This window comes from Papaver somniferum, chromosome 7 (genome assembly GCF_003573695.1).
Source record: "Papaver somniferum cultivar HN1 chromosome 7, ASM357369v1, whole genome shotgun sequence".
NCBI classification, from domain to species: Eukaryota; Viridiplantae; Streptophyta; class Magnoliopsida; order Ranunculales; family Papaveraceae; genus Papaver; species Papaver somniferum.
This window is the reverse complement of record NC_039364.1, coordinates 1,841,076-1,902,023: the sequence shown is the minus strand read 5'-3', so window position 1 is coordinate 1,902,023 and position 60,948 is coordinate 1,841,076. Positions and strand designations below refer to the sequence as shown.

The 60,948-nt window shown below is 37.0% G+C and overlaps 4 protein-coding genes and 1 pseudogene across 4 annotated transcripts in view; 3 read left to right on the top strand and 2 right to left on the bottom strand.

The window, feature by feature from the left end:
• Positions 1 to 4,605: 4,605 nt before the first annotated feature.
• LOC113294355 lies at positions 4,606 to 5,215 on the bottom strand. Its single transcript, XM_026542746.1, has one exon. It carries the CDS (start codon positions 5,102 to 5,104, stop codon positions 4,721 to 4,723), a length of 384 nt encoding a protein of 127 aa, XP_026398531.1. The 5' UTR covers positions 5,105 to 5,215; the 3' UTR covers positions 4,606 to 4,720.
• Positions 5,216 to 5,329: 114 nt separating this feature from the next.
• On the bottom strand, positions 5,330 to 9,688 carry LOC113294354 (mechanosensitive ion channel protein 10-like). The gene is made up of 5 exons (XM_026542745.1): positions 7,441 to 9,688; positions 7,225 to 7,348; positions 6,705 to 6,998; positions 6,418 to 6,620; positions 5,330 to 6,226 (listed from the first exon to the last, which is right to left on the bottom strand). Exons 1-5 carry the CDS (start codon positions 8,901 to 8,903, stop codon positions 5,956 to 5,958), a joined length of 2,355 nt encoding a protein of 784 aa, XP_026398530.1. The 5' UTR covers positions 8,904 to 9,688; the 3' UTR covers positions 5,330 to 5,955.
• An 11,149-nt stretch (positions 9,689 to 20,837) lies between these two features.
• Positions 20,838 to 21,944, top strand: LOC113292845 (annotated as a pseudogene).
• A 792-nt stretch (positions 21,945 to 22,736) lies between these two features.
• Positions 22,737 to 23,750, top strand: LOC113292839 (probable fructokinase-5). Its single transcript, XM_026541679.1, has one exon. It carries the CDS (start codon positions 22,737 to 22,739, stop codon positions 23,748 to 23,750), a length of 1,014 nt encoding a protein of 337 aa, XP_026397464.1.
• A 35,717-nt stretch (positions 23,751 to 59,467) lies between these two features.
• Positions 59,468 to 60,948, top strand: part of LOC113294344 — a 3,564-nt gene continuing 2,083 nt past the window's right edge. The window contains exon 1 of the mRNA XM_026542736.1: positions 59,468 to 59,857. Within this exon, the coding sequence (XP_026398521.1) occupies positions 59,603 to 59,857 (255 nt within the window). The 5' untranslated portion in view covers positions 59,468 to 59,602. The remainder of the gene's footprint in view (positions 59,858 to 60,948) is intronic.

The following is a 60,948-nucleotide window of genomic DNA, read 5'->3' as shown; positions in this document are numbered from 1 at the left end:
ATCCTCGCACTTGAGGTTAGTATGTGATATCGACTTGACTTGTTTCCATTCCAATAATTTATTTCATGTCGTTCAAGATTGAAAACTAACATAAGAGGTTATGTATATATATATATATATATATATATGATACTTTAGTATTAAACTTGATCATATTAGTATGATCAAAATTTCAAGGAAGTATATTGAATTACTAAGTATAACATTTATCTTTTCAATTTCGTGAATGCGACATAAACATAATCTATGTAACTTGTTACTTGATTGTGTATTGGGTATAAGTGTGATTCCATCCTAGGAAACCATGTTATATTACATTGGTTTAAAGGAAGTAGATATACCAACTTGCTTCGTAATCGAAAAGAAATCAATATGTTTATTAGCCCGGTTTTCAGTGAATATATTTGGATAACCAATTTGAACATAATGTGGGAATTCAGGTAGAACCGATCTTAACTTTATGTTGAGGGTCAAGGTAGAATCGATCCCTACCTATCTTGGGATACTTGGTAGAACCGATCCTAGATTTTGTTTGGAATCATGGTATAAACGATCCCAACTATATTCTAAGTCTTGGTAGAACCGATCCAAATTTGTCACAAGAATCACTCGTTTCGGTCGAGTGAATCAAAATCTTGGGTTTCACAAATATCACAAAATTAAGGTTTTTTTTTTCTCCTCTACACTTTACTTTTTTCTTAAACTCTAAATAAAATCTGATTTTGATTTGATTTAGAGTAAATATAAGTGAAATTTGATTATCAAAACTAAACTAGATTATCAACATTAAACTAGATTATCAACACTAAACTATGTAAGGGTTAATTAGTCATTAATTATTAATTTTTTTGATAAGAGGCTTTTAAAATTACCATCTAATGATCCTTTTGTCCTATTATATCAGCTCCTCTGATAAAACCCCCTTCCCCTATAACATGTTACTAAAAGTGATCGACAATTTCTTTCACTACATCTTCAACATACAGTGTGAGTTCTTCCTTTTAGTTACTAATTAGACTCACCAGTTCAATCAATTAAATTGCTCTAAAATCCCAACAAGATGAAATGTGGAAAAGATATGATGAGTTACATAATTTGGGAAGCTGCAGTGAGGGTGACGAATAAACCCGTAAGCTTGTTGATCCTGATGTTTTCTCTAGAGCTACAATGCCCGTTTTTAGTCTTGTAACACCTGCCTCTAGTCGGATTGTAAAAACCACCACCACCGCCACCGCCGCTCTGTCCACCATCACCGCCGGTTGTTAAGTAGAAATATCGACAGTTAAAGGTTTATGATTTAAACAGAATTTACACAAAAGAGTTTCTGTGTATTATCTTTTTCAGATCTGTTGGCTGTTGGATCTTAGGGTAAGTGGACAACCTTTCTTCTTATATGGATTTGAAATTGCCCGTTTAGTTTAGTGTTTATTATTGATCGTCGATTTATTTGATCTAACGCATAACATATATTTTGTGGCTGATCGCCTGACCAGATTTGCTGACCAACATATTTTCCATAGACGGATGTGATTGTGTATTTTATAAACGTGGAGGTTTCTTAAGGATTAAATATGTACTTGATCAAGCATGAATTGCACATACAAACTTAAAGGACTGATTGCAATAAGACAACTCCAGTGAGCGTGACGAATAAACCCGTATGTTTGTTGATCCCGATGCTTTTTCCCGAGCTACGATGGCCATCATTGGTCCTGCAACTTCTGCCGCTTGTAGGATCGTAGTAACCGTAAAAACCACCGCCGCCGCCGTGGCCGCTAAGTCCCTCACCACCAACGCTCAAACCAACAAGACATACATTATGACAGTTAGAGAGTTTTTTTATCAACAAAAACAGATCTATGAGAGAAAAATATATCTATGAGAAAACAAGTGATCATCTTATCAAAAATTAAACAGAGAAATAATTATGTTGATGAACATACCATAAATCGAATACGACAAGATCAGGAATAAGAAAAGGAATGATGATGCTTTGATATTTATATTGTTTCAGTCTCTTCTCTATAACCTTTTATGATTTAGTTAGATCAGTGAGTTTTCTTTTTTGAAAGAAAGGGATGGTTCAGTGAGTTGTGTATTATTGTTGGTAATTTGAGTGATTAAAAAATAAGGTTTGGACTGATTTTTTAATGGAGAAGTAGAAATGCAAAGGCGGCAGCGGCAGTTAGAGATATGGTTTTACATTAGTTAGGTTTATTATGACCGTTTGTTAGATCTAACAGTCTTTATTTACTGATTGAAATCAAAATAACCTTGTGACCCTAATTGAAAATGCGAATTCAGATATACCACTATGATTCACTCAAAATAACCCTGGTAGTAATGAAAATCTATGTATGCTCATACTACGATTCACTCAAAGTTCCAGATGTCGACATAATTTGAACATGTACATAACTCTTATCACTGATTGTTCAAAGATATTCTTTGATACTTAAGGTGATCCCAAACCCAAATTTGGAGAATCTTTTAATTAAGATTTTCGAATTATATGCTTTTGATTTTCAAACCCAACATGTCTTTATTCTTAAAAATTGATAGAGGAGTTTCCAAACAACTTTGTTCATTTACTGTTTGGAGTACGATCAAAAGGAGTTGAGTGCTAAAGTCTTTACATCTGTAAAGAAACTCAAGTTAATAATTTCTATCTTCGGATTCACGTGTGTTGGCCAGACGGTTTTAGGAGCAGGAATACTAAGGGAACTAAGAAACTAGGGGTAGATTACTTGGTCTCAACTATACGAAGTTGAGTTTATTCTTTGTATAACGGTTTAATTCTGTAAGTATTCAAAACTGGACTAGGTCTCGGAGTTTTTCTACACTTGCGTTTTCCTCGTTAACACCATCTTGATTTGCCATTTACTTTACTTCCGCATTATAATTGTTTAAGTTATAATAAAGTAAATAACACGTGTACGTTGATCCATGACACTTGGTCGTGATCCTATAGTATGTTGGTTTCATACCGCAACTATTATCAAGTGTACACCTCGTTGTTGTATTATCTCGATTTTGTCCATAGACGGTCACTTGGTGTCAGACTTATATAGGTTGAAATCGAAAAGATTCTGGTGTACTTGGGTACCCTCGTCATTTCATAGAAAATTACCCTAATACAATGTTTTAGATCTATTTTAAGACATATATAAAAAAATTTAGGCATATCAAATAAAGACAAATAAGATCTCTAGGTGGTAATTCTAAAATCCCCTTATCGGCTTATCCATGTATTTTCTTAATGACAAAACTGCTCTTATGCATGTTTTTTCTTTTTAATTTTCTTGTATTATTTTTTTGTGATTTTTGTTATTTACAGCGCACTAGGTTCGGCTAACAAGTTATCAGCTGAACCTCCGAGTATTCTTCATATGCGTAGAAAAATATGAAGTTCGTCCGATAACTTGTCAATCCAACCTAGGTGTTTTGAAAACATACCCAGGTTCAATCGACATATCGTCCAAGATTCACTCTGTAAGAGACAAACTTAGGTTTGGCTTGTTCTAAAGGAAGAAAAAGATATACGAACTTAGTGTTTTTATTCATAAAATGAACTTGAGCTATCATAAAATGAACTTGAACTTAGTGTTTTTATTCATAAAATGAACTTGGCTTGTTTAATTACAACCGAACTGTTCAGCAGCACCTTCAGAATGAAATAATTACAGTTTGGTTGATAATTCAACCAAACTTCATTTTGTAACATCCAAAAAACTTGAGGTTTTATTTATATAAACCTAATGTATCAATCAAACGCAAGAGAACAAGACATAGATTTGTGGGAAATACTTTTTATTCGGTACATTTCCTTGTAACGAGGATTTGGTTCTTACTTTACAACTTCTCTCAATCAGTTTTCTGATTCAACTCCTCTCACCTCTTCACCAGTTCGCGAACTAGAAAAGTGATAAAACCGTTTCATTTAGTCAAAAAATTCAAGTTGGGAAAGGTAGAAGGGAAGAAAAAAATTTAATAGAAAAATCAAAAAAGTAAAAAGAATATAAAATAAAAAGTAACAAATAAATAAGTAAACTAATAAATTAATCAAGGTAACTTACCCTAAGATACCCCTTATAAACACACCTTAGCCAGGCAAATCATTTTGTATGCCTCAAAACAGCCTTAATACTCTAAGGGGGAGACCTCTGACTTCATATTTACCGGTGTTGATGAACTAATGTCTGATAGAATGGAGATGTTTTTTATCTTCCAATTATTTGCTCCATGGAACGGATTTGTTGAACCATAACCTAGCTTTTCCAAAAAATTCTCCATGGACTCTAGCTATATTTGCCTTCAATTGCATCCAAGGGATAATTGTTGTGTATTTTCCCTAAGCATATTGATAAAAATCTTAGTCCTGCTATGGAGAAGGTAACCCATAGTTCCAATTGGTTGCTTTCAATTTTTAAATCTGTTGTTTGAGCTGTGCAATGTCAGGCACATAGCGAATGTTACTGCTAAACATGCTCCAGCTGAATAAAATTTTGGACTGAAATTTCAAGGAATTCAACTTGCCGGAGCTCAGATGTTAGCCTGACAACTATATTGCAGAAATGATGAGACATTATGAAAAATAACAGAGAATAAATAAAGAACACAGATATCTTTCATTGCGAAGAATAAAATCATATATAAGCGTTAAAACAACACACAAGAACAATATTCATAGAATTACAAACAACAAAAGGAAAAAATATCCCTAGGTTCTCTTGACAGGGTCGAAGTTTGAGACGGCAATAACAGCACCAATGATACCACCAACTACGACTCCACCTGCAACAATACTTTTCAAAAAGTTTGTGAGAGATGGAGAAGCTCCTGACGCAGCCTCTGCAACTTCAGGCATAACCATGTATGCTGCCAATGTAGCGGCTGTCAAGCCTGAAACCATCTTCTCCTTCAAAGATGCCTTCACTTGAAGCCTTGAATTCACTCTTGATGATGAAGTTAATGCAACTGCTTTCGATGTCTTCAATGATGGCATAGCCTTCAAGAAAGAAGCATCTGAGCTCAACACGCTGCTCCTCTTCTGGCTTGATGATGTTAATGGCATAGCCATTGAAACAGCTGAGGTGGATGCCATTTCTCTGTCAAACTTCTCTTTCTCTAACTCCGAAGATACCTAAACACAGAAGAAGAAGCTTTGGATGTCAGGGAAGGATTTGAGTGTTGTGAATGAGAGATTTAGAATTCAGATGGAAATTATTCAAGTAAGAAAGTGAAATGAGAGGTGGAAAATGGAGATTTCGGTTGCCATGTCATCTGTGGTTTTGTCTATGTGGCAGCTTCTCCATCTGTTATTGGTAGATAAGGTTATCCGCATCTTCACCTAAAATATGCTCTACTTCTAAAAGATTGGTTCTGTTCTGTCCCTACACTCCTACAAAGCCTGCAACCACTGGGGTTGAATTCTCTTCACCCATTTGTAGAAGTGGGTAAGAAAAATCAAATATCACCCCGCCACTGGCTGTTATACTGTCAAGGATACTAAAGGCGGACAATACTACACAACCATGGCTAGATTATGAACCTTGCCATTTTGATGCTAAACAAAAAGAAACTGGAAAAGACCGAAAGTCATATACATAGAGTATCGGGCTAATAGACCCTCTAACTCAACAGAAATGACATTTTTCGGTCTTTTCTGTCTCATTTACTGGTTCAAGTAACATTCTCACAAGATAAAAGAATGAAAATGGTCGTTATACACACCTATTTCTCTACGACAATAGCAATTCATCTCGACATGAGGTAACTTTTCAATTAAATCATTTCTTAGTGTTAAATTAGATTTGAAAAAAATGTAGGGCTGTAAGTTGCTTACGAAATTCCAGTCAGAAGCATAAAAAATGCTACATAACAAAAAAGAAGCAAAGTTTGAAGAAAAGGACATACTTTGCAGCTTTGGGTTTCATGAGGTGGGAGTAATCAGCATCATGGTCTCAAACCTGTTGGTGCTGCTGCACCACCTATATAGCTAACCTGAACTTCTTGAGGTAAAAGATGATATTTGATGGAAAGATCTTCAAAAATCTTCTTCAACTCGAGCATTAATTCAGTTCTTCTGCTGTTTTTCTCTACCATGTTTTGATGATTCATTGTGTGAGTCACGTATAACGCCATTTTCATTTTGTTCACATTCTCTATCTCCTTCACAACAACACTGTGGTTACATTGCCAGTATTGAGGTTTTCCATCTATGTACCTGGATTTCAATACACAATTCATTTATCAGAATACACCGAGCAATGTAAATATAAACAAGCACTAAACTGAAATTAAGCACCAAGGAATTGATAAATACGTCAATGTAGACTTTCTAACATAGATTCACTACAAGGAAGTTCTACGTCTCGATTTTTAACACGCATAATAAGAATTGAGTTGATAACTTACGCTTTTATCCTAGATTTTAAAGCCCCAACCCTCTCAATTGTAGTTGAAACATCAATGGCGAACTCCACAGCGTCACCCATGTTAGGGCTTCTATAGAAATTGCTTATGGGTTTGTTTGCTAAAATGGAGTTCGGATAGTATATCTTCTCGCTGTCATATCTCAGGAAAATTGTATTCAAGATATTCATCTCCTCAACGATCAGCTGCAGATATTACATGGTTAGCATGTTGAGCAAATAACTACCGGTCAAACAATAACTCAAGAAGAACAGATTTTGAAAGGTTACCTGAACACCATCAACAACACAACGATCCCCGACGTCAAAAGGGTGCATTACAAATACGAAGATGATAGCTTCAAATATTTGTTTCGCAGTATTTCCAAACATAAAAACAACCAATAACATTTGTGAGGACATGAAAACAACCACTTTGGTTGTTAAGAAGCCCATAATGAGAAGCATCACAATAATCATAATAACGATAACAGCCCCCGAAACAAGTTTGTTCAACTGCCTCACAGCTGTTTTGGTGTCATTTAGAGAATGCGCTAGTGACTTGCGCTCAAGGTAGACTTTCACCTGATAACAAAAACCAAAAATCCTCAATTTACAGAAGTTGAAAATGATTACTTGACCAATTAGCTCATTGTGCATACCGGTCTTGCATAATGAGCTAAACTTTAATGAACATAAATTGCTTTTGTAGAAATGACATAGGCTTGGAAAACAATCTTAGGAATATAAAACCGGAGGAAACAACAAAACTTGAATGATCTAAAGAAACAAAAGTTGAAAGGTATATTACCACCCAGTTCCTCAAAGATGACTTCTTAATTTTTCCGGTCTCCACAGCTCCTTCAAATAAGGGAAGCACATTATCCACCTCCTCTTTACTCAAGAACCTCATCAAGTCATCCTCATCAATATACCTAGTAGTCCACAAAAAGAAAAAGTAAGAACAAGAACTGACCAAATTATTCTTTTTTCAGATATCATCAAAGCGATTAAACGATATCCTTACTTGCTATTAGGTTTGGCGACATTCCTGAAAATCCGATAAGCAGCAGCTTTTGCTTCCCACTCACTAGTAATCTCCTTATCTTTCTGCTCATCATGTTCACTATATATCTGATCGATTGTATTTGAAATCGTGGACAACCCTGAAGTCCTTATCACATTAACTAATCCCTTCATTGTCCAAGCAGAAACCTTCTCTTGCTTCATCTTATTAAGCTTATTCACATCTATGACATCCGGTGCTTCAGCTCCTTTAGGTGTCTTCGTACTCCGGAAACTCAATTGCCCTGTACTTGCAACAGCCCCAACCTGCTCAGCTAACTCCATCATTGGTGGTCCAGAAAGTGTTTGAAGTACATACTGATGAAAAATACTCTCTTGTATCCTATCAAAGAACGTGTTAACGTGAAATGAACCAGCCAACATCTTTACCAACAATGTCTTCACAAGCCATATAACTGATCCAACAAGTAACGAAATAATTCCAGTCGAAACATAATCCAGAAACTTAGTAGTACTTCTCGACCTTTTTACCCCACGGTTGAACAACAATGTCCATGACAACAACACCAAACTCAACCATATAACAATCTGAACACTCTTCTTCAATCCGTAAACGAAATACAAAACTTTCTTCTTAAACAAAAAATTCTTCTCGATCAAAAACACTAAAACATGAATAATCCAAGCCGTAACCAACCTTCCACACACAACAACCATGACCATGACACACCATTTCCATAGTTCCAACCCCCACATCATCATACGTTGCAATCTATGAACTGTTAAGCTACAAACTAAACAACCAGTAATACAAATCAACAAAATCCATTCAATGATAATTCTAGTTGTTTCCCACTTACGTGACGTTACATCCGCAGGTGCACCCTTATCGATCTTATAAATTTCCTCATCCTCATCCTCCTCTCCTCCAGGGGACGACAAGAACGGCGTCTTCGGAGTAACAGGTGCAGTCTTTGTACCACCACCTGCTCTAGGTGTACCCCCAGCTACTCTATTTGTCGGTGAAGTCCTAAACGGAGACGGCGGCGCCTTATCTTTATCAACCAAATCTGCAGCTGAAGGTGCAGATGGTTCAACAAACCGAGATTTCGGCTTCGAGAATGCAGACCTAGCTAAGGCTCTTCTTGGTGTAATGTTATCAGGCACTTTCGGAGGCCGGCGAGGGCTTCCACAAGCTCTTGAAATCTCTGGTGATGGACAGAATGAAGTCATTTGGATTTTTGGTCTATCAAATTCTTGATATCCTCCTCCGCCACCACCACCACCTCCTACATTTGAATTTCTTGGTGGAATGAAATTGGTTTCTGATGATTTAGTAGGTGTCGTTGAAGTTGAGGTTGGAGATTTTTGTTGTGGTTTGATTGGTTCATCACCTGATGAGATTGTTAAAACTACTTCTACTCCTCCATTACTCCCATTTTCTTTCTTAATTGAAGGATCCATTTTGCCAAAACCCTAACTAGTTATGAATTTGAAATCACCATTGAAGGATGAGTTTTTTCTTGAGATTTAGTACTTCCAGTAAAGACCCAGATTCTATTATCAACTTTATTGACCAAAGAGAAGATCAAAAGTAAGAAATTTTCAACATTTACAGCTAAAAGAGGAGATTCTTTTCTTCAGATTTCAGTAACCCCAAACTAAGATTTCAAAAAGAAAACACTCAAATTTGTGACAAGTATCGAAATTTCTACCTGATTTCGTGGAATCAAACTGAGCTCTGTGAAGGGTTCTGCTCAATTTTTGAATCTAACAACTTGATGACTTCTAATCAGCATTTTCTTTTCTCTTACAAAACAGGGGTTTTCCAGTGAAGAACAGTACAGAAGAGAAGATGAATAAAAAACTAAAAAACACATTCAAATCTCCAGAAAGTTTAGATATTTCTGGGTACTTTCAATCTAAAAGACTGAGCTTAAAAATGGGTTTGTCTCAATTTTTAAATCTAACAGCTCTCTGATCTCATAATACTAGTAGGGTTTGTCTTTCTTTTGAGAACAGTAGTTGAGTGTGAGCAGCACGTGGAGTTGAACAGAGAGATTTACAGAGAAATCCTTAATCGCAATTAATATTAAGTTAAATTAAGGGGTTTTAATTAATTTATGATTAGAGATTCAGTAATTAACTGATAGATTTAGATCAGAAATTCAATATTTTATGATGGAATAATCTCAGGAGAAGAATCATTTTATGGACAAGAAAACAAATCATCAGATTAAGTGAGCTTGCAGAATTGGAACAGCTTTTTCAAGAAAAACGGAAAATGAATAAACAAATATTGAAGTCACCGCCACTTCGGGATATTTTGAAATTTGAGAAATATATTTTCATGCTGACCATAGAAGTCCACTTTTGCCATTTTGGTATCATGGATGGACGGTTGTTAGTAATGCTCCGAATCGAGTGTATCGGAACTGACCGAATCGCAATGATATTTTCGACCTATTTGAACTCTAAACATAGTTCTCAGATTATATGGACTTCACGAATGATTCGCGAACGTATTCTAACTGACCGAATCCGAATGGTATTTATAAACGAGAATTTTGTTTGATTTTTTAATATATTTTATATTTAAATACAATTATTCCGTTAAAATTTTGTATTGGTAGTTGTTTAACCAGTGTTTATGTGTTCATTTTTGTTTAAAAGTCTATAAACTAGTTTTTTAATACATTTATGCGATTAAATTGTTTACTTCTTTGTTAAGTAATGACGTTAAAATGTTTTATTCCATCTTATAAATCATATACAAATAAAATTAGTGTTGTAATAAGGTCATAATACTTATCAATTTATCATATATATATAAGCCGAATTTTAAGTGCCGAACTCACATTAATAAAACAAATATGCACATATGTATGTTGTTCCGAACAACGAACCGTTGACCGAATTTTTGACCAAATCCAACCTATCAGAATCCGTATAATTCTCGTACGTATACCGTCTCGAACTACTACCCGTACCCCGAATTGCTAACTAGGGGATGGACCCTCAATTCTCTCGGAGCTGTAGTAAAAAAAAAAATTTGAGAAATACATGGGCCTATTTGGAACTATGTTTAGGCCGGTTTTTTATTCGAATTCTCTTTTGGGCCCGTTTCCACTTTTCCATCCACTTTTATTAACCCCGGTCAGTATCTCACGAGTTTAGTCAATTTCTCATTGGCGATAAGATTTTTCAAGTGCAGTTTTCCATAGTTACCCTTCAGTCGTGCAAAGAAAGGGAAGAAATGTCATGTGCAGATCACACGTGTGTAAGCGAATCGTGTATGACCATTATTTTCAATCTCATAGTTGAGATCTCTAGAATATCTTATGGTGTAGATGTATGAGAAGGTTCTAGACAAAATGGGTGCAGCCCACACGGTCATAGTAGACGCGTGGAGAGGCCATAATCGATAATTTCTTATTACGCCATTTCGATGTAAATCTACTACTGGCATGCTTCAAGGTTTTTACTTACACAACTCAAGAGACAGAAATCGACCATTTTTCTTCTTCTACTTATTTTCTTTGGTTTCTTTTCTCTCTTCGGGTATTCTTCCTTCTTTCAGTCGATCATTTGCTTCAGTCGATTACAGTAATGAAGTTGAGAAAGGATAAAGTGCTCGCGTTGAATAAAGATGCATTGAAGATGACGTAGAAGAAACCACGGGATAGGTCAATAAATCTGAAACCCTAAATGAATTTTTTTCTATTTTTCTTACTTTTTGTTTGAGTTTGTGACAGAGTTATGGGTTTGATGGTTTATGCTCGTTTTTGGGCTTGATTTTGTTACCCATAAAAATCCTAAAATCAATTTTGGGGAAAATTGATTTCATGCAATTCCTATAATTTAACGCATGTTATTTATCTTTTAATTCATTTTCTAACCCTAATCGCATCAACATCATCATCATCAAATCATCGTGTTTAGTGTCTAAATTAATTTTGGGTACAAACATTGGCGCCGACTAAGGGAATTCGAGTGAAAGAATCGTGTTTTATCATTGAGAAAGGTGCGGAAAAATTGGTGCATAAGTTCCATGCGAAAAGGTGAGGGTTCAGAAAACCGTTACAAGGGATGAAAAAACCTTTATAAGGGTTGAAGAAACTTGTAAGGAACCGCAAGCTCGTCAACGCTATTAGATTAGTCAAGAGACGTATTAGCCAATAATAACTCGATTAGTTTAACATGAACGTTAATTAATAGAAAATAATCTAACAACGATTTAGATACGAAACTGATACCACTCGATAGATCTCGAAAAGTTACGCAGAATAGGCTACTCGAACGTGTCCGTCGGATACCGGACGAAGAAGAATTTATCAGATTAGTGAGAAGGGAAAATTAGTCTTTTAATATTCTAACCGACCTGTCTTCCCTTATCTTTTGGGGGAGTTCCTTTATAATTTGTCTTGGTCTTATCCCAGACCAAGAAGATAAACTCGATATCATTTATTTTCTTCCTCTTATCTTCTTTTTCTTTCTCTCTTTCTCTCTTTCGCTGTTCTTCACCTCCGCTGAATTCATGTCAGATTTCTGAGATTGTAAGGTCGAGATAATTAGACAAGAGTCATGGTTTATTGCTGGAGGTGGTGTGTTTCTTGGCTGGATGAAGAGAGAAGATAAAGTATTATATCAGAAAAGATATGAGTTAGAGTTTATAGAATTGAATGATGTTCTGAAAAGTTAGAAGATGAATTATAGAGTTATTGTCGATGAAGAGTCTTGGATAGTTGTTTAATTGAAGACTTGAAATCGATTCAGTGACGAACCATTGAGTTAGGGTTTCTCAAGATGAACGAGAAGTTCGATTTAGGGACGTTTAAGAAGGATTGAAGTTTGGGTTTTTACTGATTGAGAAACGGAGCGGAGTTAATTAGATGTTGAAGTTTGGGTTTTTACGAATTCATGCACACTCCTTAACGAATGTATATTTCACATTCCGATCTCTACCCTTGATTTAGTTTAGGGAGTTATGTAATGAGGGTCGTGATTCTAAACATGGAGGATAATGGGGCCATCAGTGAAATAATCAACCAATCAGAAGAATATGTGAAATATACACTCGTTAGAGGAGTGTGAACAGATTTGGATTCGTGGCGATGATCATTTTTCAATTTTCCACTTGCCAACTAGTGATGAAGTGTCAAAATTGGCCACGTCTACATGTTACACAGTGCTCGATCCGAGTTGCAGTGAAAACTCAACAATTCGGTGGACTTTTAAATCGTTTTCCTAGACTTGGTTGTTCTAATTTTCCGTCGGAAAATGGTTCATATGACCAAAACCCATAAAGTACGGGAATAATGAACTTGTAAAATATAGGCCTGGGTGAAAAAGACATAGGAAATATTAGCCATATATACCCTTTGCTTTAATCTTTATTCTTTTTCTTATCCCTTTCTCTCTCTATAATTAAAATTAATCGCGAGAAATGTCTTAACTTTCGAAATATAAGTCAGCTTTTAATAAATATATATTTTTGGAAAGGGCTCGAAAATCTCTACAAAACAAGATTCATTATTGATATGAAATTCGAAAAAAAATATTAATTTTTAACCAGGCCTGAGTATACATTATGCACCCCAGGTGCAACTTGGCAAAAAAATTATTTCCTATGAAATATGCATTATGCACCCAGGTGCAACTTGGCCAAAATTTATTTCATACAAAAATATGCATTATGCACCCAGGTGCAACCTGGCCAAAATTTATTTTCTATAAGAATATGCATTATGCATCCAGGTGAAACATGGCCAAAATTTGTTTCTTGTAAGAATATACATTATGCCCCCAGGTGCAACCCTGACCAAAACCTATTTCGTGGTGCAACCAGCCAAAAACATATTTCCCGTAAGAATATGCATTATGCACCCAGGTGCATCTTGTGCACTTAGTGGATAAATCTAAATTTATCCTAGTAATCATCTACAATATATTATACACAACCAAAATTATTAGTTCATGATCTCGAGCAATAAAATCTACCACCATTACCATCACATTCACCATCAAAGCATCAATCAAAAACAAGTACTAAAGAAGAAAATTAAGAAGAACAATAAAATTTCAAAAAATTATACGTTATGCACTTAGGTGCATCAAAACCAAAACCTGTTTTTCTGTCAGAATAAATATTATGGACTCGGGTGCATTTTGTGTACTTCCTAGAATTTTTCAAATTTGTGCATGAACTCTGTGAATTTCAGAGGGAAAAGTTAAAAGAAGCAAACTTTGATTGATATAAGATTACAGGTGTATTGAACATAAAACAGTGAAAAATTAAGATCCAAGTTAACACAAGTTCATTGTAGAATTAGAAATATGATGTGAAAGATTAGCCCACTTAAGAGGATTCATTTCCCCCTTTCCGTTTATATATACCGGTAGGGTAAGCAACCAGACAACCGCTCAAACTTGGATTTTAAATCAAAGGTGGAACTTTTATATATTGATTTGATCAACCAATAAATTGAAGAAAATAGAGCTTTTTTCACCTTTGTTGTGTTTCCTTATTTCCTCTTTCTGAAATTCGAAGACTTGATCGGTGATTTGTTTTTCTCTTAATCAGGCTTGTATTCTCCAGTAAGTTTTCGATCTCAAATCGACAATGACAATTGCTTCGGTATATAGAGAGGGCAATTTTGTCATCTATCCTAAATTTAGTTGGGTGAAATTGTCAAATAGCATATTACAACCATTAAAATTGACTTTTGCCTATTTAAACAATAGTCATATTTTACATGTCTTATAGATCCAGGAATTCAAATCTAGGATCTTTTTAACCAAAAAACTGTTTTTCCGTTAATCATTTTTCAGAAAAAAAAAAAGAAAACAGTTAAAATCGGCCTATGTTTGGAAAGCACGGAAAAGCAAAAACAAATAAAACAACCTATATTTCAAAATTGACCTAAAAAAACACTAACCGTATAGGTGCGGAGCATAACCAAATTAGCAGCATTTTCTAAGATTTGGGATCAAATTTCGTAAACATATCTCTGACTGAGCGGCGGTATAGTGACGCTATAATTAATGTTTCACAGCACGCGCAGATGGAAACAACCGCTCCATGGTGGGGCGAACATAAAATGCCATCCGCACCAGGCGTGAGTATAACACGTGTTTTTATAATATTCGCCTTTCTGTGGCGTTTTTTTGACTCCGTTGAGTAATTTACTTGGAAGAAAGTGAAACTAATCTGAGCACCGAACAGAATGAATCACTAATAGAGAAGAGGACGGGAAGTGATAACACGTCCGACTCACACCAGGCAAATACAATACTTGCATTTCGTTGGGGCATACATTTCGCATCCGTCTGATCAGACGGTAGTAACATATTCGGTTCTCTGATGGGCAAACTTTTAATCTTCATCTGATATTAGACGGCCGGTGTTTTAATTTGCGTCTCAAAGGCGTTTAATACACGTCTGCTCAATCAGGTGATTATATGTATATGTCCGCTAGGTCTAAGACGTGGCTTACACTTCCGCTCAATGTCAAGATGTAGTTGCAGGAAATCCCACAACTAATATCCCTTTAACAATTTCTAGATTTAAACTTATTTAACATGAAAATGAAGATAACAATGATGGAAATGTAAAATAAGACACAAGATTTACGTGGTTCGATCAATGTGATCTACATCCACGGGGTTAGGGCTCACTATGATTGTTGAAATTACATTTGGATTACATTGAGACTCCATTAATGGGTATTTGGAGCTCTGAAGTGGTGAAGGAAGAAAAAAGGAGATAATAATAATAATAATAACAACAATAATAATAATAATAATAATAATAATAATAATAATAATAATAATAATCTTTGGGTGGAGAGAGAAGCTCCGACGATCGGCAATGGGTTCTTCTGGTGATTGAAAACCAGGATCAATCCATCCCTCGTTCGTGATTCAATGTTATATCTCCCTTTCTCCCCTCTGATTATTGTTAAACTACATATTGATGCACCTGTCTGCCATTGCTTTTTAGGGTTTTCTTTTGAAACTCCAGTTCCAGTTGGAAAACGCAATGCCCAGACCGCGTTTACGATCTGCTACCACTTATGAAATCATTCATGGCAACCTTGACTCCCAGGCCTCTTATTCTTCGCAGTCGGACAAGATCCCTTGTCCCTTTGCTAACTTTGATGGATGTCAAGGGGGTACTGGTGGATTAGGGTATTCCAGGAGTGGATTGATTCGGCACCTTAAGGATCAACATTTCCCTACTGAAGCTGCCAGGTCGCTCTGCAAGGTGAGAATTCAGAATATAGGGTTATGTTATACTGCATGGGAAAGTGTTCTGCAAGATATGCAATGCTGGCTTTGCACCAAATGCATGACCACCCATACTTGGAAGATGCCTTGCAAATCCAAATCTCATGCTGCAGATGTTATACCAGGGTCGTTTAATGGAGTTGGTGTAGATTTCCTGATACATGGTGTAGAGAAACCTCTGGTTGTGCCTACGGCCGTAGTTAACGCTCCCAATGTCTCATGTTGTGAGGAAGAAGCCGGGCTTACAGTTGAGTTACTCAATCAAATGTTGCAGCGCCAGATTACTACTACGGTAAGTATTCCACCGCACTGCAGGCTTCACTTCTTTCGTACATTGAAATCTGCTTTAGATTTTGTTATCGCAAATCCCACAAACCTTGTGGTCTGGTTACGTCTGCTCCTTTTGCCGATTTGCACCCTTAATCTGTATGAACCTAAAAGCTCGAGTGAGGAACGATCTGGTAACAGGAGGAAATTACAGGCAACTGCGATCAACTCCGCTCTGTTGACTTGGAAGGAACCTTCTGGGTGTTACAGCCTTGTTCAACAGTTGCTAGACCTGACTAAACAGCCTCTTAAGCAGCGTGTGGCCAGCAAAAAGAAGTCCAGCAAAAATTTGGTAGCCTGCAGAAAGAAGTTGAGTTACGGTCACTATACCGCTGCTATTCGTATTCTCTCATCCAGTGGTGTTGCTCCTCCAACCCCAGACACTCTTTACGAACTCCAGCAGAAACACCCTTTAGCGCAGCCTCCTGTCATTCCAACAGAAGCCATTTCTGCACCTGTTATCTCCATGGGGGCTAGTGATGTTCTTTTGCCTCTTAAGAGTTTCCCAAAAGGGACATCTTGTGGCAGAGATGGCCTCAGAGCACAGCATTTATTGGATGCTATGAGTGGTGTTAGCGCAGCTATTGCGGATGACCTGCTGCAGTCGATTACTGGAGTTGTGAATCTTTGGCTTGCAGGTAAATGTCCTTCAATTCTCGGTGAGTTTGTTTCCAGCGCGCCTTTGACGCCCCTGCTCAAACCAAGAGGTGGTTTGAGACCCATTGCTGTGGGTACAATATGGCGCAGGCTCTGCTCTAAATTGGCTGCCAATTCCGTTTGTAAAAGTCTGAACCCCTACCTGGGAAATTTTCAATACGCGGTTGGTATTCCGTGTGGAGGCGAAGGGATTCTGTATTCAGCCAACAGACTGCTCGAGATTTGTGGTTCTGATACCTCCAAAACAATGATGCTGATCGACTTCACCAACGCCTTTAATCTCGTTGATCGGTCTATCATCATAAGGGAGGTACGTGCTCGCTGTCCTACTATTGCATATTGGGTTGAATTCTGCTACATGAAGCCTTCCAGGTTATATTACCGGGACCATATCCTCTCCTCAACACAGGGGGTGCAGCAGGGAGACCCCCTTGGTCCCCTATTATTCGCACTAGCTTTGCATCCGCTCATTGAGAAGATTGCGTCCAATTGCACTCTTGATTTTAACGCCTGGTACCTGGATGATGGCACCATAGCTGGCGATACGTTGGAGGTTTACAAGGCCTTCAAGATTCTGCAGGATGTTGGTCCAAGCTACGGGTTGCATTTAAACATTGCCAAGACAGAATTGTTCTGGCCCTCTTTTTATCCGAGGAGGGAGTCTGCTTTCCCGGTTAATATTGGAAAGGCTACAGATGGAGTGAAGCTGCTTGTTGGCCCTGTTAGTTTAGACCCCAAGCTTTTGCTGTCGCACTGTGGCTCATAGAGTGGACAAAACTATTCAACTTATGGACAAGATTCAAGTGTTGTGTGACCCTCAATGCGAACTCCTACTCCTTCGTAGTTGCACTGGGTTATCGAGACTTTTTTTTGCTCTTCGCACTAGCTGTCTGATGGCTTGCTGCCTGCTGCAGAGCGTTTTGACAGTTACCTCATGCAGTATCTCCGGCGTCTCGTTGTGGGGGATAATGCTGGTTTTGGTAAGGTCCAACAGCGTCTGGCCACACTGCCGATCAAAGAGGGGGGGGGGGGGGGGGCTTGGGGTGCTCACAATGGCCGATACCATGCATTATTGCTTCCTAGCTTCTCAACTACAGACGCGGCATCTACATCTCTCTATTCTGAAGAACCCTGCAGCATCAGACCTTTGCCCTGGTTTTCACAATGCTTTGCTGCGTTTCGAGCAAGCCTGTAGGATTTCATCCCCGAACTTCAACATCAACGATACCGCCCCCCAATACATGAAGTCTCTGGCGGCTATCTATTTTGGCGCAGTTCGGGACCAGGTTCCTTCCAGCTTTTCTCCATCTCCTCGTGAGGTTGCTGTTTGGCAGTGTAATAGGCGAGACCATGCCATGGACTTCCTTAAAGCTATACCTATACCCGGCCTTGATCAGGATGTTGGGCCTAGACAAATTAGATCGGTATTGCAGTATCGTCTAGGCATACCCCTTTTTGATGAAGGAAGCAAATGCTCTTGTTGTGGAAAGCCCATGGATATCTTCGGCGATCATGCCATCCACTGTGCTAGTGAAGTTGGGCTTAAATTCAGACATGATCTGGTGAAAGACATCTTGGCTGATATGTGCTTTAGAGCTGGTGTGGTAGTCAGGAAAGAGGTTTTCGTGGGTGTCATCAATGGAAAGGATCTTCGACCTGCAGATATTATGGATTATAATTGGGAAGATGGTAGAGATGTGTGTCTTGATGTCACCGGTGTTTCCCCTTTCACTAGTGCTAGAACCCGCGGCCCCGCTCCGGGTCATGCCATTTCAGCGGCTGTCACTCGCAAGAATAATAAATATTTGGACGTCTGCTCTTCACTCGGGTATGGCTTTGGGGTGCTGGCCTTTTCCACCTTTGGTGATCTTGGTACGGATTTTGTTGTTTTTCTGAAGCGAATTAGGAATTGTATGGCACGACATGATGCCAATTTCAAAATGTGCAATTCTCTTTTTCATCAGTTAGGGATCGTTATTCAAAAAGGTGTTGGCGCACAGCTTGTTGCTAGATTGCCCACCATTCCTTGTAATGTTGATTTTGATATTGAATAATAATAATAATAATAATACGCTCCTAGCTCAGCTGGTCATCCCCGTTTCCCAAAGTTTAATGCGCTCCAGGAGTTCACAGGTTCGAGTCCCCAATGGCGTAATATTACAGGAATTAACATGGAGGGTAGTGTTAGTTTGCCCCCCTTTTGACACAATCTCATCCCCCTCCCGCCGTTTCGGCTCCCTTGGCTAAGTTATCCATGAGGCTCGCTGGTACATTAGCACAGCTACCTATTCAATTAATGTAATAGTATGTCGTTGGAGCTTAGCTTGTTAGGCTTCCAACTAGTTTCATGTAATAATATAAAAGAAAATTTCCATAATAATAATAATAATAACAATAATAATAATAACGGGCCCTAGCTCAGCTGGTCAACCCCGTTCTTCAAAAAGGTGATGCGTTCCAGGAGGTCCCAGGTTCGAGTCTTCGATGACGTAACATTGCAGGAATTAACATGGAAGGTGTTGTTAGCTTTTCCCCCTTGTGCCACAATCTCGCCCCCCAGTCCGCCGTTTCGGCTCCCCTTGGCAAGGTTACCCATGAGGCCCGCTGGTAGGCTAGCACAGCAACCTGTTCAATTAATGTAGTAGTATGTTGTTGGAGCCTACCTTGTTAGGCTTCCAACTAGTTTCATGTAATCATCGTTCTCCCATTAATGGAAATAAAATAAAATAATAATAATAATAATACAAATTCTGTTTTCTCTCTCTACAAATGTGTCCTCCTCTAAAGTGTGTCCCCTTTTCTCTCTCCCACCTTTCTCTTTATATAGGTGTTTAGATAGTGGATGACAACTAAGATATAGTGGGATATAGCTAATATTCCCCTTATTTTCGGATCCCTTGCTACGTTCTCGCACGCTAAGAAAATGAATGAATCTCACACACTAACGAAATGTGTTGTGCGACATTCTGTCCCTACACAAGCGCTTATTATACGTCCGATTGATTATCTTAGTTTTTTAATTCTTTTTTTGCTCTTTGCTCCGCCATGATTGTGGACGCCCTTAGCTATTTGCGTTCATCCCAGGTTAATTTTCCGATCAGGATTATATAAGGCATCAGGTACATCGGAGTAATTTCCGTGCTTGCACATATCACCATTCTTCCATCGATAAAGAATCTGGTGTAGGCAATTTTTGAACTTGGATTATTAGTATCGTCATCTAAAAACATTAGCCACCTTACGACCTTTCTTTGGTGCGGGTATTCCTTCATGCGAGTATACCTTACATGATAGTCACTCCAAAGGACACGAGTGAGGTAATACTTCGATACAGTGTCAGCAGCATACTACATGAAACCGTTAAGATTCAATCCCATGATACATTCATGTGGTCAACCATTAATCAATGTTTTGTTTATGATTTTCAAACTTTTCATGATACGGAAATGTTAGATATACGCGGAAATGCACCATGATGTGCACCTTGAAGTTTTGTGTGAAAGAGAAAAAAAAATTGTGAGTCCCACCCCTGTAAATCTTTCCCAGGGCTTCTCTAGCAGCCCTTGGATTTCTTTGCTGTGCACCGTGGTACACACCTTCGGTGTGTGTATCATTACTAGTCATGATAAATATCCTCAAGTTCCCATGCATGAACACGAATTATTTTGACTTTTGACTTTTCAGTTTTTTTTTTTTTTTTTTTTTTTTTAAGTAACTGATTGATGGGTTAGAATTAATATCAGCTTATCTTCTATCCCTCATCAAGCAAAGGCATCAAGATTAATCAGACCTTACATGACCGTCACTCTAAAAGGCATAAGGTACTTAGATACAGTACCAGCACCCCTTAGCTCGGCCTAGCGTGCATAATACATAACTGTTTACATTCCATGATACAATCATGTACAGTATTCAACTCTAAGTCGATTACCGAGAAACATTGAATCATAATAACTATAGACCACAATTATGAATAACTTTCAAACTTCTAAGAATTTTTTGACTTTTTATTTCTCCTTTCTTTTCTATAAATGGCTGATCGGGTTAGAATGCGAACAAGCCATGCTAATCAGTCCCCAACTCTAACTATAGTTTGTGAAAACGTACTTGTTACTGGAAAGAAATATGGGAGTGCAAACTGACAAGGTGAGGTTCAATGTTGGAGGCAAAATTTTCGAAACAACAGCAACAACACTTGCAAACGCGTGCAGAAGTTCCGTGTTTTGGAGCTATGTTTGATGATCAATGGAACCTTCAGCCAAGAAAAGTTAATGATGAATACTTTATCGATCGAAACCCAGAATGTTTCTCTGTTCTACTTGATCTTTTAAGAACAGGTGAGCTTCATGTTCCTCCTCACATACCTGAAAAATTACTTTACGAGGAAGCTCTCTTTTATGGTCTTCTCGATAAATTAAAACTGCAAAGTGGGGCCGATTTGATAGTAACCAGTTAAACTTAACAAGTTCGGTTAAGGGTCGTGCTCCTCACGATTATAGTGCAATAAGGGCAAGTCCTGGTGGAGGTTGTGCTGTTGCTCATGGCAGCATGGTTCATATATATAATTGGATGCTTCAAGAACATGCACCATTAAATCTGGATTATCTAAGAGATAACGATATTTCGTGGATGGACTCGGAGAATATTGTGGTAAGCGCGGGCCATAGTTTCGGCAAGGGCGATGGAGGAATGGGTCTTTTCAGTTCGTCAACAGGTGATCTAAGGCATAGGTATGATGTGAAAAACAAAACTGTTGGAGCTTTATGCTTTAATTCTGATAGTAAGATATTTGCATGCTGTGGAGGAACAAGTTCGGAAAACGGGATTGGAGTTTGGGATCAAGTGACTGGAAAACAGATTGATTTTTTGAATGCAACTTCTGATTCTTTCCCTCTTGGTGATGCTGATAAGGTTCAGTGGCTAAATGGAAGTAACTGTTTATTTGCTTCTGTTATTACAAGGACTAATCACAAGCACATTAGTCTTTTAGATTTTAGAAGTAAAAGTACGGTTTGGTATTGGTCCAATAACTCCAATCAAAACCTAAATCATGATCAAAGATATTTTTATGATGCAATTGCACTGGAAGGAAATTCTATTTGTGTGGCTGGTTACTATGACGATTTGGATTTCATTGATGTGAAAAGTACCACACGTAGAATTCGATGGAATCCGAGAAATCGGGAAGACGTTAGGCATCCTTGTTTTCCTAAATTAACATCACATGGGTGACATGTTATCTATTCCATGAGTGATAGTTCTTCATATGCCAGAAATGGAAGTATATTTGTGTTTTCTGCGCCCGACTACTCGATTTTAACATCTACTCTTGGAACAAGTAGATGTGTTCGACGTGTGGGAGACTCCATCTCCCCCTATTATTTAACGGTTCGGTATTTCATGCTTAAACTGAAACGGTGTTTCTCTAGCTACATGCTGGACAAGTGATTTTAGATTTTGTTTTAGGTTTGATGTTTCATTAAGTAATTTCCTGTTAGCAATTCCGTTTTTCAGCTTATATTGGTATATATTAATGCTTGTGATCTTGAACGTTATTAGTTCATGTTTTCCTACTTTATACTGTGGCTACAGTTTAATGCTCATATGATGAGCAGCTGGTGTATGTCAGACCTTACAAAAAAAATTTATAGAAAGCCCGCGTTTTTGGTGCACGCGTTAATTTAAACCATTCACCCCAACGGAGAACATGCGCATGGCGTGCACCTACGGCCTTAGCTAGACCGTACGATAATTACATGACTGCTTAGAATCTTCAGTTTCCTTCAGCTTTATTAGCAAGTAACAGAATCCCATCGAAGGAAGGATTAACTAAAGGATAATCATAACCGGATACTGAGCCTAATTCTTTTATAACTCGTATCCGTTATATCAGTATAAATACTCACCACAACCCCATTCTCGGAACATACCATTCTTTGATCAGTTATCAAGTATTTTCTGTCTAGCTATATATTCTATTATCTCACGTCATCAAATCTTCTTGAGAAGAAGCTAACTAAAAACATGTCGAAGTCATCATCAGACGTTGTGTGTTTTGGGGAGATGTTAATTGATTTCGTACCAGATGTTGCTGGTGTCTCACTAGCTGAATCACCTGGTTTTCTCAAGGCTCCAGGTGGTGCTCCTGCCAACGTCGCTTGTGCTATTACAAAACTTGGTGGTTCTTCTGCTTTCATCGGTAAGTTTGGAGACGACGAATTTGGACATATGTTGGTTGATGTTTTGAAAACGAATGGAGTGAACACCGAAGGTGTATGCTTTGACAAAGATGCAAGAACTGCTCTTGCTTTCGTTACGCTGAAAAAAGATGGTGAAAGGGAGTTTATGTTTTATAGAAACCCTAGTGCAGACATGATGCTGAGAGAATCAGACCTAAACATGGATTTGATCAAACAAGCTAAAATCTTTCATTACGGTTCCATTAGCTTGATAACCGAACCTTGTCGTTCAGCACACATGGCTGCCATGAAAGCAGCCAGAGAAGCTGGTGCGCTACTTTCTTATGATCCTAATGTAAGGTTGCCTCTCTGGCCTTCTACTGAAGCTTGTCGCGAAGGTATATTGAGTATCTGGACTAGTGCAGACGTTATTAAAGTTAGCGACGACGAGGTTGAATTCTTAACCCAAGGGGATCCATATGATGAGAAGAATGTTTTGTCACTTTGGTTCGATGGTTTGAAGTTGCTCTTGGTAACTGATGGGGAGAAGGGTTGCAGATACTTCACCAAAAACTTCAAAGGAGCTGTGAAAGGATACTCAGTGAAGACGGTGGATACTACGGGAGCTGGTGATGCTTTTATTGGTTCATTCCTTACTGCTGCTGCCGAAGATTATCTAATTGTGTTGAACAGTGAATACAGACTCAGAGAAGCTCTTAGAATGGCCAATGCTTGCGGGGCTATATGTACCACTAAGAAAGGAGCCATTCCAGGACTCCCCGACAAGGCTGCTGGGCAGAAGCTCATGTTTGATACTTCCCTGCGTAATATTGCGTCTGATTTTGCTCGAGCTTTTTAAGTTTGCTTTATGAAGTATGCCTTTAAAGGTCATGTGCGGTTTGCCTTCGATAACGTTGTTTTATTTTATTTTTCGGGTGTTTTAGTCTGTATTTCTTCTATTTAAAAAAATTGAACTCCTCACCTCAAGTATGAAAATATGCAATGAAATATTTTTGGTTGGTGCAAATATGTCAATTGTTAACACGACATGTCAAACAATTTATTCTTATGTAACGGAAACTAAAGTGGGTTATGTTTCATGACTTACTGTGAATGGTATTAACTCAGTCGGCAAAAATACTGACTCTCATACATGAACTTAATAGTTTAAGTTGTCTAAATCTAGACATTGCCAAAATATTATTTGGTTGTCTTGGTAAAAGTAGGTAATATCTCATGCTTTTCTTTACATATTTAGGGCTAGCGAGTTTTACTTTTTGAGGCGTTTTAAACTCGAGATTAGTTTCTTTCAGTTCATAGTGATCCATTATGAATTATGGTGAGCCTGTATAGATGTGGCTGCTAGGGCTAACCCCACTGCACCACCTATCTTATTGTTAAATTTGATTTCCCTTCAGTGATCAAACCAAATAATTTACTCTCACCCTCTCATCCTCCAATCTTGCAGAGTAAGTCAGGCTCAGCTGACTAGAAATTGCTTGTAACTAGAAACAAAACCAACAATTTCGGTTCTTCTTCATGGACATAGAAATGATAGTTAATAACATAAAAATCTTATTGTTAAACCCTTCACTGTGCTGCAACATCTGGCTCTCCTCTATCTCTTTTTCAATATATACTGATTATGTTCCCAACAAGGAACACTTGTTGCATGAGTTCTTACTGTTTTGAAGTGGAAGCTGAGTCTACATGGCTTCTTTATTATGTCTTGTGGATCTCATTAATCACCTATGGAATCACAATTGCTAAGAACATAATGATCACATTCTTGTACTATGATGTGCGTGAAGGATATGGGTATCAATGTGCTCACAGATGCACTTATAGAGTAGAAGAAAGTGTCAGATGTGGGGTGCTTTCTTCTACTAAAGCTCAAGCATTGTTACAGCAACAGGATATCTGAAGCTCCAGCATGTTAGCTGATGTAATAAATCAAGAATATTAGCTGATCGTTACAGCAACAGGATATCTGACGCTCAACCAGTAGGAATGTACATAACCAACTCCTGGGGGAGCATTGAGGACTCGAGCATGTTAACTCTGATATTGACTGAAGTTGTATTTGAATAGGTTATAAATTACATTAGTGAGTTTGGTCAAGACATATGAAAAAATCCGGTTTCCATGTACCGCAAATTTCCAGATAGGCATTAGTGTTTAGTGATAAAGAGAAGTGTAAACAAACTGTTCCCCAAAAATGCATAATTGCATCCGAAGTTCCAGTACTGAGATTAACATACATTTTTATCGTCCAAAAAAAGAAAAAAGAGAGATTAACATTCGCTTTTGAAAAAAATATATTATAGTAAAGTATTTTGAACTCTTTAATTATTAACAAAAAAAAATATATTATAGTAAAGTATGAACCATTGGTCGAAAATTATCATCCTCAAATCCACTCTTCTTAACTATCTTGCCAGTATTTGAATCCAAATCCCAAAGTAACACTCTGTGGTTATGTCTAATTAGCAATTTACCATCCTTCGTATTCAGAACTTCCACTTCCGAACTATTTGGCCAATATGAGAAATATTTGGGCGTAAAGCATTCGGCAAGAGTCACAGTATGTGTTTTGGCCCAGCTATTTGTTTCACGATTTAGAACCCATAGCGCAAGTTTATTAGCATCCGAGGAAGAAACAACACATAAACCCAATTTCCCTTCCATCTCTATTAAGTGCATTTTATAAGGACTAAATTAGTGCATTTTATTTCTTTTAACCAAATTTTCGATTTGGTGAACGCGGGTCTTCGCTCCGTCCTGTGGCGATGCATTTTTTATTTGGTATGCGCGGGACTTTGCTCCGTCACGTGACGGTGCATTTTTTATTTGGTGTGCGCAGGGCTCCTGCCCGTCCCGGGGTGATGCATTTTTTATTTGGTGTGCGCGTGGTTTCGCCCTTCCCAGTGACGATGTATTTCTTATTTGGTGTTGCTAGCAAAAACATTAAATAGGTGGAAAATTTATGAAGATTTTATTTATTTTTTCCTTTTATTTTCGCAGAAAGTATGTGGATTTTTTTCGTGGCTTGATTGGGGTATATCCAGATTAATTGAGGTATACCCAATTTTTAAGGGACTCTTTTTAAGGGTTTTAGGGGGAGTCCTAATGGGTAAGTTACAAAAATACCCCTACCCTTTAAAAACCTATTACCCTAAATCAGTTTTAACCTTTTCATTTCATCTTCTTCTTCTTCTCTTCTTCTATTCCTCCACAACCATACCGGCTCCATCACCCCCACCACAATCAAAACTCGTCGATTAATTCATTGAAATCGTCGATTCGAAAACTCCGATTAATTTTCATCAATGGATCCACCACGGCGGAAGGGAACTCGTGTGAAAGGCGCTAATCGAAAACCCAATGAATATAACCTTGGAATTGCAAGTTTGGTTCAAAAGAAAGTGAAGAAAAAAACCGTCGAAGAAGGAGAATTCACATCCGCTGAAACACGAGAAATAGTGCGCTTAAGAAAGTAAGGGCTTACTTAAACTTACTCTAGTACTTCTATTTGATGTTTGCATGTCAAATTAGGTCAGAAAAATCCATTCTTTGATTTTCAGTTATTATCGCCGGCAAGGTATTATGTTATCGACCTTGTCGGCTTTTCATAGTTAGGGTTTGGACGGCAGGCTCTTTGGTTGAAGATCGTGCCGGCTGTTGAATACCTGTAACTGGTACTTGCAGGGACAACAAGTTATTCAACCTCAGACCCTGCCGGCGGCAGTTTTTTTTTTAGCCGGGTTGGTTATAATTTTTACCTTGCCGGCTGTATTTCAAGTTTTTTGTGTCTCCTGATGCCTTGAATTTTTAAAACCGGAATGGTATTTGGATAAAACCATGCCAGCTGTTTGTCTGCCGACAATGTATGGGTAATGAACCTTGCCGACCTGTAATGTGGAAAATCCTTGTATCTCATGTGTTCATATTTGTTATAAGCCGGCAGGTTATTTGAATGATACCCTGCCGGCTATAGTTTAGCCGGCATATATGTTTTAATCGACCCTTCCGACCATTGTTCCGCCGATTGGTTATATTTGTCGACCCTGCCGACCTGTAATTTTTTTTTTCTTAATTTTTCTTGTTCAGGTTGGAAAAGGAAAAGAACAAAGCTATGAAAGATCTTAGTCCTCCTTCAATACCTCCTCGTGTTGGTGATAAACTCTTGACTTTAACACATCGAGGGGCATACGTTGTGCCAGGAACACTGAAGATCGGTGTACCGAATGATTATCAACCACCATCGGAACCCAGTGATTCAGACGATACTCCAGATGAAGACCAATCAATTCCATCTGGTAGAAGAGGTGATGATGATGATGTTGATGAAATAACTCCGGCTGCTGGAGGAGGTAACAATGATGATGATGATGGTGATGAATACATGCTTAATGTTGGAGGAGGTGATGGTGATGATGGTAATGGAGATAAAGATAAGGAAATCGAAGAAGAAAAAGAATAAGAAGAAGGCGATGGAGAACAAAGTCAAGCTAATGTTCAACAAACCGAAGCTTCAACTTCAACTGAAACCGGAACGAAGAAGAGGGTGATCACTAAACCATATAATTCTCACATGCCTCCCACTCACTTGATGCTTACACTTAAAAAAGGTGAGCTTCCAAGGGGGACCCCAAGAGATGGTGGAAATGTCCTTTTGGATACAAAGACTCATGGGCATGTATGATCCATATTACTATCACAAGTAATTTCAATCCGTCTTTATTTTTTATTCAAGTGTGTAACTATCTTAAATTTGCGTCAAGTGTTTGTATTTCTTTTCATTTTGTTTTTTTTATTATTTAGGATCACAAGCATAACGTCCGTATCATGAGGCTCCAAGCTTCGTGTTCAGTGACTAAGACTTGGGATCTTAATCTAGAATGTGAGGAGGTGAAAGTGATTGTCAAGAACTCCGGGTTGTGGCATGCGGTGGATAGTTCGAATATTGAGCATGGTAGAGTTACCGTATCTTCATTCTGTGAGAGGTTCTACGGAGAGACTGATACAATGTTATTCCCATTCTGTGAGATGGCGATAACTCACGATGATGCTCATCAAATTCTAGGCCTCGAGGTTGATGTAAAAGAAGTCAGTGAGGGATTCAACAATAAGTTTTCTTTCAAGGATATTTAGGAATTCAGCCAGAAATTATTCGGTTGGAATCAGAATGAGACGGAGTCTATTCTTGAGAAGAAGGATGGTCGTCTAACCAAGAAGTTTATTCTGAAAAAGTTGAGGGACACATTATGGGAGACAAAGAAAATATTTAATAAGGAAGGAAGGGTGAAACCGGTGCAAATCAATGCTACCGCGTCAGTTTATTTGCTATACGTCCTGGGCAAATGTATCTTCCCCGACAGTTCCTGAAGCTTGGTCGACGCCAGTTACTTGCAACTATTGGATCCCTTAGATAATATGCGTGAGTATTCTCGGGGTACTGCGGTGGTCGCCTTCTTGAACAATGAGTTGACAAAGTGTTCTAGGGAACTCACTGCGCAAGTTAACGGAAACACATGTCTCTTCTAGGTAATTTTATTGTCTAAATCATTTATATTTGCAAAATTCTCGTAAGATAAGATTCTTACTAATTTTTTTTTTGCATAGGTTTGGATATATGAGAACTTCCCTTCTTTTTTAAAACCAACTCCTATGTCAAAGTGGATGCGACTATTGCGGTTGATAAACCAAGAGCGCAAAGGTACAGTTTTAAGGGTACTCAGGATAAGGACATGCCGCAAAATCTTATCAAACTCCGAATCTCCATCGACAAATTGACTGTGGAGCAGGTGATATTTGATCTGTATCGAGATGCTAGAAACAAGGTTTAATCCAAAGGAGAGATGAAGTTGCATTATACTACAGACCCTTGTTGTGCTCACCGGGATATTCAATGTACGATCCACATCGGTTAATGCGACAATTGGGTTACGTCCAAGAAAAACCTCATTTCGATGAAGAAAAGACGTTATTTACTTTGTTAAAGGATGACTGCTCCACGTCCCAAAAAACTATTAACGTCGCATACGCTCCACCACCAGCTCTAGAACATTGGGACGATAGACGTGGCCGTAACATCGATGTGGTCTTTTGGACGAGGTGACCACCAATAATGAAGCTAGTGAGAGATACATGGTGTGGTACTTGGGTTGGGATCGTCCTACTGTGATTATGGAAATGACTGCTGAAGAATTGGCTCGTAAGAGGAAGATGGCACCGAAAGACCTATCAACAAGTCTTAAGTTCTTTGTAAGTATTTTAGAGTTGCCCTTACTATTTTAAGATTACATTATCGAATCATTCTATTAATTGTTTGTTGTTTAATTAAAAATATAAGGAGCAGTTGAAGACCTTTGTGAAGGTGTTGTGTTGCGCGAAAGACCGGAGAGAGCCTTTGTCGATTGAAGAGAAAAGCAAGCACATTGAATCTGCTTGCAATATTGACAATGAGGATGCCCATGAATTGTTCAAGCAAGCTGATGTTGAAGTAAAGAGGGAAGAAAAAGCCAGGAGGGAAGCACAAGCCAAGCTAAATGCTGACAAAAAGAGGGCTCGTAGCGGTCGTGGTGGTGAAGGTAGTAGTAGTGGTAGTGTTCCTAAACGGGGCCGTGGTCGTGGTGGTGAATGAATGTTTTCCATAATTTATTTCTTTATGTTGTGGTGGAAAAATGTTTAAGTTAATGGTGTGGACAAATGTTTTTTTAAGGTTAATGGGACATGTTTTCGTATTTTGGACAAAAAGTGTTGGATTTCTAGTTGTTGAATGAATGATTTGTTTAGCTATGTAAAGTTTCAATGTTTATACCGGCATGATTTTTTTTAATATACAGTGCCGACCACACCAGGGGGTGCAAGGTTTTGAACTGTCAGACTGCCGGCCCTGATAGCAGAAAATGCTTGCATACCAGGTTCGGCAAGGTAATTAGATTAATACCAAGCCGGTTGTTATACAGCCGACAGGGTATTATGTTCTCGACCATGTCGGCTATTTGTTGCAGAAAAAACCTTCTCCTGATGCCTAAAATCATCATAAGGCCGGCATGGTTCTAAATTAAGGTCCTTGCTGACCACAACATGGCCGTCACGCTAGTGAACAAACACCTTTCCGACGGTTTAACATAAAATTGTCTGAATTCCTGATGCCTAAAAGTCATAAGGTCGGCACGGTAACAAAATTTCCACCTTGCCGGCCATATCATAGCCGGCATGCTAATGACAAAATACATTACCGGCGGATACACAAAAGAAAAAGTTCTCCTGATGCCTAAAATCAGCATAAGGTCGGCATGGTAAGAAACTTCCCACCCTGCCGGCCAGGTTTAGTCGGCATATTGGGGAAAACAAACCTCGCCGGCGAATTCAAAATTCAAATTTTTTGCAAGTACAATTTCATTGATTGATTTGTACTTGGGAACTATAGCGGCCAAATTTGGCCACCACCCTATAAATGCACTACATCTCTCTACAAAACAACATAAAAATAGTTCCATATGCTCTCCAAAGCTCATAACATCATACACTCCATCTAACTCACCCAATAGCTCCATACAAACAACAATGACTTCATTTGATTCAAATGAAGATTTGGCAATCACCAAAGCATGGTATGCGGAAAAACGACTTAGACGTCAATCCTCCGAAAGGGTGGATTCCACAATCCTTTGGGCTAGGGTACACAACAAATTTATCCAAGACTTTGGGAATCCTAATGCAAGAAGTGTTCAACAAGTCCATGAGAGGAACCTAGTAACTGAAAACGCGATACTTGCTTTTTTAGCTCTCCAACCTCGAATTTTTAACACTCGCCCCTTCACCTTGTCCATTGCACGATTTTGTGAGCATTTTTTGTGGTTTGTTTTACGTAACCCATATTGTTTTATCTTCCAATGAAACACCACTAACAAATGTAAGTTTGTTTTTGTATCACGAAGTTGTGAAAGCGCGCTACTTGGAGGAAAAGGGGGAAGCATTCGCTTTCGATGCAAGCTATCACTTCTTGGCTGAAAGAATCCCGGAGGATAACCCAGACTACTTGGATGTTGTATCGTCTTCGGAGGAGGAATATTGATGGATTTAGAAGTTTTTGTATAGGTTTTGTGGGTAGACCTATATGTAAACTCTCACGAGACTATAACTCGTCCACTAGGGTCGCCTAAGGGTGCAAAGGCTTGATGCACATGCTAAGTACATTCGTTTTTCCGTCGACAATGAGCTGTATTTTATGTTTCAATCAATGTAGTAACCAAAATTGCATGAATAAAGTGAATTGCATCTATAGAATTCAGTTTTTTTTTGGGATAACCAAAGTCGGAAAGGTTATAAGATTACTACAGTGCCGGCTAACTTCTAGCCGGCAAGGTAAGAAAGTTAATAAATCCCGACTAAAAAATCCGGCAAGGTAATACTCCCTCCGTGAGCCGCCATCCAAGCACGAATACCCTCGTTTAAAAGAATATTTTTAGTGTAGAAAATCTCAAATTCAGGATCTTCCGCTGCGCGTATTTCCTGGGAAACGAAGTCATAGGCACGCAGGCCGATTAACTTGACGTTGTAGAATTTTTCGTGGATATTAAGAAATATCAGAGAGAGTAAAATATTTTCAATTAGACCCATATTAATTCCTACTTAAAGATTTAAATAACCTAGTTTTGTGTTTCAATAATATAGAGAAAGTTATCAATCCCATAGTAATGTACTTGGGATGTACGAGATTGAGTATATATCCTCCATGGGGTGTATTTAAAAATTATAGAGTAAATATTTTTGTGTTGATTACCATGAGAATTAATTCTCTGGTGTGATTCCAAAGCAGGGGTACATTAGTGAAAATTGGGAAAAAAAAAACTAAGACTATCATCTAATTTGGAACACAAAAAAACCCTAAAAATAAGTAAAATGGAACGGAGGGAGTAAATCAATACCATGTCGACTACCTACGCATTTATAACAGTCTCTTGTGTGTCAGCCGGCATCTTTTTCATTCGTATACCTTGTCGGCCGCACTAAGTCGGCAATTTCTTCATTCGTCGACCTTGTCGGCCTAGTATGGTCGGCATGATCTTCATTAGTCGGCCTTGCCGACCTTTCATGCTTTGAGAACTGAAAGTGTATATTTTTTTTTTGATTTTGAGTATGATTTCGTACAACATATTTGCAATCACCTTTTAGAAGTGTTTCGGTTGTGTACTTCATTTTCGTTGCAAGAGATATTCTCAAAAAAAAAAAAAATCTCATCAAAAATCATCCCGCAAAAGTTCAATCAAAAACAAAATTTCATAACTTCAATTCCTAAGTTTTAATCTATTCAATCAATCTAAACTCAAATAATTAACCTAATCAGACTTTTTAGTGTTAATTAAACAAGGCATATTAGCTATTTAGAAAATACAAGGTTAAGGGGTGGCTTGGTTTTACTTCATAATGACCAGATTTTATCTCATTGGGTATCTCCCAATCAAGCCAGGATTTTTTCCCCTTTTATATATTAATTTGAAGAAAAAAAAAAGCCATAATACGGTAGGCACCCGATTTCCATAAAATTTCAAAAGCTTAAGTTAGGTTTTCCTTATTTTTATAACTTGATGTGCTACGCAACAGGTATTTTACTTTTGAATTGGTGCGCGGGGCTGACTAGCCGTGGCGATGTATTTTTGATTTGGTGTGCACCAGATTTCTTCCCAACCCGTAACGATGTATTTTTTAATTGTATGGTAGGACAAATATATTAAATCGACGAAGAAAAAAACACAAAATATGTACAGATTTTATTTAACTTAATTTTTTTATTTTCATAGAAAATAATGTGATTTTCTTTTTGCCTTTCCTTTATAATTTTCGCCAACATCGCCGCCTCTACTGGTTCCGTAATCTTAACACACGTTACCCTTAAGTTAAAATGGCATCCGTTTATATACGCCTAGAAATACTCTCCACTCTTTTGTTATGTTAGTTATAAAAATCTATTCAGAGTGGAAATTATAAGATTTTATTTGTCTGATTTGTTTATAACTATGCTATACCCCGCACTTACCAGTAGTGAATATGTGTGCAACGTAACATGTACCAAGTCCAGCTGTCGAATATGCGTTGTCATAGTCATATTAGAAGGTAAACAAATTAGAATAGTCATCCAGTTTCCCAAACTCAACGAATTAAAATTTATTGAATCTATAAAAATATGGTTTCCTTAACCAATAAAAATTGGGATTTATTAACGTGAATAATTGGTTTCCTAATTAAAAAAGGCCAAATTGTTAACAGTTTATGTTAACAGTTTGACTGATGTGTTGTCCACACAAGACGGTGTTAATAACGTACAGTTAAATATTTTGTATAATCATGGTGTAACGGAATTTTTAGGTTAAAATTCTGACGAAAGTGTTGTCCACCTACTTTTTTGCCGACGACGTTACTAACGGACAGTTAAATACGTGATATAAATAAAGTTTAACCAAGTTTTTAATATTCCAACCAATAGAGTTGTGCCAAGTGTCCTCACAATAGCTTCTGCATTAGAGAAGGTCTATTTCGGCCAATAAAAAACGAGGATTTCATCACCGTTCAACGTAAGAACTTATTTTATCAAGACCTTTAAGAAGAAAGACGAAGGAAAGGATAATTACAAAAAGCTCCACCATGTGGCATCGTGCAAAACTTCTTTGTTCTGATTTCAAATGCCATAATGGAATTTGAACAATTAATCTCCTCAACAATGATAGTAGAACAAATTTTTGATGAGAATCCATAAAGTCGGAAGAGTATCATCGCTGATAAAGATCCTGAAAAAATGGAGGTTGAAGATTTGGAGAGGTTGAATATGAAAGAAATTCGCAGAGAGAAAAGAGAAAATTAAGAAAAGGAAAATTCTCTCTCTTCATTGTGGTTAAAAAATAAGGGAACCGTGGAGAAATAGATAGCTGGTTAAATCATAACGTGCCGGTTAAAAGGGGAAAAATCAATACGTGTAGACGGTTAAGCTGAAAATCCGAAAAAGTGTCGGTTGAAGAGAATACGATAAGATGAATGGTTGCGACGAAATAATTTACTAAAGTTTCTCTCACCACCCCTTGCTTATAAAGAACCATAATAGAATAGGCAAAATGTGGGTGCAAAATACCACACACTCATTAGTTACGTGAAATGATTTATTTAGTTCCGGACGAACATGAACGCGTACAATATATTCAAGATCCTTCAGGTTCTAAGGGAACCACGAGCAAACAAGAATACATATTTCCAAGGGAACCACGAGCACATATTTCCAAACAAGAATACATTGTGCCGTGTGTGGATCCTTGAGTAACCACGAGCATACTCTGAACTCCAAATATGTTATATGAATTTTTGAGGCCTCTATCTCTAAAAATCTGATAATTTTTTATTCGTTTTCCTCCCAATATGTTATGAATATTGGGATTTACAGTGTGCTGTTTTATTTGTTCCACTTTCCTTATTCACTACGGATATTTTAGTGCAGATGTGGTTGGCTTCTTAAATGTTGGAATATTTTCAACGCCACTAACCAAAGGGGGGGTCCTGGGGGGCATCGCCCCCCAGGCTGTGGTCGACCTGACAGGTTAATGAAGAACACCGGCCGTACTCATGCTCAACTTGAGTATTCTAGTGTTATTGGGAGTCTTATGTACGCTATGCATTGCACAAGACCGGACATAGCCCAAGCCGTGGGAATATTATGTCGTTTCTCAAGTAATCCAGGATATGAACACTGGAAAGCAGTTTCAAGAGTTATGGCTTACTTGAAAGGAACAATAAATTTTGGTTTGCATTACCAAGGCTATCCCGCTGCACTAGTGGGGTACAGCGATGCTAACTGGAACAATGTAGAATCAAATTCCAAGTCAACTTCTGGATGGATTTTTACATTAGGGGGTGCTGCTGTGTCTTGGAGTTCCAAGAAGCAGACTTGTATTTCTGATTCAACAATGTTGTCAGAATTGATAGCTTTAACTGATGCATGTAAGGAGGCAGATTGGCTTAGAAACCTACTTATGGAAATTCCTTTTTGGAAGAAGCCAACTCCGGCGGTCTTGATTAATTGTGATAATCAAGCTACAATCTATAATGTCTCTAATAAGACTTATAATGGAAAGTCTAGACATGCAAGTCTTAGACACTACATGGTTAGGCAACTACTCAAGAGGGGAGTAGTTACGGTTAACTTTATTGAATCAAAGAGGAATTTGGCAGACCCATTTACGAAAAGTCTACCAAGTTCAGTGGTTTCAATAAAAAGGAAAGAAATGGGACTAAGGTCTGTGAAGGAAGTTTGATCTCCCATAGCAGAAACCCAACCTATGTTTTGAAAAGGATAAACAAGGTTCAATGTGGTACCAACAAGTTATGGATGTGGATTATGGAGCACTAATATAAAAACTTCCCATTTCTTATTAGTGCTGGTTTCTGCAAGAAAATAGGATGGATGTAAATCCTTAATGAGTCTATGATTAGTAAAAGGTGTATCGCAGAAACACCTTCGAGACTTACCTATATGAGTATGGAAATAAGGCCGTTTCCTAAGAGAAGAAGACCGTTCTCTAAAGAAGACTCATGAACAAGGATATAAGCACATGGCCATTAACGTGCTTGGCTACAGAACACATGATTTTATGAAATCAATATGTGTGGAGACTCCGGTTTTATCATAAGGGGTACTTGGTTCAAGACTGGTTTCACCATAGAACCTCGATAAGGCTTTGAGTTTCTTACACTAAGTGAAGGTTCAAATCCAAAAGATACCTATCATTTATGTGTTGATTTCAACGATGATGCTTAGTCTCAATTGTGCTTGAACTACGTTGGCTTGATCCCACTCGGGTACGTAGGCAGTCACTTCGGTGATGCAGTCACTCTGATTTAAAAGTTTTAACTTTGTTTTATGGTTTTTGAAAATAGGGGGAGAATGTTGGAATATTTTCAACGCCACTAACCAAAGGGGGGGTCCTGGGGGGCATCGCCCCCCAGGCTGTGGTCGACCTGGGAGACCGCCCCTGGTGGGGGTCCAGGGGAGACCGCCCCTGGTGGGGGTTTCAAGGGGGCAACGCCCCCGGAAGAATTTTTTGAACTGAAGGTTTTATTTGGCCGATAAAAGCCTGTTCGAAAATTTCGAATCCAAAAGACACCATTGATGTCTGTTGATGAAGGAACCTGACGGTTCGTGAATAGAAACCTGTTGGAGAATAAAAACCTATTCCCAACAGGTGCAAAACCCTTTATAAATAGCTTCTCCCAGTTTCGTTTAACATATAAGAAAAATCAAACTGTTTTCTCTGTTTCAAAAAGCATCATCAGAAATCAGAAATCTCTTTGTGTGTTCTTGATTGAATCAAGGGGTACAAACCTTGAATTCAGTTTTCGTTGCAGGGCTTTCATTGTATCCTGAAGGCAATATTTCGCATACCTGTTGTAATCGCCAATTGTTATTGGGAGGGTAGAAATATTTGTCTAAAAGAAATTTATACAAGCCTTGAAAGTTTTGGAGTGCAACACTTTCTTCTCTGTGTCATTCATCCTTCGTGAAACCCATTTTTTTCCAACATTAAAGACCATCACCAACATCCAGATGCTTCAGAGGGCTACTGGGAAATCCAGCGGAATGCGCGAGATAACGATTGAGAACGCTAGGTATACACAATTTAGAAGATGTTAACATCACTTTGTTTGTATCTTGCAATCCTTTTGTAAAAATATATAATTTAACGGTTATTTCCTGACTCAGGGGCTCAACAATGAAGATTGCTCTATGGGGTTCTTGGGAGTGACCCAATTGATTGCGATTCCACTCCATGTCCGGTGTTGGTAGGTGTATGCTCCACTTTTGTGAAGAATTACCAAGGTAAAAATTGGTCCGACAAACTTGAGCTATTCGAAACTTTCAGTATTTTTTACCCCTTGCAGCTTAAGTAAGAAAATATCGTAACCCCTCTTTTTACTGATTCAGGGAAAATCACCCTGTAGATATACCTGAAATCGTCGAAATGCGCTCAAGGCAGTTAACTAGCTTCCATAGAAGCTCGCCTAATTGTCCATGTATTTCTCTGATTCACTTTGCTATTAAATTATTTTTTTCTAATACACCAACCATGAACAAATCGTATGCAGACCCCCTTATGAGCGATCACCCCGTCATATTACTGTGCCGGCTAGGAAAGGCAAAACAGCCATCCATATTTTCGGTCCTGATATCTCAGCTCAGCTCCTCACAGCAAGATGGGATCCATCCTGCCAGGTCATTTTTTACATACGAATTCAACATTTCGGTGGTTTTAGGTTGTTGTGCATCCCCCTTTTAGGCATAAATTTCTGCACATTTCAGTAACCTACGGAATAAATGATTTGCAGTTTACACTTTCTCATCCATCAAACAATACATATATGATAACTCTTTGTATGCAGGCTGCTAATGTAATCATGTGTAACGCGCTGATCGAAAGTGGCTGGCACTATCTTGCATGCCAGCGGTGCAGCAAAAACGTCCTTGGATTACCTGAAACCGGGTCATTAGATTCTTATACTTAAAATTAGTTTTAAAAATGGGTACGTGGTTGGAGGATTCAAAAAATACATTTTGTTGTTTGTCGATTATCGAGAATAATATGTCTGAGAGTCGATCATCCCCGACGATCAAATAATGACATAGACTACGTAAAAAAACACAGAACTTTTTCCCTAGCATTTTTAGGGGAGATTCCAAAAGAATTAGGGGCGACACAAAATGACAAAATAGGTTGAAAATATTTATATGTCCCTTCATAATCGGTAGTGTAGTTTCTTTTTTATCTACTGATTGTAAATTCTCATTTTCGGGGCAACTCTATATTCGGTAGTTATATGAACTATTTTGACTACCGATTATAGGCTCAACCAAAATTCAAAAAAAAGAAAAGAGGATTTCTGCAAAATCTGATTTTGGGGCTACTCTATATTGGGTAGTTATATGAACTATCTTGACTACCGATTATGATAAAATTTCGGTAAAGACGTCTACTGTATAATCGGAAGTCATGATAACTTCATTTACTACTGATTATAAGCTTAACCAAATTAGAAAAATAGAGGATTTTTGTAAAATTTCATTTTGGGGCTACTCTATATTCGGAAGTTATATGAACTATCTTGACTACCGATTATGGTAGCATTTTAGCCAAAGGTCTACTTTAATCGGGAGTCAAGATAACTTTATTTACTACCGATTATAGGATAATCAAAATTCAAAAGATAGAGGATTTTATTTTGGGGCTACTTTATATTCGGAAGTTATATAAATTAAATTGACTCACGGTTGTGGATTAAGTTCCGACTGTAAAGTTATCTACCGATCGTAAAGGGTAGTTTGGCCATTAAAAAACGAGATTTTAAAGTTATCTACCGATTGTGGATTAACCTCCCGATTGTGACTTTTTTTGTCGTTTTGTGTCACCCCTAATTCTTTTGGGGTCGCCCCTAAAAGTGACACATAAACAAAAGATTACACAAGGAGTACACTCTGACTGAAATGTCTAACACCCAGCTTAAAATTGTGTGAAATAGCCCATGCCGTTACGGCACGGGTCATTCCCTAGTCTCTGTATACACAGTGATGAAGAAGAACCTCATGTTCCTTGTTGTGAGGATTGAAATAAAATCCACATACATGGAAGTAGTAACCTTTCATCGTAATAGTAACTTGTTCTTATGTTATAGGATTCCATACAATAAAAATAGATCTCGATCTATAATTTCTGCTCTTTTTCAATAAAAAAAAACCGTCATAAGAATTATAAAAGCATGACCGGATCATCTTTCTGCATGTAGTGCAGATCAAGTTTCAAGTTCGCTTCCTCAACCTTTTTTGCCTGCTCATCAGTAAAATAAAACTTCATATCCCGTTCACTAGATTGTGTAAAAGATTGCAAAGCGATGCTAGGATTAGTTGGACGAGCAAGGTGTGTGCGAATAAAGAAATGAGTCCTGACTAAGATTGCTAGGAATTTAGACGCCAGTTGGCACTGGAAAACACATTCTGCTGGGAGCCTAATTAGTATGTCTGTGATGATATGATACGGGAGGTCAATGAGAGTTGTTTCAACTATTGGTAGAGGGTTGGCAAATGATTTACGTTTTTTTGACCTTGTCATGTATGGGTTGGCAACTGCATTACGTTTTTTTAGATCTTGTCGCGTAAGGGGCGTTGCAATTCATTCTGAAAATATTACAAAACCTTCGGAGTCAACCATTCAATTCAATCAAAAACATGGAAACAAACTGACCTCTTTATGGATGGAATTTTATACCCACCGGTTTATGCAATGAGCCGTGTATTGCTGGTAGTTATCAATTGAGTTTGTCGATCCTATTCCTCTCTGACTCTTAAATCTTCACTAAACAACCCGATAATACAATGGTAACGAAATCATGTAGAAATAACGACTGCAAATAAAGATCATAATAAAACCTGAACAAGTTTCACAGAAAAATAATTAAATAATCAGGTCCATTCTCACTAATTAATATATATGCAATTCCCTTCTCTCAAATGAATATATATGCAACCATGTAGAACACCATAGCATAGACACCCTAAAATGGACTTGTAAAAAACCCTAACTTGAACGATAAGGAAAGGCGAAAAAACCAAGCAGACAATTAAACTAGAAGCTAATGTAGTAGAGAATCCTAACATGCTAATTCTATCTAGATACTTTTCTTTACCACATGAAAAAGTTGGTAAATCTCTTGTTTTTAGCATTGCTGTATTGGCTTTTCAAAAAACAGTAATCAAAAATATTGAATTGGTTAACCTAAATGAAAGATCTTTGGAAACTCTAAAATAAGTTAAAAGAATTACCGGACAGTACAGAAAAATCCAAAAACCCTAGAGATTAGAAAACCAAAAGGCTAGAGATTTTTAGAGGAGAAAGCTATGGAGATGAAGAAGATGATTTAGAGCTAGGAAAATCAGTGTAGAATTAATGGAATTGAGGTAGAATGTGAAACCCCTTTCTCTTTTGGTGTTTTTCTTTGGGTGTTTATTTTGTATGGTTTTGTATTGTTGGGTTTTAGTAATTTAATCACACAAATATATATCTCTTAATGATGATCAGGATTTTGAAATTGTTAGATAACATGATTAGGTAACTATAGTTAAATTTTGAGAACAATACGCCACAAATTCACCGTTGAATATGTGTTTGAATTTGGATGATAGTTTCTGAAATTCTGGACAGTACCGCTTTTCTGTGTTTTTGATATCCTTATGAAGTCTTAATGATGTTAAAAGGATTTGAGTCCTTAACAAAAGTTATAGATTTGTGATTTATCTATCAGTGTACTTTGGATTGAGTCAATTTGATATTTTTATGAATTTACCATGAATTGTTTGGTAATGACATGTAATCTACCCAGTTTTTAGGATGTCCTTGTAAATTCGATAACTTTTGTTTGAACCGTTGGTTTTCTATGAAATTTGGATATGTGGTTGCTTACGGAGGTATGTATGTTCCGAAAAGGTTTCAAGAAAATCAGATTAATAATCGCCCAAATATGTATGATGCAAAATGGATGCAGTTAACTTGTTTGTAGAAATGCTTGAAGAAAATTATGTTCTTATGCAATGGTTGCTTGTGTTGTGTGTTAAAAAGATTTATAAAAGGAAATGAGTTAATGTTTTTTCGTTAGATGGAATAGCGTTTCATGCTAACTACGGGTAATGATCCCCGAGAGTTAAATGGGTAATGATCCCCATGGGAACTTGTGTTTCCCGACCATCGATGGCGGATGTCCGTGCCGATAAACATTAGGTGGTGTACGAACCAAGGTTTTCGTACTGTGAATGAAACCGGTAATGATCCCCGAGAGCAAATGGGTATGATCCCCATAGGAACTTTTGTTCCTGACCATCGATGGAGGCTGTCCGTGCCGAGGAACGATAGGTGGGTGTACGAACCAAGGTTTTCGTACCGTGAAATCATGGTTTGAGGTGACTTATAAATATGTGAATAATGTTCTCGGAATCTAAGTTAAATGAGTTGTTGGAAATATAATCGGTGTTATGAACTCATTTGTGAAATTCAAATGGATGAATTGTTGAAAACAATATTGTTGTTGTGAATTGATGAGTTGTATCCTAAATGGATGATTTGATAAATGGTTTGTTGATAATAAGATAAATGTTGTGAACTCATGGCTTGTTGGTGACAATATTAACTTGTGAATCGTGTGTTGGAATCTCTATTGAATGATTAGTGGAAACCTTATTGGTTTTATGAACTCAAGCATTGAAATACGAATTGAAGCATTTGTAGGAAAAATCAATATTGTTGTGAACTCACGTGTGAAATCTATTTCAATGAATTGTTGAACTCAAGTGTGAACTTAAATGGATGAATTGTGAATTGATGTATTAAATCCAAAATGGATGATTACTTCACAATAATAATGGTATTATGAACTGATGTTTGGTTGGTGACAATGTTAATATGCTAATGATGTGTTGAAACTTAAATTGATGATTTGTTGATAATAATATTAATGTTATGAACTCATAGACTGAATTCTAAATTGGATAATTTATCGAAAATATTGTTGGTATTGTGATTCTTGTAATATATCATGGATACGTTGAAGTTGTACCATGTTTTTGTCATATTTTTTTCCTTGATAAAATTGATTATGTTTGCGCATCTTTAGAGAATTGGTAATCCATTCTACTGACCTGTCATCTCACCCCAATTGACATCCTTGCAGATTTATTAGCTAGAGTCGCGCAGCGGAAGCTGGGATTGAGTAGCTTAGTGATTTTGAAAAGGCGAGGGTACCCAAATATACCTCAAGATAAAACTTTTCCTACCTATAATTCCTTTCTCCGAAAATGATTGTCTATGAAGTGAGTCGAGACAATACAACTAATCGGTTCACACTTTGTGTGATCGTCTATGGATATGAGATCGAGACAACACAACAACGAAGTATGTTTACTTGATACAAAGGTTCGGACTTAACCAAACACAATAGGATTATTTATCAAGTAAATAGGAATTAACGTTTGCGTAATTTACTTTAATTATAATAAAACAATTATAATGCGGAAAATAAAAGTAAATGACACAGCAAGATTTTGTTAACGAGGAAACCGCAAATGCAGAAAAACCCCGGGACCTAGTCCAGAATTGAATACTCTCAGGATTAAGCCGCTACACAAAATTAAACTAACTTTGTATAGTTTAGACCAAGTAACTAACCCTATAGTTCACCTAGTTCCTTCTGTATTCCCACGCCTCCAACTTATAAATAAGTCACGTACTTGGAACAATTCCTTTGGTTCGTATTCCAAACAGTAAAGGAACAACAAATCTGTTTGGTATCAACTCTATTCAACTAAGTGATATGAGTCGGACAAAGGCTCTTCCGTTTATCTCAACATAAACTCCTTCGTCAGGTCCTTAGATCTATCTTATATTCAATCACCCAGAGGTAATCGATTAAGATTAAGCCAACAACACCTTTAATCCGAAGAATCGTGTTGATGCCGATCTACTCAATTAATCAATCCAATCTACCACAAGGATAAACTGATTATTAATTGGATCCTCTTTTACCGAAACAAGTATTGTGCACACCAAATATTATAAAACCCAAGTCAGATCTTCAATATCTTCTTTGTCTTCAAATCTTCTTAAATCTTCAATAAAAAACCTGCACACAATCTCTTGAATCTCTTGTGATCAATCACACACAGAACGGAGCCTGTTAACAATGGATTATCCCAAGATCGTCTTTAGAACTAACAAAAGTCTAAAGATCCTTGTTGAAACTCTGAACTAGTTTGAGTGAATCTTATATCATAACACTACAAGAAAGTTGCTCTATTGCAGCACCCTCTTCATGTGTCAAGAACCCAATATTTATGTGGCAAAAGCTTTTTGCCACATAAAAACCTTTTGCCACACCGTGTGTCAACAACCTGTGTGACAAAAAGTTAATACCACACCTACGATACACTGCGGCAAAAGTTGAGTTTTATGCCACACCAAATGGTGAGGCAATAACTCGAGGAAAAAAGATATCTTGTAATTTAATTATTCCTTTAATTTTAGTTTATTTTGTTTTAAAAATCTATTGCCACACCAACTTGTGAAGCAATAGACTAAGGCAAAAATGTGATTATTTTATTTAATTATATTTGATATTTTATTTTATTTAGTTAGCAAAATGTTTTGCCACACCATTAACTGCGACAGTTATCGGGGGCAAAAATGTATTCACAAGTTTATAACCATTGTTGTCTAGAAAATTTTATATGCCGTTGTTGCCATATTTATTCATGCACAATATAATACTTACAATAAAATTAAGCATTTCATTCATACAAATAAATTGATTCACAACAAATATTTTCATACACAGAATTTGATTCAAAACCGAAAATTCAAAGTATGTTACAGGGTATAATGAAATCCAATTTTAACAAAATGTAGAAGTAAAAAACCTTCCACCAGAGGCGATGCAAAATAGAAAACTCTGTATCATCCAATGATATTTCAATTTTAGCTTCATCTGAAAGTAAAGAACCTTTATACTTCAGCCTTTATCAATTCCATGATAAATCCATCCAGCCTTCCATTCCTAGGCCGCGCATTGCTGCTAAATAAATCAAAACAAACACCACGGAAAGAGAACATCAGGTCTTCAAGAAATGGTAGAGAATCATCATGGCTAATGAAAGCTTGAGCTGTAAAAGAAATATCTTACTAACGTGTAAACAAGTATCATAAGAGATTATCCAATTTTATGAATTAAAAATCAAGGAAGAGATACTTACAAATAGTTTGAGATCTGTACGGCCGCTCCCCAGGTCTACAGAGTTGCGGCTTGGATTAGTAAGGATGCTCCCTGGATCAATTGAGCTGCTCCAAAGGTCTGTAAGGCTGATCCCAAGGTGAAAATAGTTTCTGCCCAGGTCTGAAGTACTAATCTGAAGGTCCTGAAAGTTGCCTCGGTGTTAAAAATTGTTCTGGCCTGGAGCACAATCTGAAAAACACCAACATTTGGTTTTGACATATCTTAGCTTCCTTATCATGTCCTTTCATTCGTCTCTCCCATTCTACATTTTCTTCTCTCATTTGCCAACCCAGATTGTTCCCTCATTTGAACCTATATATATCAGGAAATTTTTAGGTTAAAGTATCTGATTTTCTACGAGTAAGAAGTCCATGCACTTCACTAATGATGCTTTCATTCCATTAGAGTCGGTAGTTACTATGTAGCCTTGTGAAATTGGGCGTGAAGCTTTTCTGTTGGCTTTCTTCATATGATTTTTAATGGTCACATAATCATCAATTGGTGGGTTCCGTCCATTCTCTTGAGCCTGTACAAATTCCATTACATATTGGTAACTGAAAGCAAAATCTATATGAAAAACTGCATACAAAAAAATTCTAACAAAACTTCAAAAAATAAAAAATATGATGTAGCATTATCAAATATCTAATAGCATATGTTATTCCATTCTTGACAAGGTTTTGTAATGTGCAGCTAAGCCAGCTGTGTGATGAACAAGTGCTAAACAAGCGAAAAGAAAGAAATGCCTTGGTACTGTAAGAAAATGAAAACTTTAGATCTTTTGAACTGTCTGGTGTGTTTTATCGAGATCAAAATCTTTCAAGCAGATCGGTGATAGTTGTGCGGATGTTTGCCCATCTACCCCAACAACAATTAAGAAATTATGTTTCTCATTGTAAAGATACAAGAACATTTGTTAAGAAAATGTTTACAGTAGGATATAGGAAATAGTAGCAGTCTGGCGTAGCTTTTGTGTTATACGACAAGTGACACAGTATACAAATGTTGAAACTTTGATAGGAAATGGAAGTGATTTAACTTCATTAATGTTGCAGGATAACAACAGAACATAGGTTACCTTTCCGCCATAAAGATGAGCAGGACATAATCAACACATGGAGACATCTTGCCAAGATATCCTTTCACATTTTGCACATTGCAAAATATGCATACAAGGTGATATTCTCTCTGGAGCACACGAAAGATGAAAACATATAATGCATCAAGATTAAATCAGTTCCTGCAAATTGAAAAGATGCAGTCAATACATTATTTAACTCCTCTAGGAAGGAAACTAGTATCAGAACTGCAAATCGAGCAGCCAATTAGTTGTGATATAAGTAGAACTACAACGCAGAGAGTTAAGAAAACTTTATGAACCAGTAGCAACTGGAACTGCCTAAGTTCTTGTGCTTATGCACATATCTTTAATCTGCAACATTAGAACATGTCCATGAAAAGTTACTCACATAAAAGAGAAGATATGTCTGGGTGGAGCCTTTTCATGCCCATCAACGAAGCACAGTACGGAACCGAAGCTTTAACTGTTCCAAACTTCTTTTGTGGTGCATTTTGATCAGCGAGAGTTTTAAAATATGGTTTCTTCTTGCTTTTATCAGAAACCTTCTGCAACATTTTCCTCCATTTTTAGGACAACAGGTCATCACCTTATCAGTCAAGCAATCGACCGTCACCTAAGATAATTGGAAGCCAAGTTTTTTAAAGAATGGAAATTAATGAATAACAAACTTAACCCTGTAATACCACACTTTACCTTACAGTACGAGTATGACTAGAAGTTGTTGCACCCCATTCTATTTCAAGGTCCAGATTCAACATGTGTTGTTCTTAAGTAAAGTTTATGTCCCTAAAAGCATAACGAAACTCTTGGACTTGATTTAAAGAATTATTGGTTCGGCAGTTAGTACTTTATTTTCTCCAAAGTTATTAATCCATATAAAAATAGGCTTCTAGAAACTAAACTTACATATTAACCTCAAATAACAATTGAAAACCCATTTCGAATAAAAAAGTTTCTCTGTCCAAAACCCCAACATTTGAAACTTTTAGTGGCATTTCAAAGTATATAAAATGATATGGAGATTCTGGAAAACCATATGCAAGCTAAGCTATAAGAACAAATATCTAACTTGCATTAGTATAAGTGCCCGTTTGAAACCGGGATGCGGGGCTCTAGCATTAATATGTAAAATTATACACTTTAGATAACCCAATTCCAGTCCCACTGTACAAAAGGATGAAGCCAACAAAATCTGTAACCAAAATTCAAGGGATTTGTTTCGTTTCAGATGTGAACTTTCCTAGAAGTGTAATGAAATAATCACTACTAAGAAATCATGTACCTTATATACGAGGAGTTTCAATTTGATCATCAAATAACATATTCATCAGCTAAACCATCTATTCCTGATGTACTTGTCTCAAAGCTATCATTTGTATTCTTTAATTGCACAATGTTGTCTTTTAAGATATCAACAGTTTTATCTTTTGCTCACTTTTTTGTCAACAAACGAAAAAAAGATCAGTGACAGAGAAAGCATAACTAGTGATCTACTGGCTAACTAACATATCATGTCACAGAATCTCAAACTTATTGGGAAACAACAAGCAACAATGATGTTCACCCCTGAAGAACCAAACACCAACAATAAATTAATCAAAAACCTAAAATTAATTTGTAGACTAGTTTTGAAATTCTAGATAGAATCCCCGTAATATAACAAGGTAAGTTTCCGGAAGCCATAGATTTCTCCCAAAAATTGAAGATTGAATGCAAAATCAAACCACCGAATTTATGATGCACATATAAACGAAATAATGGTTGTACCCTTTCTTAAAATCAAATTGAATAACAAACATCCGGAATTAGAAGACCCAAATTTAAGTAGAAATCGGAAGCCTAGTTTTCTGATTACCTTTTTCGATCGAGAGAAGGGAGATGATACCCTAGTTTTCTTCCATTGAGGTTGGGCGAAAAGTAGAAGGAAGATGGTTCGGTTCTTCTATACGAAATGAGATCGTGTTGTTTTTAGGCCAAGGGTAGGAGGAGTTTTGATGATTTTCACGAGGATTTTAGAAGGAATACCGGGCAGGATTTTTTCCAAAACTAATTTCAATTTTACTTAATACGAAATATTATTGAAAATAGATTTAATAATATCATTTTCATCGTGTTGCCACATCGGTGTGGCAATAACTTGTTTTATTGCCGCACCACTAGCCTGCATGACGCAAAAGAGTATTATTTTGCCACGCCCATTCTTTGTTGCGGCAAAAGGAGTCTGTTTATGCCACACCAATCGTGTGTTGAGGCTAAAACCCTCTTATTGCCACATCGTAGGCTGCTGTGTGGCAAAGATGTGTGGTAATACCCTCACTTTCTTGTAGTGTAAGAGAAGATTCTCAAGAATAAACAAACTAGGTGCAATCAGATTTCAACCACCGTTAGTCAATCAAATCAATCGAAAACAAAAGATAAACCGCAATTATCTAGTTTCCCACCAACAAGTCGCGCTAGAGCTTTTCAGTCCCAAACACCAGTGGAAAATGGGGTTTCTTCAACCCACAGAATCGACCCCCGTTGACCGTCAGTTGACCATTGACCGATCAAGACGATTGAGGAATAAGAAAAATTCTCAGATGGCTAAAATAAATCGTGAAATAATTACCGTTTTATCCCTGAGTCAACTGCGGACCCAGCGACTGATTAAACACGATTTACCTTCGGTAGATTTTATTATTCGACATATATATACCTCTTTCTCTCTCCCCTTTCCAAATATCACTTTCTTCTTCTGCTCTCAGCTCTCGGTCCCCATCTCTAACCTAAGAAACCAGCTCTATGGAAATCGAGAAATCAGTAACCCTAGATGCTATTTCAACCATCTAATAAACCCTTCTCTTTATTCTTCTTCTTAAATCCCTCAACCCACTGTTCGAGTTGTAGATCTCAAATCTGCTGGGAACAAATTCAATCCATGTTTATTTTTTTGCTTTCATTTTCAGGGGTTTTATCAAAATCTCTAACTAGATATAAAAAAAATAATCATCTCATGAATGATTACTGCTAATTCTGTTGGTTTTAGGATTTTTAGAACTTGAAAATCTTGAGATGTTCTTTGAAGATTTAGATTGGTTGAAGTTGTCTTCAATCTGGGAAGTAAAAGTCATTACTCACACCAAGAATCGATTTCTATGGTTAGTACAGAAACTTGGTTACTTTTTATTTTCACCGCACAATCGATTGTTTTTAGCTCACTGGTTCTGTCCCCTGTTTAGTTGTTTTAATTGAATCTAAATTATTTTAATTGAATTTGTTTAGTTGTTTGCATTTTGTTTTCTATGATTCTGGTTGGGTAATTCGTAGATGCCATGGCAAGAAACTGAAAGTGGCCTTTTGATAAGAGCTGTTGCTGGATCAATTTCAAGATATGTTATATTTGATTCAGTCATATGTACTGGCCTTCTAAGTGGAAGACTAGTGAGGGAAAGAATTTCTCCATCCATATGGATCCGCTTTACAAATTAAGGTAGTTCAAAATTTTCATTTCTAGTAGATTTATGTTAATTTGTTGTGTTTCTGGAATGGAATATTGAAGTGAGTTTGTGTATTTTACAGGACTCATATGTTTGTGTGGTACTGGATGTAGTGTTGTTGAACGCGTTGCTCAACATTTGCTCTATGTTTTTCTTATAAAGATGCTAGGAGTTGAACATCCAGGTGCTAAGTTAAGATTGATACATTAGGAATGCGTATACTTTTTATTCTTTAGGTTTGTTTCTATTCTTGAGAAGGATTTATATCAATTAGAGTTTGAGTTATATGCAAATGGATTCACTAAGTGTTGATTGTAGTGTTGCTTAAGTTTATTGTTCATTTATTGAGGAATTTCGTTATATGAGTGAGGTATAACTACAGGGTTTAAGCAGGTTGTTCCGTGTATAAGTGATGCGGCTGAAGATCTCACGAAGATGAGTGGAACAAAGAGAAACGTAGTGTACGGTTTAAAGAGGTGGTCGGAGGGTTCATGTCTTTCTGTTTCATGAAGCATTGGAGATATCCAGTTGGACTTGTAATCTTTTGACCCTTCCATTAAAGAATCTAAAGACAGTTTGTGTAATTTCAATTTTGGCTTGTAATTTTTTCTGGTGAATAATGATGAAATGGACTGATTTTCCCTGAAAACTTTGAGTAATTTCAGTTCGACGAACAACAAATGCTGCTTAATATTCCAACTAACCGAAGAAGCTTCCAGATTTATTTCCACCACAACAATATTTTATTTTCCTATTTTATTTCTTAATGAAAACCTAAGCACTTCAACAAGCTTTGTCTCTAAACTGTTAAATTGTCCTTCAAATACTAATTGGGATCAGACAAGGTTTTCCAATAGCTATATGGGGGAAATCCTCTATGTTTATTAAGGGGTAAATATTATATTATGTAGAGTTGGTACATGAAGTCTATGTTTTCTATTTTATTCCTCTCTTTAAACTGTAATGAAGATATATTCTTGGGTCGTGAATTTTGATTGGTGTTTCTTCAGGTCTTGTATGCTCCTATACTGTCTGCTCCTGTACTGTCTGTTGTTGGTGAGAGTTATTACAAAGTTACTGCTGAAGCATTCAGAGTGTGCGGGGAGATTTTTCGGGTGGTGCGACCTAACGTTGCGGTGAGAATTGTTATATTTCATGAAATTTCTGAATCTTATGTCTTCATCTATTTCACGTTTAACACCATCTTTTTCAGGGTGTTGGTTTTGATTACAAGCCATGCATTCATCCAATCTATTATGAAATTTTAACACGTCTATCTAACCAAGATCAAGATCAGGTTGGTATTATCTGGATACAACCACAGTTTTTTTTTTCTTTGAGCGTTTAACTATCTATGTACCCAACCAAAAAGTTCTCCTTCTGATGTACTAAAATTTTTCTTCTAACAGGAAGTTAAGGAGTATGCTATTTCTTGCATGGGCCTCATCATTTCAACATTTGGTGATAACCTCCAAGCATAATTACCAGTATGCCTTCCTGTTCTTGTTGGTCGGATGAGTAATGAGATAATTAGCTGGAAGGCAGTATAAAGTTAGGATATCTATTGTCTACTTGATGTGTTTAAGTAGACAGTCATTATCTCCTTGGGAATATTTTCTTTCCTTTCTACTCTTCTCACGTTGTCAAACAGTGTTGAAACTTCCTTACTTAACTCCTTCACGTCTCTGCAGCGACCAAGCACTTTCCAAACATGAGAAACACACGAATTAGAGTCCCAGCAGCACACGAAATTCATAGCAAATCCCGTGAAAAACTCTCCCACAAACGTGTTGCTCTGTTTGTTTCAATCCCACGATCCAGCCAACTCTAACCGAAACCATCGACCATACCATCCCTGTTTGGTCCAAATAGGCCCAAAGAAACCAAATCCATTGCTCGAGTCTCATTCCAACGTGACCAAAATCTTAACAGAGTTTTCGCAGGAAGAAAACCCGGGAAAATGTTCAACCCTTATACCCACCGTTCTAGCCAATTCTGGTATAAACGACGACCATTACTATCTCTATTGGATCAAAATAGACAAACCCAATGAGTTTCAGCCCTTGAATCTCCCTAGAACGCGATCAAAACTTCAACCCTAATTTTGCCTGTGTCTGCACTATCTCCCGCCAATTTTGAATTTCGAAATGAAGAAGAAGATGTGACCCGATCCAAAACACGGGCGCCTTTAACATCAGGGGGTGCCTGGGGTGCCCTTATCCAAAATGAGGGTACCTTTAGTACTTTTCTTCGGGGGTCCAAGTAGCACTTTTTAAGAAACTTTTTACACACAAGTGTATTTCTCCAAAAACACCTACGCAAACATAAAAACACCATAATAAGTAGAAAATCAAGCACTAACAATAGATACAATGAGGAAAATTCCGACACAAAAATGTGTCTATCAAATACCCCCAAACTTATTATTTGCTAGTCCTCGAGCAAAACTAATCTATAAAATAAAATCCTGACTCACTAGGTGGCCCTAGTGACCGAGTTATAATCTCGGGAGGGTTTACCAGAGGTGTACCCACAAAACTTTTACTCTAGACCTTAGTTATCTACGCAGAGCCTTGGAAGGCACTAAAGAATCTCCTTGGTTGGCATACAATATCATTGACTATAGAAGGAAGTACCCTGATGTGAAATTCCAATTGTTGTACACGAGTTTGCACTCAAGCATACTAAAATTCATATATAAGTGACAGAGCTCTACTCAGATAGTGCCTGGGCATCATAATCGGAGTCAACCAATCATATGGATAGATTAAGAAGATGGAAAAAGAGAAAAAATTGATGGTTTGAAGTGAACGGTGTTTCCCGTATCTTTCTGAAGGCCTCTGCCAAGATGAACCTATCCTAATGGACTGAGATACCGGTGTGACTAATATCAACACAACTGGCATATACAAGGGGACCAGTGGTCGATAAACCTAACTCTAGGTCAACACAACTGGCATATACAAGGGCACCAGTGATCGACTTTATTGAATTTATTCTGGTTGGTCTGATGGTCTGGTCTCAATTTTTTTTATTATTATTTTTTTTTTGTATCTCAATCACTGTATATCACCTAGCAATGGTAACAACTTGAATCGTATGCCCCACCAATCACTTAAGAAATAAAAACAGAAGGGATTAGGATTCAACGAGATATGGCGAAACTACCATGTTTTTTTTTAATAACACCTGAGCTCTGTGCTTTTATGAATAGACTCTTTAGATGTTTCCATCTAATCAGATTGGTTCCTCAACTCCTATAACCAAGATGCTTCCATCCACTTAGATTGGTTAGTGCCATCCTTAATAAACATAAATTTCTAGGCTCTGGAGTTTATTTATTGCAACTAAAAAGTTTCTCACATACCCCTAAACTTAAATCTAACATTGTCCTCAATGTTCTAAAGATAAAATTAAAAGCATATGAACAAGGAGAAACTGTTACCACTTGAATCAAAAGAGTTAAGGAAAGATATTACCGTGTTGCAAGATCATGGGTTACTTCCAAAGAAGTGCTAAGTTTAGAGTCTTCAGCCAGACTAAGAAAGGATTAGTCACCTTATAGAATCATAAAGTAATATCCGGAATAACTGCGGATCACCAAAACCAAATAGAGCTATCACAAGTAAAAGGAATCTGCACCATGCCAAGAAAGTTAACAAACAAATCACACCCTTGTCTATTTTCATGTTTAAGACAACTACATCTAGCTGTGGTTCAGGTTCAGGTTCTATAACTGGGTCTAGATAACATATTTTCCTGGGTTGCATTTCCTCAAAAGTTAGATCTGAATGTTCAGGTTCTAGAGTCTGGAAAAAATCAAATAAAAACTTAGATTCACATAATAATAACCTAAATAATTGCGGGTCCTTAAAGTCAATCAAATTTGACTTACACAACTGGCCACAAAGAGAGTAGTGGTATTTCTTAAACAAATATGTCGACCCTAATCTCCTAAAGTAATTAATTTTAGTCTCGAAACTTAATATCTGACACATTTGAATTTCATAAGTTCCCACAATTGGAGAAAAGGTTTTTGGTGGGAAAACAAAGTCAATAGAAGTATCATAGCCTGGGTTAACCATATCAACCAGAGGATGGGTTTCTAACAACTGAACTTCTTTCTGGATATCATTAGGTTCAGGAAAACGTGTATGAAGATAATCTTGTAAAATTGTTGAGGCATATATGTTAAGTTCCAAGTGAGGGACCTTTGTAAGAGTTAAAGCACATGGAGAATAAAAACCACCCCCAAACTTAGAGTTTTCAGTGTCTCTATAAAGACTAGTCACAACTTCCCTAGTTTCAAGGTCATCAGATTCCTGAAAATGGTCAATTGATTCTTCAAATTCAGGTACATCCTCATTCATCTCTACGATTTCATTTTCTTTTTCTAAGACGAATGTTTCTAAATCGCTAGACTCGAAAACAATATTCTCAGGATAAACCCGCTCCTCTAAACTATCATCGCCTTCGTAATTAAAAGAAAATACTACATCATCTAAGGAAGTCTTATCTTTAGTCAAATCCTAGTCCATTTGAATAGGTGAATAATTATTAAAATTATTTGGATTTGAACTAGAAATAATATTATCATTATAAAGCTCAGTTGGAGTAACAAATTCCTGATCACTATGCCTAAATATTTCAGATTCTTCATCAGCACTATCCTCATCATAATTATAATAACATGAAAATGGTTGAACCTCATATAAAGTATTGCTTCCAATTCTATCCTTGTCATCTTGATTATGTAAATAAAAATTTTCCTCACTTTCAAGGTTGATTTTTGAAGCAATGTATTGGCAATTCAGTGTAATTCGAGCAATTCTTTCTGCCGTCTCTAACTCAAGCCTACGTGTTGACTCAGCAAACTCACATGTTGACTCAGTTAACTTACATGTTGAATCAGCTAACTTCCCGAGGTTATCTTATAAAGAAGTTTCACTCATTGTTACAGTTCTTTCGTCTATAACTAAGTCATCTATGTCCGCTGACTTATGTGTCGACTCATGTAACTTACACGTTTACTCAAGTATCTTACGTGCCTCATCTAGAGAAGAGGAATTATAGGAATTTTTCTCGTATGACGGGTATTCATGTGAATAGTAATTGGGCTCACTATGGTATGAGCCATAATATTCAAAAGGTTGGCGTTCCCAACCACTATTCACACTATGGTCAAAGTAATGTTTATTTTGAAAATCAGTCGGATATTCGTTGTATTGGCTATTGTAATACCAGTTCGACATTATCAACACAAAATAAACCAACTGACACGGGATTCGTGGGTGAATATAGCCTTACCTCCCGTACCAGACGGCGATGAACCGTTGAAGTCGACTCAGGCCACCGACTCCAATGTCAATGTACGAACCCGAGGGGTCGAGAAGGTATCGTAACCGTCGTCCTTCCCTGCAACAGTTTTATTTAAATGAACCCTTCCTTAGGGTTTTTTAAAAATAATAATGTCCAATGTCCAAAAATAAAGTCCAAAAAATGTCCAAAAATAAAAAGAAGAACAAAAAATACAGCAATAAAATCTTAATTACAGTTTCTAAAAATAAAATAAAATAAAATAAAATATATATATACAAAAATCTTCTTCTTCACTCCTCTTGGATTCCTCTTTTCTTTCCTTCTTTGACTTCACTTTTGTTTTCAGCACTTTCTCCATTTTTCTTTAGCTCAGCTCCAAATCTGAAAACAAACAAGAAATACCAAAAGACGTAAAAAAGAACAAAAATAATAAAAATTAAAATAAAAATTAAAAACAAATCTATACACAAGTCCGAGTCGGCGGCGCCAAAAATTGATCGAATTTTAGATAATGGTAAATAGAGTTGTTGTTCACTCGGACTTGATGAATTGATTTTAAGGATTAATAAACTAAAATAAAAGAAAAATATATACAAAATATTGTCACAGGACGAAGAAAGTTACTGGGACTAGGATTTTGTAGAATTCATAACATAGGGTGCAATTTATTTATTCTCAACAATTAAATCTCAATAAATAAAATTAAAATTGACTCTGATTTTTCCAAGGTAGATTCTCAAAAGATTAGTTGTAAATCCTAAGCATGATGTATCAAAACATTTAAGATAAGCATACCTCATCAAATTAAATGACAACCAATTAATACAAATCATACTTCAATTAAAATTAATGCAAAAGTCTTAAAAAGAATTAAATAATTTTACCCATGTATGAAATTCGTCTTCCTCCATCGTCCCAGTGTTGGGGTTTAGCTCATCATGTCGGAAACACGCTCAAAGTATGATTTCATTGCTCAGAAGGTGTTCACAATAATGAAATGGGAGAAAAACAATTAAAACCGGGTTTGTAACAGTTATATTTGCTACAAACCGAACTGTTACAGAGAATGATAGAAATGAAGTGTCGCAGGTACTGTAGCAATACGACTGTCTTTTATGGTCTTATGTTCTTCGTGTTCTTCTTCACCAGTTCATCTCTACAACTCTGATTTCTCCCCCAATTTCGTCCCCTAACTCTCCATCATCTCTTCTATTTGTCCTCAACCGTTTATATAGCCTCACAACACCGAAATATCCCGTCATAACTCTATATAATTCTCCATTTACTCGGCAATAAAGAATATCTCCTTGGGAATATTTTCTTCCTTTTCTTCTCTTCTCACGCTGTCAAATAGTTCTGAAACTTCCTTACTTAACTCCTTCATGTCTCTGCAGCGACCAAGCACTTTCCAAACATGAGCAACACGCGAATTAGAGTCCCAGCAGCACACCAAATTCATAACAAATCCTGTGAAAAACTCTTCCGCGAACGTGTTGCTCTGTTTGCTTCAATCCCACGATGCAGCCAACTCTAACCGAAACCATCGACCATACCATCCTTGTTTGGTCCAAACAGGCCCAAAGAAACCAAATCCAGTGCTTGAGTCTCATTCCAACGTGACCAAAATCTTAACAGAGTTTCCGCAGGAAGAAAACCCGGGAAAATGTTCAACCCTTATATCCACCGTTCTAGCCAATTCTCGTATAAACGACGACCATTACTATCTCTATTGGATCAAAATAGACAAACCCAATGAATTTCAGCCCTTGAATCTCCCTAGAACGCGATCAAAACTTCAACCCTTATTCTGCCTGCGTCTGCACTATCTCCCGCCAATTTTGAATTTTGAAATGAAGAAGAATATGTGCCATGATCCAAAACACGGGCGCCTTTAACAGCAGGGGGTGCCTGGGATGCCCTTATCCAAAATGAGGGTGCCTTTAGTACTTTTCTCCGGGGGTCCAAGTAGCAGTTTTTGAGCAACTTTTTCCACACAAAGTGTATTTCTCCAAAAATACCTACACAAACATAAAAACACCATAATAAGTAGAAAATCAAGCACTAACAATAGAGACAATGAGGACATTTCCGACACAAAAATGTGTCTATCAAACATGCAGCCTAGACCATAACAATCACATTTATGATTCTTATATAAAGGATGATATAATAAACAAGAAATCCCTAGACCATAACAAACTATCTTGACTAGGTCAGATTCGTCTAGCTAGAATACATGAGCTAGATTACATAATAATGACTTGGTCTTGTATATTTTCTTTGCATGTGTATGACCACCTTGATACCTCGGTGGCTAAGATACGTAGAATATATTCCAATACTCTTCACTCTATATTCTCACAGTAAAACTCCAATTTTGCTTTGTTTGAAAAATGAAACAAACCCATTTTCAAACTCAGTCTTTCAGGTTGAAAGTACCCAGAAATTTTGAAACTTCCAAGAAGTTTGAGTGTGTTTTTAGTTTTCTATTTTGTACTTGAAAGAATGAAGCTAAATATTTCAGAGAGAATAAAGCTATTTTTATGGAAATGTTTACAAAATGCATTGCCTACTAATGTTAAACTCTATGGTAAAGTTAAAGATGTAGTACCCATTGTACTATGTGTAAAGTAGAATTAGAAACAACCGAACATCTTGTTTTTCATTGACCTTATGCTAAAGAAGTTTATAACTGATCTCCTAACCCAATCTCTTTATCTTTGAATGCCTCAAATACAATCCTAGATCTATGTAGAAATTGGATTGTTAAACCTAGAAAAGATATTTCTATTGAATTACTTCTAACTAAAATTTGGTTTATCTAGAAAGAGATACGTGATAGAGTCATTGTAGCCAAAGCTAAATCATCTAATAGTCTATCTTTAGAAATACAGATACACGTTGATTTTTGGTTTACAAGAAAATAAAAAAATTCTAAATCTAAACAGGTACAACAGAATAAATCTACTCCTAACTGGAAGACTCCATGTAGAGATACTCTAAAAATGATGCGACTTGGAATTTCAGACTCAGTACCATCTAGTTTTGCTTTAATTTTGAGAAATGATGCAGGAAATAGTGAAGCAGGACAATCAGAAAGCTCAGACCCATAAGAGGCAGAGGCTATAGGAGTGATGCAGACGGCTATTTGGGAAAAAGAGAAGAACATTCAAAACATCAGCATAGAAGGGGATTGTGAAAGTCTTTGTAACTATATTAATGGACACAACTCGGATATTTCTTGGTGTGCTAATGCATGTATCAATGAGGCAAACAGAATAGCTAAAAATTGTACCAATGTTTTGGGTTTTTATTTTTTTCCAAGACTAGGAAACCAGGTTGTTGATATCTTGGCCAAGTACGTTAGGCCTTTAAACTCTATTCTAGAATGGGGAACTTCTCCTCTTATATGTATTTTAAAACAACTTTCAGTAGATAAATCTAATCTTGGAAATGCTCATACTCCCAGATTAGATGGATCTACTTCTTTTGTAACAATTACTTGCTTTGAGTCTTAGCTTTGAATGAAATACTAAAAGAAAAATCTGTACTTGAAAATAAACCTGAAAAAAACTTAGGGGAAAATGATATTTAGATCTTCAATTACTAAACAAAAATTACAAACAACTTTACTTTTGAATGAAATCATTTCTCTCATTTCACCTCAATTTCTAACTATAGCTTTTGAGAAGTTCACAAGAATCCAGTTTTGAGCACACTCCACTAGGTAAATTTTGCGTGATTGGCGTGAAGTAGCTGATGATTAATTCTAGGGCTGTCAACGACACTAAACGTAACGGATATTGGCTCTGCCGCTGCCATTGCCATTAAAATTATCGGTTAACCGATATCCGTTAAGTTCTGACGGAAATCTGAAATTAAATTCCATTACCGTTACGTTGGACTTACCGGATAACGGATATTTTTCCGATAATTTCCATTATGAAACTCTACAGCGGCACCACCATCTTCAGTGAATATTCTTCACAACTATTTCAGTTCATCAACACCACAATTTCATGGAACTGCATATGCAATTAGCACCTCCATATCCCTGTAACCATTCATCTAACATCATTAGACCACAACAGACCCATTTGAATCATCTTTGCCATTAATCAAGCATAACAACAAAACCATCTTCCATGTAAATCGATCTAGATTTGATTCTGACATAAGCAATTTCTTTCTTGTTTTAAAATCGAATTGGAAACAAACCCATCTCCGATTTCTTCCGAAACCTCGTATATTCGTCAATTTTTGTAACCCATATGAACATCTACATCAACTTCTTCTTCTTCTTCTTCCTCCTCCCTAATTCGAAATCAACATCATCAATTCAAAATATGTGTTCTTGAATTCACAATCAAACCCAACTCTCCACTAAATCAAACCAAACTCTCCACCAAATCCTAATTTCACAAATCAATTCCAAAACCCTAAATTAAGCTTCAAAATCTTAATTAATACAAAATTGAATTTCAGAAAGAAAAATAACTAGACATGATATATTAGGAGATGATGGTGGTACTGGGATTATGAGACGAAATAGATGAAGAAGAGGAGATTCAAATGAAGAAAAGATGATGGTGGTACTAGGATATATAAGTTTTCTCCCGGGAGTAAAGATATGAACGAGGAAGAGAATGGATAGGTAAGTTTTCTCTCGGGATATAGGAATTTACACGTGCTAGTCACACGTTAGCGAATAACGGAAATAAGTCTAACAGAAATAGCCCAACCATTACCATTACGATAGGATAAAATTAACCGCTACATTATCGGTTACGGCTAACATATCACAGATATAACGGAGCTAAACCTAATGGAAATCGGGTAATTGGATTCGGCTAACGGATAACTGATATCCATTAACAGGCCTAATTAATTCTCCCGCTACACATGCTAAATTTCGTCTCTCTTAGGGTAAATGCCAAAACTAAATCTAATACTAATAAAATTGAGATATCACGCGAACGGCGTGCACAAAATCACATTAGATCAAGGAACGGTCAACGGGTTTGACTTCTCCTATTTAACAACTGATTTGACGAAACTACCCTCTTTTAAGGTAACCCGTTATAGGGGCGGCATGGTTTATTAGAAGGACGGTATTCTAATAGGACAGAAAGGATCATTACATGATCATTCAAGGTGTCCCTAATCAAAAAATACCGAAAATGATAAATTAACCCTCATAATTGATGACCTAGTTTACTGATGATAATCAAGTTTAATGTTAAATGATTAATTTCACTTATATTAACTCAAAATCAAAATCAAAATCATATTTTTAGAGTTAAAAAAATAAAAAAAATTAGAGGAAAAGGTGAATCTCAATCAATTAAAGAAATTAACCAACAAAATGAAGAACCATGACCTGAAAATGACCGGATATACTTCTAAATTAGTCCCAACTAGCTTTTTGTTGCTCAAAGTTATCTAAAGTACGTAAAAAAATTCAATTTTTTTTTACATTTTCAGAGCTAATTACAATTGGAATTTTGCTCATAACCAACCGTAAATCGAAGTTACGGTTCGTAAAAGATGAACTACCAACTGTAACTGGTTAAATTTGAAGAAAACCCAATCGTAAAACCAGTTACAGTTGGTAACCAAATGCTCGATACCAACCGTAACTGAGTTACGGTTTGTAAATTAAAATGGTTACCAAGTGTAATGAAGAAAATTTTCAGACATAAAAACATAGGGTTGGTAATTGAACGTAACAACATCAAAATCACATTAGATCAGTCTCTCCTGATAACTCTTGTAAATTAATAAATAGAAAAGGTTAAAGTAGACTCTTCAATCTATATTATCTTCCTCTTTTCTTTTCCTTCTTTTTCTCTTCTCCCGAATTAGAGAAAACTTTACTCCACAAAATCTCTAATCCTAACAATTCCAATTTCGTCCAAATTCAATCTCAAACCCCCAATTTCCCCCCCAAATTTAATCTCAAAATCCCGAATCTCCCCCTAAATGTATCGAATTAGTCGTTCACTATTCCAATCTCGAAGACTAATACATACACAATCTCATAATCCACCGAGTGAAACATTAAAGAAAACAGTATCAGAAATGAAGAACAAGAAGAAGAATGTGGCGAATCGAAGTAAAAAGAATGATGAGTTTTTAGTGGAAGTACCAGAATCAATGGCTTATTTAGATACACTTAAAATGCCTGTTGTTCTTACTGCTGTTGCTGTCGCTCTATTCGCCAAAGTTCTAATGCTGGTATGTATCTATGCCCGTTTGCTCAGATATTGATTTGATTATCGCATTTTTGGATTCTGTAGCCAATGATTTTTAGAACTCTATCAGTTATGTATGGCCCTTGCTCAAAAAATTGCAATTTTTTTTACTAGGTTTTCTCATTTTTGATTTATTGAAGTTGGTGTTTGTAGCCAATGTTTTGTAAGTATCATCAGTTAGCAATTTAGGCTATTTTGTATGTTGCGAGTGTTGATGTAATTAACAAGTCAATTGTTCGAACCCATAGAATGTGAAAGAACAATTGAAATGATGAGTTTTCTAGACCTTCTTGAAGCATATGTCTGTTCTATTAGTAGTTTCTATAGCTAGACATGACCAGCCTCTGTGTGACGAAGAAACCTTATATTGAAGTTAGTAGCCAATGTTTTGTAGAGCATTATCAGTTACCCATTTACTCATATTTGTATGCTGGAGTTGTTATCGTTGCTATGCTTTTAGATTCAAAATGATTTTCTGCTTGCTTGAAACATGAATGCGAGCTGAATTGGAAAATCCATGCTGTTGGATAACCAGGGATTCATCCCAATGGGTGGCCACATCCAACAGTGGAGGGCATCTGGTGGTGTCAGGCTTTCATCTTAGCTTGTGTGCATTATGTGCACATTTTGGGCAAGAAGCCAATCAGGACTTGTAGCTACTTTAAGGTGTTCTAGAGAGTTATGTGAGGAGCAATATGATATGTATTCAAGGATGCTTCACCTTCACATGTGTAAGGTAGTGTGAAGGTGATGGAGGTGATTGAAAGTAAAAGAATGTAGACTCGGCCCCTCAAAATGTGAAAGAACAATGTGGTTATCAGTCTAGTGTCCATCCTTGTATCAACAAGTAACCTTTTATTGAATTTAATGTATGTTCTTGAACTCACCAGAAATCAGTTCTGCTTCCTTATAATGTAGTGAAATTTAGTAGTAGAACTGTGATTTAAAGTAAAAGAATGTGGACACCTTATAATGTAGTGAAATTTAGTATCAACAAGTTGTAAAAGTCATCTGATCTTTGACCAATTAGAATGGGGAAGATCAGTTAATAGTGAGTCTTCTACGGTTCTAGAC

Bases quoted from the DNA above. Each gene is read 5' to 3' on its own strand.
- LOC113294355 (XM_026542746.1), bottom strand. From the start codon at position 5,104: ATGGCATCCACCTCAGCTGTTTCAATGGCTATGCCATTAACATCATCA.
- LOC113292839 (XM_026541679.1), top strand. From the start codon at position 22,737: ATGTCGAAGTCATCATCAGACGTTGTGTGTTTTGGGGAGATGTTAATT.
- LOC113294354 (XM_026542745.1), bottom strand. From the start codon at position 8,903: ATGGATCCTTCAATTAAGAAAGAAAATGGGAGTAATGGAGGAGTAGAA. The intron at 6,621-6,704 runs GTAACCTTTCAA...TAATATCTGCAG, and splicing joins GTGTTGTTGATGGTGTTCAG to CTGATCGTTGAGGAGATGAA. The intron at 6,227-6,417 runs GTAAGTTATCAA...ATTGAAATCCAG, and splicing joins TTAAAATCTAGGATAAAAGC to GTACATAGATGGAAAACCTC.